General features: G+C 43.4%; 1 protein-coding gene across 3 annotated transcripts; it reads right to left on the bottom strand.

Annotated features, from left to right (window-relative positions):
* Positions 1-16,231: 16,231 nt before the first annotated feature.
* ddr2l (discoidin domain receptor family, member 2, like) lies at positions 16,232-66,996 on the bottom strand. Of its 3 annotated transcripts, none has more exons than XM_029718020.1 (17): positions 66,832-66,996; positions 40,776-40,880; positions 39,876-39,999; positions 39,272-39,500; positions 38,607-38,754; positions 37,768-37,873; positions 37,331-37,517; positions 36,085-36,331; positions 34,060-34,149; positions 33,256-33,398; positions 32,039-32,246; positions 29,990-30,234; positions 28,020-28,147; positions 27,655-27,852; positions 25,643-25,877; positions 20,422-20,571; positions 16,232-19,514 (listed from the first exon to the last, which is right to left on the bottom strand). In XM_029718020.1, the coding sequence occupies exons 2-17, from the start codon at positions 40,831-40,833 to the stop codon at positions 19,380-19,382; spliced, it is 2,631 nt and encodes an 876-aa protein (XP_029573880.1). In that variant the 5' UTR covers positions 40,834-40,880; positions 66,832-66,996; the 3' UTR covers positions 16,232-19,379. The 3 variants fall into 3 exon arrangements, with proteins under 3 accessions (XP_029573880.1, XP_029573881.1, XP_029573882.1); XM_029718021.1 differs by having other exon boundaries at positions 34,060-34,146; XM_029718022.1 differs by having other exon boundaries at positions 39,876-39,978.
* Positions 66,997-72,089: the final 5,093 nt, after the last annotated feature.

The raw sequence follows: 72,089 nt of genomic DNA, 5'->3' as shown, positions 1-72,089 counted from the left end.
CTGAAAGACCACTACATGGAATAAATCTTCCCCAAATCAGAACCTGCAACAGCTCGTTGTAAGAGTTTTACCATGCCTCTGCACTTAACAAAAAAAAGGTGAGACGACTGAACCAGACTCGTTTTATAGCATCTGTGTAAAGATCAAAGTGAACCCACTTCATCGTATGTTAGGCATTTCCTTCTAAATATACAAGGTAGCCAGGTCTCATTTCAATGAGTTGCAGGTGTCCCACATTCAGCGCCCCACTTTAATCACCTTCTATAATGAGGCAGCTCTCCCTGGGCCCACAGGCGGCCTGTATCTTACAGGACACATAAACTAAATGGAAAACTGACACAATGGGAATGCTCTTACCATTATCAGTGCCTGTAAAACAAAATGTGTGAGGACTTGGTACAGTAAAGAATCGGCATATACTTCCCTCGTCCACTTATGAAACTGAAAACCTTTCAAAAGAAAAGGTAAAAGCTGGACATAATGATGATAGTTATGATGTGTCAGTGGTGCTTTAAGGAAACGGCTAAATCATGTGTATGATGATCAGCAACACCTCTGGCTGGTAGTGCTGAGCGATTAAACAATTATGTTTCTATTTTAAAACTACTAAATTGATCCAATGTAGGTTAAATTATTTGAATTCCATTTCATTCAGTTTTTTTTCTTTCTGTGAGCTCAATGTACAGTTTCTGTAAGCCTGAACTGTGCGATGTAGTAGGGAGTTGTAGTTTCAAACAGGCCGATATTCTACATAGTTCAGAAAATGTGGTAATTAACTACAATGGCCATAATCCATTGCGCGTATACTTGTCAGTCTGTGTTTTTTTTACGCCTGCTACATAAAAGAGACAGAAGAATGCCGGTAGAGAAGGGATACAGTAAGAGACAGAAGGATGCCGGTAGAGAAGGGATACAGTAAGAGACAGAAGGATGACGGTAGAGAAGGGATACAGTAAGAGACAGAAGGATGCCGGTAGAGAAGGGATACAGTAAGAGACAGAAGGATGACGGTAGAGAAGGGATACAGTAAGAGACAGAAGGATGACGGTAGAGAAGGGATACAGTAAGAGACAGAAGGATGACGGTAGAGAAGGGATACAGTAAGAGACAGAAGGATGCCGGTAGAGAAGGGATACAGTAAGAGACAGAAGGATGACGGTAGAGAAGGGATACAGTAAGAGACAGAAGGATGCCGGTAGAGAAGGGATACAGTAAGAGACAGAAGGATGACGGTAGAGAAGGGATACAGTAAGAGACAGAAGGATGCCGGTAGAGAAGGGATACAGTTAGAGACAGAAGGATGCCGGTAGAGAAGGGATACAGTAAGAGACAGAAGGATGCCGGTAGAGAAGGGATACAGTAAGAGACAGAAGGATGCCGGTAGAGAAGGGATACAGTAAGAGACAGAAGGATGACGGTAGAGAAGGGATACAGTAAGAGACAGAAGGATGACGGTAGTGGGAGAGAGAGCAGTTGCTTCTCAGCGTATCTCTACCTGAAAATACCTGATCTAAGTGATTGATAGTTGGTATTCAGCAGCCATAAAAGTATAACTTATTTACTTTGAAGAACTACTAAAATAGTGATTTTTGTCAGACAGCAGCTCTAGAGATGAGATGATGACTTGGAATTAAATAATGTCCTCAAATGAAATGAATGTAATAATAACAAATATTTTATTAAAGTAATGTGAATTAGTGATGGTTAATAAGTGATCAGCAGTAATAGGCAGTCACTACCATATTGGGACTTTAATTAATTGTTTCATTCTCTGTTGTTACAGCATTCAACCCACATAATGCATTTAATACTGTAATACTATACTACTATAATACTATAATACTATAATACCGTCTGGAGAAGTATTGATGTTTATTATGATCAGCATCTCTGTCTGGAGGAGTGTTGATAGTACCTGTCTTCCCTGTCCTGTCTCAAGGCTACTGCCAAAGTCATAACTGTAAAAACAAAGGGCTATTTTTCTGACATTAATGTAGTTTTTATATTTTTATACTGGCTGATGTGACTACATCAGCCAGGGGCAGATTTGCCAAAATGCCAGATGGGTTGGTCCATTTTTAGGCTAGTGGGTGTGTCTAACTACTTTTTTGTATCACATTCTAATGATAAAACTGGGGGGGACAAAAATGCAATTTCAGAATGTGGAGGGGGAACATGTCCCCCCCTGTACCCAGTGAAAGATGCGCCCCTGGTGGAAACAACAATGATTCAACCAGTGTGTGCCCAGTGGGAGGTATTTCCAGGCTAACCCAGTGAAACCCCATCCACTTCGGTGCCTTATGATTATAGACGTTGAGAAACAGAACCCACCAGCATCCACAATGTAGATCAAACACGCGTTTTAAGGTAAGAGGTGTACTGTGGACACACTGCGGTATCAGAATATACTGTAGTTCACTATTCCCTGGTCATGGACTCCCTTGGCTTTCTTGCCCTAAGTCTTTTTGTAAAAAATAAAAAAAAATAGAGAACGGGGGAACTAAGGACAAGGAAAATATCCAAGATGGGAGAACACACACCAGAGCACAAACACAACAGAACACACACCATACAACGACAACCAAGAGAACATTCTGGTCTTTCATTGCGCTGTGCTGGTTCAGAGTCAGACCAATCCTCATTAACATGGGGAGCCATACAGTTTAGATGAATGTATCAGATTGGGATATAGGTATTGAGGTGAAACCCGGATACAATAAGTGTGTATTTCAAAATGGCTACCATATTCATTACCTCTTGCTCCAGAGGTACACATGGCTACCCTATTCATTACCTCTTGCTCCAGAGGAACACATGGCTACCCTAGTCATTACCTCTTGCTCCAGAGGAACACATGGCTACCCTAGTCATTACCTCTTGCTCCAGAGGAACACATGACTACCCTATTCATTACCTCTTGCTCCAGAGGAACACATGGCTACCCTAGTCATTACCTCTTGCTCCAGAGGAACACATGGCTACCATATTCATTACCTCTAGCTCCAGAGGAACACATGGCTACCCTCTTCATTGAGTCATTACCTCTAGCTCCAGAGGAACACATGGCTACCCTATTCATTGAGTCATTACCTCTAGCTCCAGAGGAACACATGGCTACCCTATTCATTGAGTCATTACCTCTAGCTCCAGAGGAACACATGGCTACCCTATTCATTGAGTCATTACCTCTTGCTCCAGAGGAACACATGGCTACCCTCTTCATTGAGTCATTACCTCTAGCTCCAGAGGAACACATGGCTACCCTATTCATTGAGTCATTACCTCTTGCTCCAGAGGAACACATGGCTACCCTCTTCATTGAGTCATTACCTCTAGCTCCAGAGGAACACATGGCTACCGTATTCATTGAGTCATTACCTCTAGCTCCAGAGGAACACATGGCTACCCTCTTCATTAAGTCATTACCTCTAGCTCCAGAGGAACACATGGCTACCCTATTCATTGAGTCATTACCTCTAGCTCCAGAGGAACACATGGCTACCCTATTCATTGAGTCATTACCTCTAGCTCCAGAGGAACACATGGCTACCATATTCATTACCTCTTGCTCCAGAGGAACACATGGCTACCCTCTTCATTGAGTCATTACCTCTAGCTCCAGAGGAACACATGGCTACCCTCTTCATTGAGTCATTACCTCTAGCTCCAGAGGAACACATGGCTACCCTATTCATTGAGTCATTACCTCTAGCTCCAGAGGAACACATGGCTACCTTATTCATTGAGTCATTACCTCTAGCTCCAGAGGAACACATGGCTACCCTCTTCATTGATTCATTACCTCTAGCTCCAGAGGAACACATGGCTACCCTATTCATTGAGTCATTACCTCTAGCTCCAGAGGAACACATGGCTACCCTATTCATTGAGTCATTACCTCTAGCTCCAGAGGAACACATGGCTACCCTATTCATTGAGTCATTACCTCTAGCTCCAGAGGAACACATGGCTACCCTATTCACTGAGTCATTACCTCTAGCTCCAGAGGAACACATGGCTACCCTATTCACTGAGTCATTACCTCTAGCTCCAGAGGAACACATGGCTACCCTATTCATTGAGTCATTACCTCTAGCTCCAGAGGAACACATGGCTACCCTATTCACTGAGTCATTACCTCTAGCTCCAGAGGAACACATGGCTACCCTATTCATTGAGTCATTACCTCTAGCTCCAGAGGAACACATGGCTACCCTATTCATTGAGTCATTACCTCTAGATCCAGAAGCACACAGCTGCTTGTTTGTAGCTTACGTGGCTCCCACCACGTGCAGGCTTCTGGCCATCAAAAGGGCATTATTGTCCGATAAAAGAGCAGGAGAAGTTTCCTAGTCCTGTGGAGCAAAACAAATAGCCCCCTGATGTTTTGTAGGCTACTGTATATAATGCCAATGATGCATTTGGTACAGTGGCCTACATAACATCATTTAACTCTATACTATTACTAAATGGGAGAAGAAGAAAAAAAAATAACTCAAAAAGGGTTGTTTCATTGGGATTTTGCCGATGTATGAATGCATTTATATTTAATGAGTTGCTTTGAAATGCACTTTCTGAAAAAAAAAAAAAAAAAAAAGGTTGTGAAATGGTAAAGTTGCTGGTAGTTACTATATGAGATACCATTCAAAGTAACATAAGTAGAGCTAGTCAGATCACATAAGGAGGTGGACTGTCTTATATAAGGCTGTTGTCTACTCTTGAATGTGGACGTGCAGCAGCTGCAGAGAGGATCCACGTTGAGAAAACAACATGTTTTAATGCCAGGCGTTGAGAAGAGAAAAATGACCATGAGAAATAAGAGTAGTGGTTTCAACAGCAATTACAGGTTTGGAAGAGTTAAGAAGAGTGAAGACCAAATTGTTCTGAAACCTATTGGTGTCAGAGAGACACTCTTATGGAAGCATCTGTTACGTAAACACATTTTTGTACTGTCGTGGAGAGAGAATTATACAGGCCGTTGTTTTCTGGCTACATGAAACAAACAGTGTACAAAACATTAAGAACACCTTCCTAATATTGAGTTGCACCCCTTTTCCCCTCCAGAACAGGCTCATTTCATCGGGGCATGGCCTCTACAAGGTGTCGAAAGCGTTCCACAGGGATGCTGGCCCATGTTGACTCAAATGTTTCCTACAGTGTCAAGTTGGCTGGATGTCCTTTGGGTGGTGGACGATTCTTGATGCACACAGGAAACTGTTGAGCGTGAAAAACCCAGCAGCGTTGCAGTTCTTGACACACTCAAACCAGTGCACCTGGCACCTACTACCATACCCCGTTAAAAGGCACTGAAATATTTTGTCTTGCCCATTCACCCTCTGAACGGTACACATACACAATCCATGTCTCAGTTGTCTCAAGACTTAAAAATCCTTCTTTAACCCGTCTCCTCCCCTTCATCTATACTGATTGAAGTGGATTTAACAAGTGACAAGAATCAATCATAGCTTCACCTGGATTCACCTGGTCAGTCTGTGTCTTGGAAAGAGCAGGTGTTCATAATGTTTTGTACACTCAGTGTATTTCCACAACAGTTGCCACATCAGATGGACAAACAGTTAGGCACTCAGGTAGTCCATTTGACACATTGGTTGTGATATCGTTGATACGTATGTGATGTCTGCACAATTGTTTTTACACAACATTGTGTGGTGTCTCCACAACAGTTTTTGTGCAGAAAAACAACAGTTTTGTTAAATGTGTTGTACGCAGTGGTGGTTCTAGACCATTTCAACTGGGGGGGGGGGGGGGGGGCAAGCTGGGGCCAGTTGTACTGTTAGAGGGGCCAGTTACATTAGACGTTATTGTTGTCATATGGTTTTCTTCACTGCATTGCAGGCATTAGCAGACAAAAGACCATGTTCATAATCATTAGTGTTCCGCGTTGCCACTGTCTAATAACGGATGTAAAAAAAGAACGATAGCAAAAATTAGTTATGTAAAAATTATTTCATACTCCACATTTAGGGGGGCCACAAGTGGGTCCAAAATTGTTGTCACAGAGGCACTGCCCCCCCCCCCCCCCAGAACTGCTAGTGGATGTACGGTGCCTGTTTGCGTACATGTGACCACCAACACTTCTTATATCTGACAAGGCCCATCAGATGTGTAACAATCTGGCATAAATAATATATCATAAATATCAATACATTTTCACTGTATTGGATAACAATAACGACTTACAGTGCCTACAGAAAGTATTCACACCCCTTCACTTATTCCACATTTTTGTTGTGTTACAGCCTGAATTTAAAATGGATACAATGGAGATTTTGTGTCACTGGCCTACCCACAACACCCCATAATGTCAAAGTGCAATTATGTTTTTTGACATTTTTACAAATTAATTAAAAATGAAAAGCTGAAATGTCTTGGTTCAATAATTATTCAACCCCTTTGTTATGGCAAGCCTAAATAAGTTCAGGAGTAAAAATAAGCTTCTACTAGTCACATAGTAACATGCAATAATAGTATTTTAACATGAATGACTACTCTGTTCTCTGTACCCCACACATACAATTATCTGTAAGGTCCCTCAGTCGAGCAGAGAATTTCAAACACCGATTCAACCACAAAGAACAGGGAGGTTTACCAATGAGCATAATGAATTTATTAATTACACTTTAGATGGTGTATCAATATACCCAGTCACTACAAAGATACAGGCATCCTTCCTAACTCAGTTGCCAGAGAGGAAAGAAACCGCTCAGGGATTTCACCATGAGGCCAATGGTGACTAAAACAGTTACAGCGTTTAATGGCTGTATTGGGGAAAACTGAAGATTGATCAACATTATAGTTACTCCACAATGCTAAATGACAGAGTGAAAAGAAGGGTACCTGTACAGAATAAACTTATTACAAAACATACATCCTGTTTGCAATAAGGCACTAAAGTAAACTGCAGAAAATGTGGCAAAGAAATAAACTTCATGTCCTGAATACAAAGCGTTATGTTTGGGGCAAATCCAACGCAACACATCACTGAGTACCACACTTCATATTTTCAAGTATGGTGGTGGCTGCATTAAGTTATGGATATGCTTGTCACTAGCAAGGAAATGGAATAGCGCTAAGCACAAGCAAAATCCTAGAGGAAAACCTGGTTCAGTCTGCTTTCCACCAGTCACTGGGGGATAAATTGACCTTTCAGCAGGACAATAACCTAAAACACAAGGGCAAATATGCACTGGATTTGCTTAACAAGACAACACTGAATGTTCCAGAGTGGCCTAGTTACAGTTTTGACTTAAATCGGCTTAAAAATCTATGTCATGCCGTAGTGTAGTGCTGTTTTTTTAGGTGAGGGAGCGCAAAAAAAATAAAAATGATGTCATCAATTCCTCCACCTATCATTAAAGGGCTCTCCAACCCTGTTCCTGGAGAGCTACCCCTTGTAAGGTTTCACTTCAACCCTAGTTGTAACTAACCTGATTTATCTTATAAATCAGCAAATTTTTGTAGTCAGGTGAGCTAGATTAGGGTTGGAATGAAAACCTACAGGATGGTAACTCTCCAGGAACAGGGTTGGAGAGTCCTCTTATAGAATATGCATAAAATGCATCCTCCAATTGCAACATCTGCCTATGCCCACACCTATTTTCTATTTTGAATACCCTCAAACACCCAGTTAGGCATACCTAACTTCAAAATAGGCCATCATCACTGTCAATCATGGATGATAATTCTTCACGATTACCGGTGAAACTGCATCTTCATGCCAATCATATGATTGATTTCAATCAGTTTAATATAAATAGCCTATGCATTTCGCAACTTGGTCTCATAGACTAGACGTAACATAGTAAACGTAAATCCGGGACAATCGAATTAGTATGATATGTTACGTTTGGTGTGGTTACAAAAGATGGTTAATTAAAGCAAAAATAAAAGGTTGCGAGTTTGAAGCTGATAAACGGACAACTTTAGCATTTTAGCAACTTTTCAAGTACTTACTACTTTTAGCTACTTTGATACTACTTAGCATGTTAGCTAACCCTTCCCATAACCTTTACCCTTTTAGCTAACCCTGCCCCTAACCTTAACCCTTTAACTTAACACCTAAACGTAACCATAACCCCAACAACACGTATCCTAGCTAATATTAGCCAGCTAGCTAATGTTAACCACCTAGCTAGAATTCCTAACATATTACACATTTCGCAAATGTGCAACATATTAGACGTTTTGCGAATTTGTGACATATAATACTAATAGTAATTCTTAACATATCATACGAAATGGGTGATGGACAACCACAAATTAATACATACAATAGGAAATGCTGTATCATAAATTAACTTTGATTTGGTTTGATTAGCTTTCACACATGGTTGCAATATACCCTATTACAGAATACAAGAATAAAAGCAGGTGAACTATCGATTCAGAAAATGTATTTGCAAAGATTATACCATCAAATCAATTGACCAAGTTTTGAACAAAAATGGTGCGGCTGTGTAGCCTAGTTGTTAGAGCGTTGGACTAGTAACCGAAAGGTTGCAAGATCAAATCCCCAAGCTGACAAGGTAAAAATCTGTTGTTCTGCCCCTGAACAAGGCAGTTAACCCATAGGCCATCATTGAAAATAAGAATTTGTTCTTAACTGACTTGCCTTGTTAAATAAAGGTAAAAGAAATCATTACTATGTATGAATTGCAGGAATTTTGTTTTAAAACAGCCATGAAAATACATATTTTGTTGTACATCTCAATAAACTATCAACTAAATGCATTGCTACCTCCAACTTGGCCCGATTAATATTTCCAATTTCCAAACTCGGTCTTTGGGACCCCAAAGGGGTGCACGTTTTGGTTTTTGGCCCTAACACTAGACAGCTGATTCAAATGATGAAAGGTCGATGAGTAGTTGATTATTTGAATCAGCTGTGTAGTACTAGGGCCAAAAAGCGAACTGCTCTAGGCTGCTACATATTTATTTGTTTTGTCATTCTATAATTTTTTTCATGGTAATTCAATATCATTTATTTACAATTGATCAGAATACATTTTCCAGAAATAGTTTTACAGTGTATTCTCAAATTGAAAAAGGTGAAGGAGTGCTCCTCCATGGTCCTGCAGCACTACACCCTTGATGGCAACACTTGAAAATGGCTGTCTAGCAATGATCAACAACCAACTTGACGGAGCTTGAAGAATTGTGTGCAAATATTGTACAATCCAGGTGTGCAAAGCTCTTAAAAGATTTACCCAGAATGACTCACAGCTGTAATCACTGCCAAAGGTACTTATGTAAATGAGCTATTTCTATATTTCCATTTCAATAAATGTGCAAAAAAAAAATCTAAAAACATGTTTTCACTTTGTCGTTATGGGGTATTGTGATGTCGTTATGGGGTATTGTGATGTCGTTATGGGGTATTGTGATGTCGTTATGGGGTATTGTGATGGCATTATGGGGTATTGTGATGGCATTATGGGGTATTGTGTAGATGGATGACAAAAACAATTAATCAATTTTGAATTCAGGCTGTAACACAACAAAATGTGGAATAAGCAAAGGGGTATGAATACTTTCTGAAGGCGCTGTATACCTTTATTAGGTGAAGCCACTTTGGTTGTAACTTTTAGGGTCCCATGTTTTGCACAATCATATGACATGCCTGGATTTGAACCTTTATTTAAAGTATTTTCACCAAACTGTCCCCTCTTTCTTTTATGTCAGATGGTCAGGCACCATCCTCAGACAACTGCGCAAAACACAGAGTCTTACTTGACTGTATGTTTGGTTTTATTCTCTGAAAAAAAATATGACAATATATTGTGCTGTTGTGTCATCCCTCCATCAGTAGGCTACTCTCCATAGTTAAGATAATGCTGCCCCTGTTGTTAGTCCTCTCGTTAACATCAACGTTTACTAATGGGTGGATAATGATGTCTATATGAAAGGAATACAACAAGAAATACAAGTTCAACATTATATATACCTTCTGAATTATAGTTGTGCTGTATAGTAGTCTCAGGTTGAAGCTCAATGTTAACTTTAAATCTTCCTACCGTCACATCTAAGCCAATTCGTAATGTAGAACGCCGTTTGGGTCTTTAAAAGATACACATCAAATAACACTGTTTGACGTGTCAAATAAGCTTGTTGACCAATCAGGACCTGAATAGGTCACATAATAATTTTACGAGTTCATACATTTTTTTTTTACGAAGTTATAACATATTGATTATACTATCACTCCTATTTCATGTCACAGCGCTTCACCGATACATATACTATGATGCTGGTAAAAGTGACTGTGTTGTCATGTGTTGCTGCCTTGCTATGTTGTTGTCTTAGGTCTCTCTTTATGTAGTGTTGTGTTGTCTCTCTTCTCTTGATGTGTGTTCTGTCCTACATTTATATTTAATTACTTTATTTATTTTTAATCCCACCCCGCCATCCCCGCAGGATGCCTTTCGCCTTTTGGTAGGCCATCCTTGAAAATAAGAGTTTGTTCACCCTCTGAACGGTACACATAAAGGTTCAATAAAAATCTATAAATAAACACACTTCCCCAACCTCTGGGACAGTGCTGGTCATAAAAAAACAGCTAGCTAGCTGATGGACACAAACAATGTTTTTTCCAAAAAACATAACAAAACGAAACAATCTGTTTGGTGTTCACCTTCAAAAGTGCTAAATATTCATACAAATAGTGGAATCATACCATAATAATCAAGCATTTTGTTGGGTGGCGTCAATTCGAATCTGGTATTAGGATATAAACAAACCATGCAACTTAGTTTTGCAATGATTATTTAATTCATATTTAAGTAAATAGAATGATAGTACAAATGGAAAATATGATGTTCGTATATACGGTCTCACTGTAACACCACGCAGGGCAGACAGAGAGCTGAAATGTCATCACAAGTTCTTCTTTAAATACTTCTTGACAGACGTAGTTCCCACTCCTTGCTGGGCCTGTCAGAGTAGAGACTGGGTGTGGTTTAGACTTACTCCAGCCTATCGTTGGCGTGCAGGTTGGTCCCAACCTCGTGACGCATCACATGTTGCCTGGCGTTGGATCTTATCTTCTTAGTGTATACTCAAAAGAGTCAGCAACCACTCAATTTCCAGTGATTTACTTATACAGTTGTTTCTCCACTCTACCTGTTCCTCACATGCTCCCCTTGTGATGGGTTTCACAACCTCCTATCACTAAGTCAGCTGCCTACACCTTGTTACACAATGCACAGTTCTCTAAAACCCCTACATTGCACCCATTATCGTGTTATTGCTGTTGTTCAGCAAAAAGCTCTTGCAAAACCCTGTTTTAAAGCATCATCATTCTGTCCACATGACCCACCATCACATGAGCCACTTTCTCTAACATATAGCAGTATTCAATTATCTATAGTTTATATACTTAATATTGTGGCATAGCTTCTCTGTTATTTTATATAGGTTATGGCAACAAATAGTTGGTTAAACGCTAACAATTTCGTCAACATTGATGACAGTTTGGAAACTGGGGGTAAACTGTCTCCCTACTACGTTGACTTTGGTTTACAGTAAGACAAAAGTCACTTACAAATATCTTTGATACAGATGTTATTAGAAACTTCTGGGGTAGCTAGCTAGCTTTATCTTGGTACCTAGCACTAATGCAACCATCCTGAAAACAATAACCAGCAGAAATTGCAATCAATCATTTAGGAATCTGTGACTAAGTATTAGCTAGGCAGTCACTTGTTGTTCTCTTATTGAAATCTAATTTCAGTTCATGAAAATAACTAGCTAGATAACAAACTAAACAAACTAGCCAGCCAAGTTAGCCCTGTTGTGCCAAACTAACGTTTTAACAAAGTTATACGGCTATACTGACAAGATACATGTCTCTCCGCAATAACAATGGGAGTCGTTGTTCACAAAGCGGTCCTGCGGGCTGTCTAGCACCCGTCTATCCTTTCTTTGGACTGGTGGATACATCTCATTATTGTAATCTTTTTATATATATATATATATTCAATGAGGGTTGTTGACGTCAACCGCCATAGCAGACAACTCTGATATGTTTTTTTTCTTCTCCAAGTTGCCAGGCTGTCACGTGTTCTAGTTATATCAGTGCACTCGTAACAACTTAAGCATTTGTGAAAATTATATTCGATCAAATAAACCTCAAGTAGCAAATAAGCAATGATTCTTTGTTGACCAAATTCAACACTCTCTCATTGACCTCCATGGAAAAACTTCTCGCTTGGTGCGTGAAACAACAACAACAAAAAACGCCACCTGCTGAAGGGAGACAGATTTTCTGCCAAGTTGAGCCTCTCTCTCGTTCTTCCTCTCTGATTATAAACTGCTAGCTAGTTTAATCTTCATCTGGCTAGTGTGGCTTGACTAGACCGGGTCCGCCTTTATGAAAAAATATTGTAGTCAGATTGCATTATAACTGCAGTATGCACAAATTTTCAAAACTGCAAACTTTTTTTTGTAACGGCGACATCTAATTGAAGCTAGCCACAATAAGGTTTGGAATTTGCGGTTTACCATCAAAATAAAAGTCTCTAATTGAAAGTGATGCTAATGGATACAAAATAGTGGAATCATGCCATATAAACAGACATGGAATGTTGTTATATAAATTCAACCAAATACAATAAATCCTTATTGAGGCTAGCTTCACATAGGTGGGTCCGACAGTCATTATCCAAATATGAAAACGGTCAAAATAAAATCACATTTTATTGGTCACATACACATACTGTATTAGGCAGAAGTTATTGCGGTTGTATCGAAATGCTTGTGTTCCTAGCTCCAACAGTGCAGTAGTATCTAACAATTCACAACAATACTCAAATCTAAAAGTAAAAGAATGGAATAAAGAAATATATAAATATTCAGTCGAGCAATGTCAGAGTGGCATTGACTAAAATACAGTAGAATAGAAGACAGTATATACATATGAGATGAGTAAAGCAGTTTGTAAACATTATTAAAGCCAGTAATGTTCCATTATTAAAGTGGCCAGTGATTCCATGTCTATGTATATAGTCTTATAAATTAGAGATATTTTATACTGAACAAAAATATGAACACAACATGCAACAATTTCAAAGATTTTACTGAGTTACAGTTCATATAAGGAAATTAGTCAATTTAAATAAATTCATTACGCCCTAATCTATGGATTTCACATGACTGGACAAGGGCGCAGCACTTGGGAGCCAGGCCCACCCACTGGGGAGCCAGGTTTGCCGATCCCGCAGGTGAAGAAGTCGGATGTGGAGGTCCTGGGCTGGCATGGTTACACATGGTCTGCGGTTGGACGTAATGTCAAATTCTCTAAAATTACGTTGGAGGCGGCTTATGGTAGAGAAATACACATTAAATTATCTGGCAACAGCTCTGGTGGGCATTCCTGCAGTCAGCATGCCAATGGCACGCTCCCTCAAAACTTAAGACATCTGTGGTACTGTCCACATTTTAGAGTGGCCTTTTATTGTCCCCAGCACAAGGTGCACCTGTGTAATGATCATGCTGTTTAATCAGCTCCTTGATATGCCACCTGTCAGGTAGATGGATTATCTTGGCAAAGGAGAAATGCTTACTAACAGGGATGTAAACATATTTTTGCACAACATTTGAGAAAAATAAGCTTTTTGTGCGTATGGACAATTTCAGGGATGTTTTATTTCAGCTCATGAAATATGGTACCAACACTTTACATGTTGCGTTTATATTTTTGTTCAGTACAGATGATGCCTAGCTAAATCGTTGGCTAGCTAACTATAACTACTGAAACAGATGTCGTTTTGCTATGTTTTTGGGGGAGGACATTGTTTGCGTCCATCAGCTAGCTAGCATTGTTTCTGACCACCATTGTCCCAGAGCTTGGGGAAGTGTGTGCCTGCCTTGTGCAGCAACGGGAGGTGCGCGAGACAAAACTTGACCAGCATCATAGCATACATATCAGTTAATCGATGTGACATATGAAATACGAGTGATAATGTAGTCAATGTGTAATAACTACGTAAAAATGTTTGAAACTGTTTTATGTGATATGCAGTCATGTTCAGGTACTGATTGGTCAACAAGCATATTTTGATCCAAACGGCGTTCCATAAATATGACACCAGTGTCGATGATACTTCTAAAATCAACTTAATTGGAGGTACACAACACATTCCCCACCTCTCGTCGTGATCCGTTCAGCCTTTACCGAGAACCACATACCAGACGTCGGATAATAACAAGACTACAGCATTCATAAAGTGAATAAGTTTGTAGGTGCAACAGTTTTGATTAAATATATCATTTATTGCTTTCAGGTGCCAATAGAGAACCAACGATGTGCTACCTTTTTGTAGCATTTCTGAAAATGCTAAGATATTTTCAGCCGAATTTTAGAGCTCTATCTCAAACCAGGCCCAGCAACTCGGTTGCTCAGCAACTCATTAACACAGCTGTTCGTCTGCACTAAGCATAAGAAGTGGTTGAGAACAAACCTAGGCTAACGTAAATACAAACTTAGTCCACAGGAGGCTGCTGAGGGGAGGACAGCTCATAATAATGGCTGAAACAGAGCGAATGGAATGGCATCAAACACATGGAAGCCATGTGTTGAATGTATTTGATACCGTTCCACTTATTCCACTCCAGCCACTACCACAAGCCCGTCCTCCCCAGTTAAGGTGCCACCAACCTCCTGTGACTTGAGTCAGAGAGGAAGAAGAAGAAAGGCCCGACTCAGCGGAGAACCTGTCTCCATCCAGTGGATGGCGTTGTTTCGACCCACCAAGCAAGCTGTCCTATAGAGGTCAATGAGAGTGTCGACTTTGGTCAACAACAAAACAATGATGGTTTATTTGCTACGTGAGGTTAATTTGATCGAAAATAAGTTTCATAATGCTTAAGATGTTACCAGTGTACTGATATAAGTAGGACACGTGACAACTGAGAAAAAACAGTATATTGGAGTTGTCTCAAGATGGCTATGCATATTCATGGCATGAGGCGAGTAGCATAGCATCTCTCTGTAGATGAATGGGAGGAGACAGGTTAAAGAAGGATTTTTAAGCCTTGAGACAATTGAGACATGGATTGTGTATGTGTGCCATTCAAAGATTTATGTGGCTTTGAATGGGGTAGTAGGTGCCAGGCGCACCGGTTTGTGTGTCAAGAACTGTAACGCTGCTGGGTTTTTTCATGCTCAACAGTTTCCCATGTGTATCAAGAATGGTTCACCCCCCAAAGGACATCAAGCCAACTTGACACAACTGTGGGAATCATTGGAGTCAACATGGGCCAGCATGCCAAACACGGATTATATAAAGGTATAGGATGCATAACTCTGCAATGTTTAAGGCTAGAAACAATCTGTAAAAGACACAAGAAAGCCACGGTTCTAGTTTACATGGGGATCAGAGTATGTGAGCGAGGTGAGCGGTTGGAAATCCAACTCATCATCGGCAGGTAAAAATCGCACAGCTATCACCGCCGGAAAAAAGAAAAACACTGCAGGTCCAAATTTGCTCCATACATTTGTTTTTGGTTTAAAATGGATCATTTAACAAACACCCCATCTAATCTTGTGACGATGTACCATTTGGTTTTGAAGTAGGCTATCGTAAGAAGCATCAACATTTCAACAACATGTCGTAGGCTATTTAACAAGGATGTGGCCACTGCGTTAAAACAAACAGCCTTTTCTCTAATCCATAGATGACCAGATGCTTTAATTATAACTGTGGCTCTGTTGTGTTAACATCTTAACAGTTCATTTTTAAACAGCCTATATAGAAACCAGAACGTCTCTGATGATGCTGCATGGGCTCTTTGGTTGTCTTGTCATCAATTACGCAGGCAGTGACCTATTTCTTGTTTGACTCATATCAACATCTCTGCGCATTAGTGGTGGGGTAGGCTAAATAAATAGGTCTAATTAAATAGGTCTAATTAAAAGAACAGTGATGAAGGAAATGAAAAATACTGGGCAGAGCTCGTGGTTGAGTTGGTATTGGAGCGAAATTTGAGCGGGAGAGAAAGACACTCACAAATAAGTTCAATCCGCTCGCATTTACGCATGCTGCGCTCCTCGCTCCAGCCCAGCTCCGCTTGCATCCTCTGGTCAAAGCTGTGTGCTGGAAAACCTTGGTAGAGCATGGGTGGAGAAGGCGTTGCAGTGCTCATATGAATGTATTTCCTTTTTTCTCACTTAAAACATATTTTGTTTTTTAATGATAAAAAAAAAGACACGATACCGTTTGTCAAGTTCGATTTTAATATGAGAAACAAAGAGAAAGAAAAGATCAGAGGAAAACTGTCATGGGGCTGGAATCTTCTCCTCAGCACCCAATATATTACTATACAAATCTACTCTGACTACACTATGTACAAGTCAGCCACATATGTATGAGAAGAGTTTCTAAACTGAAGCAATGAATAGAAAAGAGAAAAATCAGAGAGTGTCCTCTATCACCTGGCACCAAACCAACCAGTCATTACCACCCGTTATGCATTCAAGCACTAACCCCTTTGGGTTTTCACACTCGTACGAACACGTTGTACAGAGACACTAAGTGTAGCAGACTGCCACATGCACACGCTCAAACCAACCTTTACCACAGTTGTGCTTCCATGGCATCCAAAAAGTAGAGAAAGCCAGTCCAGAGAGGAACTGTCACAGAGCTCGGGTCAATAATCCGCTTTCTTCTATCCAATCCTAACCAATGGAAAACAAAAAACATGATTTACTCTGTCTGGACCAGCATTAAGGGATTCATCTTTACCAACGAACATTAGCTAACACAGGCTTACTTCAGCAAAGACCTCTGGGATATTGAGTTTAGTGGTTTCCTTACACCCCCCCCCCTCTCCATGCGTTGCAGATTGTATTGCACAACAACGGGGCATCTAAACACACTTCAAGTTGAACCACTTCCCCCAGTGCTCCGTGGAATGTCAAACATACACATAACACATCCAGCAGAGCCCCTCCTCTCAGCAGAGCCCCTCCTCTCAGCAGAGCCCCTCCTCTCAGCAGAGCCCCTCCTCCCAGCAGAGCTCCTCCTCTCAGCAGAGCCCCTCCTCTCAGCAGAGCCCCTCCTCTCAGCAGACACAGACACACCATGAAGTATCAGATACAGTACAGGTGAACAACACAACACATGAATATTAATGTTAATAACCTTAACAATGACAACACAAGAAATGTCGGAAGCTGATTTCAATGTTGAGATCTTTGGTGTCAGCCACTTTTAAACACTTGATGCCTGTTCATTCACTCAGATATTGTGGCAACAGAGGATGCAGCAATACAAAAAAATGTACTTAAAATAGGGGGGGGGGGCATAACGTTTTGAAATAACAAAAAAAGTCAAACTTGGCTTTTTAAAACTTTTACACTAACATGATAACATCGATTGATCTCCCTATGGACATGTGACATCTACACAGAGATCGCTTTTCAATTGTATTTACAACCACAATTAAGGTTAACCTTCATTTCAATCCCCTGCAACTCAGAATGAATTCTATGCAAGCCAGCTACAATCATAGAAATATGTGTACTAGAACAGGCGAACGGAAGTACAGCAGTAACTTCCCTGTTCCCTAGAACAGGGATGTACAGCAGTAATTCTATTGCTATGGCTCAATTCATCTGAAGGCGGAGCTGTGAACACAACAGCTGTTTGGTCAGAGGCTTGGTCACAGCAACATGCTAGCTGCTGTGTGGTCAGAGGCTTGGTCACAGCAACATGCTAGCTGCTGTATGGTCAGAGGCTTGGTCACAGCAACATGCTAGCTACTGTGTGGTCAGAGGCTTGGTCACAGCAACATGCTAGCTGCTGTATGGTCAGAGGCTTGGTCACAGCAACATGCTAGCTGCTGTATGGTCAGAGGCTTGGTCACAGCAACATGCTAGCTGCTGTATGGTCAGAGGCTTGGTCACAGCAACATGCTAGCTGCTGTATGGTCAGAGGCTTGGCCACAGCAACATGCTAGCTACTGTATACTCGTAAAGAGTGTTGTCCAGCTTCTAGCTCTGGTCCACGTCACCGTTGTCCAGCTTCTAGCTTTGGTCCACGTCACCATTGTCCAGCTTCTAGCTCTGGTCCACGTCACCGTCAGCGCGTGTTCCTCCACTGGAATGCACACAAACACCCCTGGACCAAAGCTAACCAGCCTCCAGCTACTCAATCCAGATGACTGAATCTCTGTAGGGGATAGCTAATAATATCTAATAATGCTAACTAGCTTTAATGCTATCTGATAAGGCTGCACAGTTTGCGGTGGGTATCTCCAGCGGGACAGTGCCTTGCGGTGGGTATCTCCAGCGGGACAGTGCCTTGCGGTGGGTATCTCCAGCGGGACAGTGCCTTGCGGTGGGTATCTCCAGCGGGACAGTGCCTTGCGGTGGGTATCTCCAGCGGGACAGTGCCTTGCGGTAGACATCTCCAAGGGGACAGTGCTTTCTATTCCTCATCATCAGTCCATTGTGGCTCCCCAACCCTCTCTAAAGCAGGGTTAGGGTCAGAGGGTAAGGGTCAGAGGGTTAGGGTCAGAGGGTAAGGGTCAGAGGGTTAGGGTCAGAGGGTTAGGGTCAGAGGGTTAGGGTCAGAGGGTTAGGGTCAGAGGGTAAGGGTCAGAGGGTAAGGGTCAGAGGGTTAGGGTCAGAGGGTTAGGGTCAGAGGGTTAGGGTCAGAGGGTTAGGGTCCTATTCTAGCTATGACAGTAGTTCTGCTTTAGCCAAAGGCCTTATCCAAACTGACCTATATAACATTCATATTCAAAAAGGACAATAAAATCTGAGTCAAACAAATCAAAATTATCATAGTCCAGTGTGGGGTTAATAAAAGGAACATATCATGGATTCATGGAAGACAACCAGGCAGCAGTGCTTTACACAAAAAAAACCACAGGACCTCAAGACAAAAGCATTTGTCCAGTTGTTGATTTCTTACTAGACCAGGTATTTAGGGATATTATGTTTTCTTTGGTAGGCCTACCATACAAAAACAACATGAAAACACAACATACTGTATAAAGATGGATGAACAGAATTCAATTTACACAAACCATCAACAGACAAAAGGGTGAGAGCTTTTTTTCATGGATTTGAAATGATTATCACTGAAGAATGTGAAAGATGAAAGAAGTGGTCCACATTCTGGAAGTGATAACCTCAACCCACTTCCTGCTCTCTCAAAATGACAACATCGCTGCATCCTCTTCCAGTCCTCCTCGCTGTCTGTATGTCTGTCTGTCTGTATGCCTGTCTGTCACTCTGTCCGTATGTTTGTCCGTCTGTCCTTCTTTCTGTCAGTCAGAGGGGTTAAGAGAAGAGAATTCAGGCTAAATGGACCTCTCACTCAGGACCGCCCGTTGGTTGTGCCAGGGTTCAAAGTTCACTGGACCACGTGTGGTCGTAAGGCCTGGTACAACCCCTCGAAGGTGGGTCGATCGGCGATGTCGCGGTCCCAACAACGCATCATCAGCTCAAATAGCGAGGGAGGACAGAGCAGTGGGGCGAATAGAAAGATCTAGAAGAAAAATGGAGTGGACGGGGGATGGGGTGCCAAAACATTACTGTTATGCCCAGATATATAATAGGCCCATATATATAATAGTACCAGATATATAATAGTCACAAATATATAAAGCCCCAGATATATAAAAGCCCCAGATATATAAAAGCCACCAATAAATAATAGTCACAGATATATAATGGACTTTACCTTGCATGCAGGATGAGTTTACATTGCATGCAGGATGACACAATTTGAGCACAAAACTAAGTCATATTTTACCCATATGGAAAAGAATGATATGTTTAATGTGAGACAAAGCTACGCTACTCTACCTAATGACATGTTTAATGTGAGACAAAGCTACGCTACTCTACCTAATGACATGTTGAATGTGAGACAAAGCTACGCTACTCTACCTAATGACATGTTTAATGTGAGACAAAGCTACGCTACTCTACCTAATGACATGTTGAATGTGAGACAAAGCTACGCTACTCTACCTAATGACATGTTGAATGTGAGACAAAGCTACGCTACTCTACCTAATGACATGTTGAATGTGAGACAAAGCTACGCTACTCTACCTAATGACATGTTGAATGTGAGACAAAGCTACGCTACTCTACCTAATGACATGTTGAATGTGAGACAAAGCTACGCTACTCTACCTAATGACATGTTGAATGTGAGACAAAGCTACGCTACTCTACCTAATGACATGTTGAATGTGAGACAAAGCTACGCTACTCTACCTAATGACATGTTGAATGTGAGACAAAGCTACGCTACTCTACCTAATGACATGTTTAATCCTATGCACTGATGAATCCAGTACCCAGATACCCCTCTTCTCTCTTTTAAATGTTTTTGTCACACATGTATAAACGAATGAATGAATAAATTAAATAAAATCACTTACCTGTCTGCCCTGGTTTCGGAAGAACTCGCCAGTGTTTTCGATGACCTGTTCGTCTGACAGTAGGCTGTAGGGCTGCTCTTTACACAGAGTGAAGATCTCCCACAGGGTGACGCCAAAGGCCCACACGTCGCTGGCCGTGGTGAACTTACCCTGGAGAGGAACCACACAGACAGTGAAGTTTCCCCTAGGTACAGATCTAGAATCAGATTCCCCTCCCCCAATCCTAACCTTAGCCTATTAGTGCTGAAAATGCAGAACATGCAAAACTGACCCAAGATCAGCATCAAGGGCCAACTTCACCCTAAACCTCACACCAACAACTGCGGGATCTATCTGGGTCATATTGATTTGGCACCAAACGGAAGAAAATAGACAAGCAGGTAGGGGTTTCATAAGTGTTTTGCTATGGTGTGCACTAATGCATAGGACCCAGATGGAGCCAAATAAAGGTTGACTTATCTGGTCAAAATGGTTGCCTATAGCTCCCATCAGAGTTCTGAATGAGCTCTGATGGGTACATGATAACATTTAAGGAAACACATTTACATAATCTCTATCTCTCGTCCACTCAACACCACTGTTTCAATGTGAAATGAAGCCATATATGCTACTACACATTTTTCAAGCAAAGGCTTTGTTTCTCGTCAAACAAATGGAAAGGGGGTCTTAGAAAACATCTATAAGAAAAATACATTTTCTAATTTGTCCTCGTTTTTCGACTTGGTCATTAAGAAATGCAGCAGCCATGACTGAAGCCCAACAAGAGTTGTGTTGTGGGTGTCTCTTGTGTGTGTGTGTGTGTGTGTGTGTGTGTGTGTGTGTGTGTGTGTGTGTGTGTGTGTGTGTGTGTGTGTGTGTGTGTGTGTGTGTGTGTGTGTGTGTGTGTGTGTGTGTGTGTGTGTGTGTGTGTGTGTGTGTGTGTTCACAAATCGCATGTGTTTGTTTCTACATTCAAAAACCAGTTCACAGTTAGTCACTCACCCTTCTAGATAACTTGAAACAGTCTAACCAGGTCTTGCGTCTTGGAATCGCCTATGCTACCTAGTGCTAGCCAACTCCTTTCACCAATGAGCTTCAGCCTGGTTGTGGTGAAGTTGGTTTGACATTGGACAGTCTGTCTCTGGGGCTAGTTAGGGACTATCAATAAATTAACTTATGTAAATGGTACCACATTTTCATGTTGCACATCTTTTCAAATCAAATAAAATGTTATTGGTCACACATTTTTAGCAGATGTTATTGTGGATGTAGTGAAAAGCTTGTGTTCCTAGCTCCAACAGTGCAGCAGTATCTAACAATTCACAACAATACACACAAATCTAAAAGTAAAAGAATGGAATTAAGAAATATATAAATATTAGGATGAACAATGTGGCATTGACTAAAATACAGTAGAATAGAAGACAGTATATACACTGGAAATCAGAAGTTTACATACACTTAGGTTGGAATAATTAAAACTCGTTTTTCAACCACTCCACAAATTTCTTGCTACCAAACTAGTTTTGGCAAGTCGGTTAGGACATCTGCTTTGTGCATGACACAAGTAATTTTTCCAACAATTGTTTACAGACAGATTATTTCACTTATAATTCACTGTATCACAATTCCAGTGGGTCAGAAGTTTACATCACTACGTTGAATGTACCTTTAAACAGCGTGGAATTGAATTGTGACTCCACTTTGTCTCTGTACTGACGTTTTGCCTGTTTGATTGCCTTACAGAGGGAATAACTACACTGGTTGTATACAACCATATTCCCAGTCACCCTGCCATGGTTAAATGTGGTGGTTCGCGCTTTCAGTTTTGAGCGAATGCTGCCATCTATCCATGGTTTCTGGTTTGGGTAGGTTTTAATAGTCACCGTGGGAACAACTTCCCCTATACACTTCCTGATGAACTCAGTCACCGTGTCAGTGTAAGCATCAATGTTGTTCTCAGACCCGGAACATATCCCAGTCCACGTGATCAAAGCATGGATTCCAATTGGTCAGACCAGCGTTTAATAGACCTTAGCACGGGTACTTCCTGTTTGAGTTTCTGCCTATAGGAAGGGAGGAGAAACATTTTTCCAAAGGGAGGGTTGGGGAGGGCCTTCTAGGCATCTCAAAGGGGCGAGTAGCAGTGATCTATTTTTTTTCCTAAGAGAGTACTACAGTCAATGTGTTACCAGAGAGCACTACAGTCAATGTGTTACCAGAGAGAGTGTTACAGTCAATGTGTTACCAGAGAGAGTGTTACAGTCAATGTGTTACCAGAGAGAGTGTTACAGTCAATGTGTTACCAGAGAGAGTGTTACAGTCAATGTGTTACCAGAGAGAGTGTTACAGTCAATGTGTTACCAGAGAGTACTACAGTCAATGTGTTACCAGAGAGTACTACAGTCAATGTGTTGACAGAACTTCGGTAGCTTTTTCCAAAAATTAGCTTTGTTAAAATCCCCAGCTACAATAAATGTGGCCTCAAGATATGTGGTTTCCAGTTTGCATAAAGTCCAGTGTTTTCCTTGACGGCCGTCGTGGTATCGGCTTGAGGGGGAATATACTGCGACAATAACTGAAGAGAATTCTCTTGGGAGGTAATACGGTCGGCATGCGGAGCGAGTAGTGGAGTTGGAGCGGAGCAACAAGCGGAGTGAGTAGTGGAGCTGGAGCGGAGCAACAAGCGGAGCGAGTAGTGGAGCTGGAGCGGAGCGAGTAGTGGAGCTGGAGCAGAGCGGCAAGCGGAGCGAGTAGTGGAGCTGGAGCAGAGTGAGTAGTGGAGCTGGAGCGGAGTGAGTAGTGGAGCTGGAGCAGAGCGAGTAGTGGAGCTGGAGCGGAGCGACAAGCGGAGCGAGTAGTGGAGCTGGAGCGGAGCAACAAGCGGAGCGAGTAGTGGAGCTGGAGCGGAGCAACAAGCGGAGTGAGTAGTGGAGCTGGAGCGGAGTGAGTAGTGGAGCTGGAGCAGAGCGACAAGCGGAGTGAGTAGTGGAGCTGGAGCGGAGCAACAAGCGGAGCGAGTAGTGGAGCTGGAGCGGAGCGAGTAGTGGAGCTGGAGCGGAGCGAGTAGTGGAGCTGGAGCAGAGCGAGTAGTGGAGCTGGAGCGGAGCGACAAGCGGAGCGAGTAGTGGAGCTGGAGCGGAGCAACAAGCGGAGCGAGTAGTGGAGCTGGAGCGGAGCAACAAGCGGAGTGAGTAGTGGAGCTGGAGCGGAGCGAGTAGTGGAGCTGGAGCAGAGCGACAAGCGGAGCGAGTAGTGGAGCTGGAGCGGAGCGACAAGCGGAGCGAGTAGTGGAGTTGGAGCAGAGCGACAAGCGGAGTGAGTAGTGGAGCTGGAGCGGAGCGACAAGCGGAGTGAGTAGTGGAGCTGGAGCAGAGCGAGTAGTGGAGCTGGAGCGGAGCGTCAAGCGGAGCGAGTAGTGGAGCGGAGCAACAAGCAGATCGTGCCCAATTTTACTGGAGCGCGTAGCGAGAAGATTCCCAAAAGCTGGAGCGTCGGCCTTCTCACCCACTCCAATTTCATTCCAATAGCGCTCACTTCACGAGCTCAAGGCATTCCCGGCCCAGCATGCATCTGTAGTCTACTTGTGCGCTGCTAATAGACCCTTGCTTTAGCTACTATCATGGAGTTCACTAAATATTTTCATAAAGAAACTGATAGAACACACAGGAGCTAAATCAAAGTGACTTACAAAGATGAGGACCAAGAGCAAGAGAGTGAGTATGGTGATGTAGGGTCCACCAAAAAGAAAAGACAAAAGAATACCTTGTTAAATAAAGGTGAAATAAAACAAATAAAAAAAGAATGTGGCCTATTTGAAATGATGTGCTTCTTCCATTCATCTTTTCATGTTGTTTATTCAAATACTTTTCATTCAAATCATTATGGTTTGGATTCAAAACCAAAATGGTCGGTCCAGGTAGTCACAACAATAGATGGTGTTGGTTAAATTGGGATTTTAATGAATGGAGTGAATTTGGAGCTGCAGTTGTTTTACTTGTGAGCGTTAAACGGTTTTTAGCGGAGCGGTTGGAAAGGATGTGGTGCGCCAGAGCAATGAGCTGGATTTCCAACTGCTCAACTCAGCTCACATGCTCTGGTTCAGAGCAACACCATCATAGTAAAGCTGTCACGTCCTGACCAGAAAAGAGGTTATTTGTTATTGTAGTTTGGTCAGGACGTGGCAGGGGGTGTTTGTTTTATGTGGTTCGGAGTTTGTTGGGATATGTGTTATGTAGAGGGGTGTTTGTTTAGAGTGTTCCGGGGTTTATGGGTTATGTTATAGGTTAGTGTATTTCTATGTTAGATCTAGGGTGTTTAGTTCTATGTTAAGTTAATTGGGATTGGCCTTCAATTGGAGGCAGCTGTTCCTCGTTGCCTCTGATTGAAGGTCCTATGTATACGGGTGTGTTTGTAATGGGAAGTGTGGGAAGTTGTTTTTGCATTGCTGTGTGTAGCCTGCAAGACTGTTTGGCGTTCATCCGTTTTCTTGTTTTGTTTTATAAGTGTTGAATAAAAGTAAATATGAGCAATCAACCCACTCCATACGACGACCGTTACAAAAGCTGCTATTTTGTTACAATGAATCCTTTCTAAAGATGATTATTTATTTAATGTGATTAGTGATTCATTTTAATGTAAAAAAACAACATGCCCCTCATTTTAAAGTAAACCCTGTAACGTGAACTGAACTATGTTTTTAATATGGTGAAACTATTCCTAAATAAATATATATATATATATATATATGTATATATAAAAAATATTATAGTCAAATCCACAAATGCAGGTGAGCTGATTCTACTCTTATTGCCCCATTTCAGTGTTTTTGTGGTGGAAAACTGAGAGGGTTGAGCATAATAGGTCAAGACTGTTACCCATAGATAGACAGGCTGGAAATGGTTTTTACTGGCAGCCTGCCAAGGTCTTACCTTTTTTTGTGAAGCTTGCATTCAATTGCCCCTTCCTGTTGCACACAACACACTTCCATTCTCACTGTCACAAGGGGATTTATGGCCCTGTTACGGTCAACTCTGTGACAATCAACCATGTTACTTTATTTGGCACTTAATAAGCACTTACTATAGTCCGTTTTTAAATTTAACTTCTTGAGAGGTTGAACGGGCTCGTCATGACAAAATTGTAACATTTTGTGAAATAAAATGTACATTTTTTTCACCAAGTTAACTACCCAAAAGGGACTAATTTTGTGGAATGACCCTGAAGTATTATCCCTTCTCACCAGTAGAATGCTCTCCCAGGCCATCCAGCGGATGGGCAGCACAGCTCGCCCCTGGATGCGGTAGTAGTCACTGCTGTACAGGTTTCTGCTCATGCCGAAGTCTGCTATCTTGATGGTGAGTCTGCGGTCCAGCAGGCAGTTGCGTGTGGCCAAGTCTCGGTGCACAAAGTTCAGAGAGGCCAGGTAGCGCATGCCCGACGAGATCTGCACTGACATGTGCAGGAGGTCTGACAAACTACAAAGAGAGAGAGAGAGAGATAGCAAAAAGTGAGAGAGGAGAGATAGCGAAGAGAGAGAAAAGATAGATAGCAAAGAGAGAGAGGAGAGATAGCAAAGAGAGAGAGAGGAGACATAGCGAAGATAGAGAGAGGAGAGATAGCGAAGCATGAGGAAATATAGCGAAGAGAAAGAGGAGAGATAGTGAAGAGTGAGAAGATAGATAGCGAAGAGAGAGAGAGGAGAGAGCGAAATGAGAGAGAGGAGTGATAGCGAAGATAGAGGAGAGAGCGAAGATAGAGAAGATAGATAGCAAAGAGAGAGGAGAGATAGCGAAGAGTGAGGAAATATAGCGAAGAGAAAGAGGAAAGATAGCGAAGATAGAGAGAGAACCAATGTGTTAGCTTAAGAAGAAAACAATGTAGAACAATGTTGTTGGAGGAAGTGAGGGTGTAGTAATAGAATATTGAGTCTTTGACCTTTATTTCTATGGGTGAAAGAATTGGTTTAGTTCAGGTCAATTCAAATCTGGACCTCCAAGCCAGTTCCACTGCTGTGCAGATTTGCATTGTTCCCCTCTAATCAGGGACTGATTTAGACCTGGGACACCAGGTGGGTAAAATGAATTATCAGGTAGAACATTACCAGCAGTAGTACTCTGGACCTCTAGGCTTGGATTTGAATACCCCTGGTATAGTTGGAATGACTGAGAGTGGTGGAGTATGGTGAGAGGGGAGGAGAGAGGAGGAGCGTGATGAGAGGAGAGAGGAGCGTGGTGAGAGGAGAGGAGAGAGGAGGAGCATGGTGAGAGGAGAGGAGAGAGGAGGAGCATGGTGAGAGGAGAGGAGAGAGGAGGAGCATGGTGAGAGGAGAGGAGTGGAGGAGGAGCATGGTGAGAGGAGAGAGGAGCGTGGTGAGAGGAGAGGAGAGAGGAGGAGCATGGTGAGAGGAGAGAGGAGCGTGGTGAGAGGAGAGGAGAGAGGAGGAGCATGGTGAGAGGGGAGGAGAGAGGAGGAGCGTGATGAGAGGAGAGATGAGTGGAGGAGCATGGTGAGAGGAGAGGAGAGAGGAGGAGCATGGTGAGAGGAGAGGAGAGAGGAGGAGCATGGTGAGAGGGGAGGAGTGGAGGAGGAGCATGGTGAGAGGAGAGGAGAGAGGAGGAGCATGGTGAGAGGAGAGAGGAGTTGAGGAGCGTGGTGAGAGGAGAGAGGAGTTGAGGAGCGTGGTGAGAGAGGAGGAGACCAAGGAGGAGGATGGTGAGAGGGGAGGAGTGGAGGAGGAGCATGGTAAGAGAGGAGGAGACCGAGGAGGAGCATGGTGAGAGGAGAGGAGAGAGGAGGAGCATGGTGAGAGGAGAGGAGAGAGGAGGAGCATGGTGAGAGGAGAGAGGAGTTGAGGAGCGTGGTGAGAGGAGAGAGGAGTTGAGGAGCGTGGTGAGAGAGGAGGAGACCAAGGAGGAGGATGGTGAGAGAGGAGGAGACCAAGGAGGAGCATGGTGAGAGGAGGAGACTGAGGAGGAGCGTGGTGAGAGAGGAGGAGACCGAAGAGGAGCGTGGTGATAGAGGAGGAGAGAGGAGGAGCATGGTGAAAGGAGGAGGAGACAGAGGAGGAGCGTGGTGAGAGGAGGAGACAGAGGAGGAGCGTGGTGAGAGGAGAGGAGACAGAGGAGGAGCGTGGTGAGAGGAGGAGACAGAGGAGACAGAGGAGGAGCGTGGTGAGAGGAGGAGGAGACAGAGGAGGAGCATGGTGAGAGGAGGAGACAGAGGAGGAGCATGGTGAGAGGAGGAGGGTCTCACCTGACTGCGGGGATGTTGTTGGCGTGGGTCAGGGTGCTCTCCATCTCTCTCTGTGACAGAAACATGTTGAGGTCTCCGTTGTCCATGTACTCAGTCACCATGCACAGTGGGTCTGAGCTCACACACACACACAGCAACTGGATGATGTTGGGGTCGTTGAGCCTCGACATGATCTTGATCTCCTTCAGGAAGTCGTTCCTGTGTGCGTGTGTGTGTTTGTGTGGTGGGGGGTTAGAATACCACAGGTCAGAACATAGCTATTCATACACACAGAGCACTGTAGGAATATTCATACACACACACACCTGGTGAACACAAATAAACAAACACACACACCTGGTGAACACAAATAAACAAACACACACCTGGCATTGTTGGTGGCGTCCGCCCTCAGTTGCTTCACCGCCACCAGTACAGGCCGTCCGTCCCGGTCGGGAAGGGGGGCGCCCTCCCCCAGAAACTCAGGCAGACCCTCAGCCTCACACAGGTGGACCTGCACAGAGAACAGGGTCATGTTCATTAGGCCCCAAACAGACTGAAACAGGGAGGGACTACCTGGAATTGTCCAATAAGAAACAGTCATTTTCATTTTTCGTTGCATAATGTTTTGAAGCGTTTTTCATCGTGTGCCCAGTAACACATTATTTTAAGGGTCCATAATAAGCCATTTATAATCATTTGCAAACAGTTTGCTTATCATTTATTAACCATGACTCCCACATTTGTAAATGTTAGTAAGCTAATCATTCACACATGCATATATGTAACAGGTGTGAAATGGCTAGCTAGTTAGCGGGGTCCGCGTTAATAGCGTTTCAATCGGTGACGTCACTCGCTCTGAGGCTTTTGTGGAGCGATAGGTAACGATGCTTCGTGGGAGGCAGTTGTTGATGTGTTCAGAGAGTCCCTGGTTGGAGCCCAGGTTGGGGCGAGGAGAGGGACGATGTGTTCAGAGAGTCCCGAGTTGGAGCCCAGGTTGGGGCGAGGAGAGGGACGATGTGTTCAGAGAGTCCCTGGTTGGAGCCCAGGTTGGGGCGAGGAGAGGGACGATGTGTTCAGAGAGTCCCTGGTTGGAGCCCAGGTTGGGGCGAGGAGAGGGACGATGTGTTCAGAGAGTCCCTGGTTGGAGCCCAGGTTGGGGCGAGGAGAGGGACGATGTGTTCAGAGAGTCCCTGGTTGGAGCCCAGGTTGGGGCGAGGAGAGGGACGATGTGTTCAGAGAGTCCCTGGTTGGAGCCCAGGTTGGGGCGAGGAGAGGGACGATGTGTTCAGAGAGTCCCGGGTTGGAGCCCAGGTTGGGGCGAGGAGAGGGACGATGTGTTCAGAGAGTCCCTGGTTGGAGCCCAGGTTGGGGCGAGGAGAGGGACGATGTGTTCAGAGAGTCCCTGGTTGGAGCCCAGGTTGGGGCGAGGAGAGGGACGATGTGTTCAGAGAGTCCCTGGTTGGAGCCCAGGTTGGGGCGAGGAGAGGGACGATGTGTTCAGAGAGTCCCTGGTTCGAGCCCAGGTTGGGGCGAGGAGAGGGACGATGTGTTCAGAGAGTCCCTGGTTGGAGCCCAGGTTGGGGCGAGGAGAGGGACGATGTGTTCAGAGAGTCCCTGGTTGGAGCCCAGGTTGGGGCGAGGAGAGGGACGATGTGTTCAGAGAGTCCCTGGTTGGAGCCCAGGTTGGGGCGAGGAGAGGGACGATGTGTTCAGAGAGTCCCTGGTTGGAGCCCAGGTTGGGGCGAGGAGAGGGACGATGTGTTCAGAGAGTCCCTGGTTGGAGCCCAGGTTGGGGCGAGGAGAGGGACGATGTGTTCAGAGAGTCCCTGGTTGGAGCCCAGGTTGGGGCGAGGAGAGGGACGATGTGTTCAGAGAGTCCCTGGTTGGAGCCCAGGTTGGGGCGAGGAGAGGGACGGAAGCAACACTTTACATATATATAGTTCATTAAACATCCTGTGTCGTGTGCTTGTTCTTTCACCAGGTACAGCAGGAATGTCTACCAACGTCTGGTCACTCAAAACATTTCTAAACTATTGAAATAGTATAGACAGCGCTCACTTTAGATTAGGGACTGAAAAAAGACTTTACTAATGATTAGTAAGTTGTTTATAAATGTGGGAGTAATGATAAATACATGGTGAACAACACAGTCACTTCTGTACAATGATGAATAACAGTTTGGTAAAATAACACACAGTAAACCTTTTTCTGTTGTTTCCTCCAGTGGATAACTGTTGAAGGGGCAATCTGGGATTTATACATCCTTCATTGACGCTCATGAAGAACGAATGAGGTCATCTGCAGTTGTCTGTGTGTATGTCAACAAGAAGTTAAACACTAGGAAGGTCCTCACCTCCCCAAACTGCCCCTCCCCCAGCTTCTCCCTGAAGAGCAGCCGGTGGCGGGGGAACTCTGCCACGGAGATGTCCTTGCGGGTGAGCGAGTCGACGGTGAGTGCGGGCACGGCATACATGTTACTGCCGGTCACACCCTGCAGGCTCACGATGTCTGTCTCGGCGTAGTGCGGCACGCTGCTCTGGAAGCACTGATGAGGCGTGCACTGGGTGACATCGGGCTCCGCATAGCCCCCACCACACGCTGAGGAGGAGCAGGGATATTAGGGAGGAGGAGGAGGAAGAGCATGATGAGGAGGAGGAAGAGCATGATGAGGAGGAGGAAGAGGAGGAAGAGGAGGAAGAGGAGGAAGAGGAGGAAGAGGAGGAAGATGAGGAAGAGGAGGAAGAGGAGGAAGAGGAGGAAGAGGAGGAAGAGCAGGATGAGGAGGGAGGAGAACGTTAAGGAGGAAGAGCAGGAGGGGGAAGAGGAAGAGGAGGAAGAGCAGGATGAGGGAAGAGAATGTTAGGAAGGAGGAGGAAGAGCAGGAGGAGGAAGAGCAAGATGAGGAAAAACAGGATGGGGAGGAGGAAGAGCAGGAGGAGGAAGAGCAGGAGGAAGAGGGAGGAGAATGTTAAGAAGGAGGTGGAAGAGCAGGAGGAGGAAAAGGAAGAGAAAGAGGGGAGAGGGGGAGGCAGAGAGAGAAAGAGAGAGTGATAGTTTGTGCTAAGCTCCTGACTGTTATGATAACCAGGGCCCGAGAGTAGGAGTTCTGATCTAGGATCAGATCCCCTTTGTTCAAGTAATCTTGTTCATTATGATCTAAAAGGCTAAACTGATCCTAGAGCAGCAGTCCTACTCTACGTTTTGAACACAGTGCCAGACTCATAAAGCTAAGGATGAAATGAAAACAGTTCCAGACAGTAACAAACCCTGGCAGTCCCAGACAGTAACAGACCCTGGCAGTCCCAGACAGTAACAGACCCTGGCAGTCCCAGACAGGAAGAGACCCTGGCAGTCCCAGACAGTAACAGACCCTGGCAGTCCCAGACAGGAACAGACCCTGGCAGTCACAGACAGTAACAGACCCTGGCAGTCCCAGACAGGAACAGACCCTGGCAGTCCCAGACAGGAACAGACCCTGGCAGTCCCAGACAGTAACAGACCCTGGCAGTCCCAGACAGGAACAGACCCTGGCAGTCCCAGACAGTAACAGACCCTGGCAGTCCCAGACAGGAACAGACCCTGGCAGTCCCAGACAGGAACAGACCCTGGCAGTCCCAGACAGGAACAGACCCTGGCAGTCCCAGACAGGAACAGACCCTGGCAGTCCCAGACAGTAAAAGACCCTGGCAGTCCCAGACAGGAACAGACCCTGGCAGTCCCAGACAGTAACAGACCCTGGCAGTCACAGACAGTAACAGACCCTGGCAGTCCCAGACAGGAACAGACCCTGGCAGTCCCAGACAGGAACAGACCCTGGCAGTCCCAGACAGTAACAGACCCTGGCAGTCCCAGACAGGAACACAGAAGGGGAAGGAACTATAGCCTCAAAACAGACATGGAGGACATTCCCCATCTCCACCACTATAGTCTTCTATATCATTCTGATATTATAGTCTGATAGTAAAACGGAAATACAAACTATTCAAAGAGACACTGGCATTTCAACATTTCCAATCATCATTGGGTGGCCATTCCGGGTCTTCATATTGGCACACCTTTCATCTCTTACCACGAGAGGGGCCTTCGGTTGTGACGAGAGGTCAGGAAGAGGTCATAAAGGCATAGGGCTAGAGGCTAGAGGGATATGGAGGAGGACTGGAAGGTAAAGAAGAGAGAGAGTCTGAACAACAGATCAGCATGCATAACATACAACATTCCAGAGAATATTGAGAGTCAGAGAAGCAGCCGGCATGATCAACAAGTTGATTTGTAAGAGGCGGAGTAACAGTCACAGCAACATGTAAAACTATAAGGACTAAGAAGTAACATGATGCCTTTGATTGAAAGAAAGATGAAGGTGGGATGAGAAAGGAGAGGAAGAGAGAAAACGAGAGGTGTTCACCTGAGGTCTCTGCACTCCGAGACAGCTCAGGCAGCTTGTTCCTGAGGCCGGCTGGGTCTTGGTACTGAGGGTCCAGGAGGAAGACGCGCTCATACGGGTGGTCCATCTGAGAGACCCGGGGGGGCACGGGAGGGGTCTGCAGAATGATAGTGTCACTACTGGAGGACAGGCGCACGGTGACCTCCTCCTCGAGGATACGGCGTGGAGCCTGGGGCAGGAAGCAGGCAGGGATCACAGTCTTTAGCGAATGGAACGTTACCACTACCTCCCTCTCCAAGGCACATAAATTGAGGAGCGAATTGAAGTGAAGAGGAAACTCAGCATCTCTTGGAGGGCAGTGGAAGTTGTTTTATAAAAACACTTAAACACACCTAAGGTGTAACGGCCCGGGCTGGGGTTCTACTAAGATAACATATGGAATTGTTTTAAGATGGTCATACCATGGATCATTTAGCTATTTGATTTTGAATTTAATAAAACATTGAATTCGGCCTTAGATACGCATAGATACGCATTGAACTATCTACCTGGAAAAACAGATAGTCCAAAAATGTATCAAAAGGAAGTTTGTTTTAAAGTGTCTGACCTATATCTGAGAGATATAAGAAAGATCAGGAAATGATAGACTTTTTTTTACCCATATTTAACCAATTTTTTAAACACTAAACTACTTCCATGGTTGTTTAAAACTGGTCCCGGGGACCTTCGGTCGAGTCTTGTGAGGCTTGTGGGCGTCCTAGAGCAAAACAACTGACATGTACGTGACAGTCTCACCTTTCGATGGTGGTAACCCAAACTGTTGGGACGCTACAGACAGAAGTTGGTACCGACTTCAGACGAGTCCCAAGGTCATATTAGTTTGTAAGCCAAACCGTTCGGACTCTACAGACGTTTTCATGAGAAGACTGATTTTCGGGGTTTCTCCTGGTCTGACAAACACCGCTGTAGCTCTTCCACCTTCCACCGCAGATGTGGAAGGTGAATATTGAAGGATGAGGTGGATTAAGACACAGCCCGTGCAAAAAACAGACAGCTTCATTATGCTATTTAGATTTCCGAAGAGATAATTTACACTTTCCAGGCCCCTAGAGTTGCTGAATTTTCCTCTTCACTTCAGAGAACACAATCTTTCACGTCCCCTTCTGCCTTCTCAGTTCAACCTGCTAGTCAAAAAGGGTTATGACAGATGTGGGTATCCAGAATATAGTCTGTTCTACCTTCTCCAGCACCTTGCACACGTACTGGCACCACAAGATCAGGAAGATGATCACTACGAGCAACAGGATGATCGTCACCAGACAGCCAATCAGAATAGGGGTGTTCCCATCATCCGGTTGGTCCTTGGCTGATGGGTTTGTCACTGAGGGGGAGGAGTTAAGGAGTTGACTAACTTCATTTGTTTGGCAAAAAAAAAATACATATAGTTCTATAGCCAGTAGTACATATATTTAATAAACGATCAAGGATATAACATAAGTTATTTCCATAGTGAAAACTATAGTGTATACAGTAGAAGCAGGTTAGATGGGTCCATTCCCTTTCCTTCAGCTTATTTGACACTTTTGCAGTCAGACTTTTTCAGCTACAACTAAACAACTGAAATGAAACAAAGTGTTGAAATATTCAGAGGTGCTGCATATGAAAAGGGAGGTGTAGGGTTATACTTTTAGAAAACGCCCAAACTACCTAGTACCTGAAAGGGTTCTTCGGCTATCCCCATAGTAGAACCCTTTGAAGAACCTTTTTTGGTTTCTGGTAGAACCCTATTGGGTTCTATGTATAAACCCTTTCCCCAGAGGGTTCTACATGAAACCCAAAAGAGTTATACCTGGAACCAAAAATGGTTCTACCTGGAACCAAAAAGTGTTCTACCTGGAACTAAAAAGTTTTCTCCAATGGAGAAAAACCCTTTTGGAACCATTTTTTCGAAGTGACTACCCCGAAACGCTCAGTTTTGCATTTTCTCCATTAATGGTTATGGTAAGGATTGTGAGAGTTGAAGCAGAGAGTTGAAAGGTTACCAGTCTTGTGGGTGGTGGGCATGGAGCTCTCCTCCATGGGCCAGGGGGATGTCACCACCGGGGTTATCTGAGTAGGAATCACGGTGTCTGCTGTGGGACAAAAGGAACTAATTAAGAGTTTATTTCCAAAAACGCTATTTCCACAAATGTTTCAAATTTGTGTTTTTTTATCAGAAATGATTGCTTATGGGTACCTTCATGTGTGTGTGTAAAATATTACGGTTCTCAGATTTTTTATTCCTAGTATGTGTATGAACAAAAACAATTTTTTTGCAAAACACTAAATATCATTTTTTTTGCTAGAATGTTCGTATCCTGTATTTTTAACTGTGATATGTGGTGGACCCACCTAGCTATCTTAAAACGCACTAACTGTAAGTCGCTCTGGATTAGAGCATCTACGAAATGCCAAACAATTCAAATGTAAATGTTTTACATACAGATCTCATATTACTGTATTGAATTATTTATTTAAAACATTTAAATATTGATGTCACAAATGTATCATTTGTACATTTCTTTATAAAAATATAGTTATTAGTTACATTTGACTGTGATAAACCTAGCAGTTTTACTCATTTCTCTGAGAGTGAGGCAGATATATTGCATTTGCAAAAAAAAATTTTTTATTTGTCTCTCTGAAATGAATCCATCAAGTGATAGATTTTAATCAAATACTGTCACGTGTGCTCCCTCTCCGGCCTCTAGGTCACCAGGCTGCTCGTTTTGGCGCACACCTGTCACCATCGTTACGCGCCCCTGTGCGTCATCAGACTCACCTGAGCTCCATCACCTCCCTGATTACCTGCCCTATATATGTCACTCCCTTTGGTTCCTTCCCCAGGCGTTATTGTTTCTGTGTCATGTCTGTGCGTTGCTCGTGGTTTCTTGTTTTGTATTATGTTACGTTTACTTATTAAAACACTCACTCCCTGAACTTGCTTCCCGACTCTCAGCGCACTCCTTACAAGTACAGTACATGTCTGTCATTGAACAACCTCATGATGACTGGAACGAACTGCAAAAATCTCTGAAGCTGGAGACTAATATCTCCCTCACTAACTTTAAGCACAAGCTGTCAGAGCAGCTCACAGATCACCGCACCTGTACATAGCTCATCTGTAAATAGCCCATCCAACTACCTCATCCCCATACTGTATTTATTTATTTATCTTGCTCCTTTGCACCCCAGTATCTCTACTTGCATATTCATCTTCTGCACATCTACCATTCCAGTATTTAATTGCTACATTGTAATTACTTCACCACCATGGCCTATTTATTGCCTTAACTCCCTTATCTTACCTCATTTGCACTCACTGTATATAGACTTTTTGTTTTCTTTTGTTCTACTGTATTATTGACTGTATGTTTTGTTTATTCCATGTGTAACTCTGTGTTGTTGTATGTGTCGAATTGCTATGCTTTATCTTGGCCAGGTCGCAGTTGTAAATGAGAACTTGTTCTCAACTAGCCTACCTGGTTAAATAAAGGTGAAATAAAAAAATAAAAAATAAAAATGTCATGATTAGATAGTGAAAAAATACACCAATCTCTTTTAAGTTCTTTAAACAATAAACGCTAATTTACCAACATTTCAGAAAATAGATATATAGCGTTTTGGAACCAATCTCTTCAAATGATCACCTGTGTTCACATACGACACTGAACATTAGAGTATATATTTTCACAGGGGTTTAGATGGTTCAATGATTCTCTGCACATTGCTTGTGCTTGTCATGTCACAACCTAAAACCAAGCAAACATTACAGAGTTTCTGAAACCCAGGAAATGGCGTGGTTATTTCTATATATTGCACAGGTCTTTAACTGTTTTCCAGTGGACCGTGCCTGGTGGGGCTCAACAGGTGTCAAAGGACAGAGAGCACTGGAAGTATATCATTGTAGCCTTACGTCCCACAGGGGATGAAGAGGAGTAAGTCAGGAAGGAAGGAAGGAAGGAAGGAAGGAAGGAAGGAAGTGTACCATGCCTTAGCGGTAGATATTTCTCTGCTTCCCCTCCTACCTGACTGGAAGGAGATTTCGCTGAACATCATCCACACATCGGCGAAGTGGAAGCGGCAGCGCAGGGCCTTGGCATTACGGCGTCCCAGAGGCACGGTCACATAGCGGGCGCTGGGGTTACGGTCATCTAGCACCGTTCGGAACTCCACCGGCTCCGCCTCCCAGGTAGCGATGAGACGGGGCTTGAACGAGCAGGACACGGAGGAGAAGATCTTCACCCCGCGGTAGAACATATTGTTACTGTGCACCTGTTCAGGGAAGACCACTGTTACATACGAACTACACTGGGAAGTCAGTAGGTTTTATTTTTAAAATATTTTTTATATATTTCTACACAGAGTAACTTTTGACCAACATGAGAAGAACGTGAGCCTCTTCATCCTATTGTTGTAGGGTGTGAGCTGCTCGTCAAAATGTTGAAAATGAAACCAGAATATAATTTACACTGAGCAGCTCAAACCTCAAGCTTTCATTGAAATAAATGCAATCGTCACACTTGGCAAAAGTTCTGCATCTAATGTAACAGGCCAGTATGTTACACAGACAGAAACACCACCTCATATGAACAGGCCAGTAGGTTACACAGACAGAAACACCACCTCATATGAACAGGCCAGTAGGTTACACAGACAGAAACACCACCTCATATGAACAGGCCAGTAGGTTACACAGACAGAAACACCACTTCATATGAACAGGCCAGTAGGTTACACAGACAGAAACACCACCTCATATGAACAGGCCAGTAGGTTACACAGACAGAAACACCACCTCATATGAACAGGCCAGTAGATTACACAGACAGAAACACCACCTCATATGAACAGGCCAGTAGGTTACACAGACAGAAACACCACCTCATATGAACAGGCCAGTAGGTTACACAGACAGAAACACCACCTCATATGAACAGGCCAGTAGGTTACACAGACAGAAACACCACCTCATATGAACAGGCCAATAGGTTACACAGACAGGAACACTACCTGTCCCATTGCTTCTCTGTCCTTAACCTCGTCTGTCCCAATCCTTCTCTTTTCTTAACCTCGTCTGTCCCATCCCATCTCTGTGCTTTACCTCGTCTGTCCCATCCCATCTCTGTCCTTAACCTCGTCTGTCTCATCCCATCTCTGTCCTTAACCTCGTCTGTCCCATCCCATCTCTGTCCTTAACCTCGTCTGTCCCATCCCATCTCTGTCCTTAACCTCGTCTGTCCCATTTCTTCTCTTTAGGATGCACTTTGGTACCTTCATGGAGGTGAAGTTCCTTTGCTTGTCAAAGACAAACTCCATCTCCACATAGCCAGAGCCCAGACTCCCGTTCCTCCAGCCCACATAGTCGTATCCAGGCCATACATGGTACTGCCGCGTCACCAGGAAGTCATCCTGACCAATCACACCATCCGTCAGCTGACCCAACCCCCCAGACAGTTTCCTTGGGAGAAGGAAGGCACAATAATTGATTGGATTTATAGTGTTTTTCCAGTGCTCAAAGCGCTTTATATATTAAGGAGGGGAAACTAAATCAAAACAGGGTAAAGGATAGAGTTGCAGTGCATTTCAGGTCAAATTCTATTGGTATTTGTCGGCTTGTTGTTTCATCTGGAGATGCAAGTCTCTGAATCTGACAGTGCCTGGTTCATTATGTGTGTGTGTGATGGTGCGTATGCAGGCACCAGGCCGACCTTCGTTCGTGGGCGCCGTCGTATGTGGAGTCGTTGAGGCTGGCAATGGGATACCCAGGAGGCATCATCAGCTGACCTTCAGGAGAGCTGTATGACGTCAGGCCGTCTACAGTACAGAGAAGAGGGGGATAGTGGTAGAGAGGAGAAGGAGGAGTGGAGACAGAGACTCCGTTCTGAGTCATCATTTTCACTGATCGGACAGTCTCACACGCACACGCACGCACACACACCCACACACAGCGATCCCTAATCCCCCTGTGGTGTGTTCACAGACCCAATACCACCTAAATTTATCGTGTCCCAACAAAAACAAGCATTTCGTGTGTGTGTGTGTGTGTGTGTGTGTGTCTGTGTGTGTGTGTGTCAGAGGAGGCTGGTGGGAGGAGCTATAGGATGACAGTCTCAATCTAATGGCCGGAATGGAATCAATGGAACGTTATCAAACGCATCAAACATATGGAAACCACATGTTGGACTCAGTTCCATTGATTCCATTCCAGCCAATACAATGAGCCCGTCCTCCTATAGCTCCTCCCACCAGCCTCCTCTGACACACACACACACACACACACACACACACACACACACACACACACACACACACACACACACACACACACACACACACAGACACACACACACACACACACATACACACACATACACACACACACACACACACATACACACACACACACACACACATACACACACACACACACACACACACACACACACACACAAAATGTTGTGAAATGCTGTGGGAAATAGTGAGAAATGTTGTATAGCATAATGCATTCTGTGGTTGTGTGTACGTGTGTGTGTATGCCTGCTCTCACCGTGCCAGGGGCAGCCGTACAGCTCCAGTCTCATACACACAGTGGTGGGCATCTTGGTGACGGGGATGAGACGGACGTAGCGGCTGATGATGGGCGGGTGAAGGTCTTTGATCACAGAGACATAGGCGTTGTCGTTCGCCTCCATCGTCTGACGAGAGATTAGAACCAGTTCAATCCCAGAACGATCCTATGTGACTCCGTTGGTAAAGCTTGGTGCTGTCAAGGTTATGGGTTTGAAAATATACGCATGTACTGCTGGATGGAAACCGTCTGCTAAATAGCATACATTATATAACAAACGACACCCTAGATAATCCCTTCTTACACTTTGTCTCGTGGTTCAACACAACAATGTAAAACATCCTGGTTTTACAATCCTTCCAAAACCTTCAGGACATTTCTTTGGCCTAGACTGGACAAAATACTTTTCTCTGCTGTTTCTCCACCTCTACAACTATATTTGACCACTAAACTAAACATACTCTATATATTTGTCAGCCAAATTCATAATGTTTGTGCTCTAATCATTTCAGCATAAAAAGATTTCCTTTAGAATGACTCATAATAGTTGGAAACAACATAACACTACATTTTTCTGCTCCCTTCCCCCCCATTCTTCACACCACTTCCCTTTCCTGTACTCCTCACTTCCCTCACTCCCTCACCTTATTGCCAAGGCGATTCTTCCAGGACCTCCAGAGCTGGCCGTCGTGGCTGTAGTTCAGGCGGTACATGCGGGCAAACTCTTTACCCGAGTTCCGGGCATAGCGACCCTGGGTTCCCACCACTGTCAGGAAGGTGAGCTGGCCCAGGTCGACCTGCAGGTACTGGGTGTCAGAGGGCTGTAGGAGCCCCGCTGGGCACCACGCCCCGTCACCCTCCTCCCGGTTCAACCTGCACCCAGATAGGTTTAGGTTTATTTGAACATCTTGGTACATATGCATAAACATACATAAAATATGATGTCATACAATTTTGGATGTTTTTACACACTATATAGATGACTCAAAGATGACTAAATGATGACTAAATGATGACTAAATGATGACTAAATGTATGGAATGATGACTAAATGATGACTAAATGTATGGAAAGTTCATCAGCAATAAGTTACAACAGATTGGCATACCACTAAACCGATAAATAGCAGAGAGTGGCGAACGGAGACGAAGATAAAGATAATTCATGGAATGAAGAGAGAACGTTTTTACCATATATCAAGAATACACTTCATACACTGGCACTGTGCTGTAATCAATGAACACTTACCTGGCATATTGTGGCCCGGTGGTCTCGTACCATTGGCTGGAGGCGGTGATGGCATGGTCTTGGATTCTGCCATCCTCCATGCCAAGAGGGTAGCGGCAGTGTGCTGCCGTAGAGGAGTCAGAGCCAGCAGAAAGTGAATCGGAGGTCATTACTAGTCATACCGTCTCCGGCATTGAGGACAAAATGGACTTTACTATGGCTTATATGTGGTGGTCTCACCTAGCTATCTTAAGATGAATGCACTAACTACAAGTTGCTCTGGAGAAGAGTGTCTGCTAAATGATAAAAATGTACATCTGGGATCAGCTTCTCCTCCCCCAATCATAACGTCAACCATTAGTGAGGAGAACGCTACTGACCAAAGATCAACGTCAAGAGGCGATTTCAGCCTACACTGCCTTACTTAGTTAGTACTTTTTAAAATGGACCTGTGAAATGTAGCATCTATATGCAGTCTGCAGGGACTGAATGGTCAGTGTGTGTATACTTGTGTGTACGTGGACGGATAAGTGCCAGACAGTTTGTAGGGTTAGTTAGGTTAACAAAAATAAGCACTCTGAAATCCCATGGAAGGAAATTACAGTTGGGTTTTAAAGAGGGGAGACTTAAATATGGGGTGTGTCCCAATTAATATCTCCTTTTCCTGTAGTGTCCACTTGTTCAATACTGCCCACAAACTTAAAAGCATTTGATAATTGGTGGCATGTGCTAGTGGGAAATTTTCATCATATTTTTTTTTTACACCAGTCACTTCCTTTCAAATCAGTGAAGGGAAGTGAACAAGTGCACATTTCAGGAAGAAGGAGAGAGAATTGGGACCAGTCCAGGGTCTAATAGGTGTGTGGTATGACTGGAAACAATGGGATGGGGGAGCGTGTGGAGTAACAGCAGCTGACTCACCTGGGTCGATCTGGGCATTGGCATTGGCTTGAAAGACCAGCAGCAGATAGAACAGCATGGTGGGCCTTAAATGTCTGAGGACAGATGTAGACAGAGGCTACATCTCTGAGAGAGGGAGAGGGAGAGAGGGAGAAAGAGAGAGAGAGAGAGAGAGAGAGAGAGAGAGAGAGAGAGTTTTAGTCAAATGACCCATCACAATTTCTGGAAGGTTGTTGGTTCATAGCTACCATATTATTACATATTACCACTGTGCCCTTAACCCCTACATGACCCTGGGCTCCTCTTTGCATGTGTTTGCAGAGCAAAATATGAATTTCCGTCACAAGACAAATAAAGTCTGATTCTATTGTACTCAATTCTATTTTATATACCGTACCAGAAATACAGGTAAATATTATGCACTGATGATTGTAGTAAACACAGACCTGGTTATAACAGTTACACGGCTATAAATGCCACCGTTTCATTCTGTGGTAGGCCGTGATTAATATTTTGTATCATCTAACAGCCTAGTCACTGTACTGTATCCACCTCCTCTACTGAGCCTAGTCACTGTACTGTATCCATCTCCTCTACTGAGCCTAGTCACTGTACTGTATCCATCTCCTCTACTGAGCCTAGTCACTGCACTGTATCCATCTCCTCTACTGAGCCTAGTCACTGTACTGTATCCACCTCCTCTACTGAGCCTAGTCACTGTACTGTATCCATCTCCTCTACTGAGCCTAGTCACTGTACTGTATCCATCTCCTCTACTGAGCCTAGTCACTGTACTGTATCCATCTCCTCTACTGAGCCTAGTCACTGTACTGTATCCATCTCCTCTACTGAGCGTAGTCACTGTACTGTATCCATCTCCTCTACTGAGCCTAGTCACTGTACTGTATCCATCTCCTCTACTGAGCCTAGTCACTGTACTGTATCCATCTCCTCTACTGAGCCTAGTCACTGTACTGTATCCATCTCCTCTACTGAGCCTAGTCACTGTACTGTATCCATCTCCTCTACTGAGCGTAGTCACTGTACTGTATCCACCTCCTCTACTGAGCCTAGTCACTGTACTGTATCCACCTCCTCTACTGAGCCTAGTCACTGTACTGTATCCACCTCCTCTACTGAGCGTAGTCACTGTACTGTATCCACCTCCTCCACTGAGCGTAGTCACTGTACTGTATCCATCTCCTCTACTGAGCCTAGTCACTGTACTGTATCCACCTCCTCCACTGAGCGTAGTCACTGTACTGTATCCATCTCCTCTACTGAGCCTAGTCACTGTACTGTATCCATCTCCTCTACTGAGCCTAGTCACTGTACTGTATCCATCTCCTCTACTGAGCCTAGTCACTGTACTGTATCCATCTCCTCTACTGAGCGTAGTCACTGTACTGTATCCACCTCCTCTACTGAGCCTAGTCACTGTACTGTATCCATCTCCTCTACTGAGCCTAGTCACTGTACTGTATCCACCTCCTCTACTGAGCCTAGTCACTGTACTGTATCCATCTCCTCTACTGAGCGTAGTCACTGTACTGTATCCATCTCCTCTACTGAGCCTAGTCACTGTACTGTATCCATCTCCTCTACTGAGCCTAGTCACTGTACTGTATCCATCTCCTCTACTGAGCCTAGTCACTGTACTGTATCCACCTCCTCTACTGAGCCTAGTCACTGTACTGTATCCATCTCCTCTACTGAGCCTAGTCACTGTACTGTATCCACCTCCTCTACTGAGCCTAGTCACTGTACTGTATCCACCTCCTCTACTGAGCCTAGTCACTGTACTGTATCCATCTCCTCTACTGAGCCTAGTCACTGTACTGTATCCATCTCCTCTACTGAGCGTAGTCACTGTACTGTATCCATCTCCTCTACTGAGCCTAGTCACTGTACTGTATCCATCTCCTCTACTGAGCCTAGTCACTGTACTGTATCCACCTCCTCTATTGAGCCTAGTCACTGTACTGTATCCACCTCCTCTACTGAGCCTAGTCACTGTACTGTATCCATCTCCTCTACTGAGCGTAGTCACTGTACTGTATCCATCTCCTCCACTGAGCCTAGTCACTGTACTGTATCCACCTCCTCTACTGAGCCTAGTCACTGTACTGTATCCATCTCCTCTACTGAGCCTAGTCACTGTACTGTATCCACCTCCTCTACTGAGCCTAGTCACTGTACTGTATCCATCTCCTCTACTGAGCCTAGTCACTGTACTGTATCCACCTCCTCTACTGAGCCTAGTCACTGTACTGTATCCACCTCCTCTACTGAGCCTAGTCACTGTACTGTATCCATCTCCTCTACTGAGCCTAGTCACTGTACTGTATCCATCTCCTCTACTGAGCGTAGTCACTGTACTGTATCCATCTCCTCTACTGAGCCTAGTCACTGTACTGTATCCATCTCCTCTACTGAGCCTAGTCACTGTACTGTATCCACCTCCTCTACTGAGCCTAGTCACTGTACTGTATCCACCTCCTCTACTGAGCCTAGTCACTGTACTGTATCCATCTCCTCTACTGAGCGTAGTCACTGTACTGTATCCATCTCCTCCACTGAGCCTAGTCACTGTACTGTATCCACCTCCTCTACTGAGCCTAGTCACTGTACTGTATCCATCTCCTCTACTGAGCCTAGTCACTGTACTGTATCCATCTCCTCCACTGAGCCTAGTCACTTCGCATTGACAAAGACAACGTACATCGTCAAGTTCTGAGAAGGTTTTGATGTGTCGCTCAAACCCTACTGCACATCCTCATGTTTCTTCAGAAATGCCACATTGAAACTTTCTCTCCCTCATATTCACCATCTCAGCACCATACCAGTGTCTCTGTACTGTATGTGAAAACAGCGCATTTCTGTGCTCTGCATTTCTATGATCTGCAGATAAAAAGATACACACAAAAAAAGGTGCAATTTAATGGTGTCATTGAAAGTAAAAACATGAAGAAAATAAAACAGTGGGGAGGACCATGAGATCTGCAGTCACACAGGAAGCAGGAAAATGCCATCCCCCTGGCTGATGTAATCAGATTGCACTTTTTATAGGACCTTTCTTCTTCTTATCTTTTTAACTTCAGAAAATAGAAACATAGACATTGGTGTGGTGCTGAAGATTATGAATATGAGGTTGAAAAGTGGTATGAACTCCCCCGTTAAGTTTCTCTGCCCTGGCTCCTATCTATCGTCTACTAACCCTGTCGTCTCTAAATCTTTCCCAATGTGTTGACCCCTTCCCCCACACGTTTCTCTCTCTCTCTTTCTCTCTCTCTCTCTCTCTCTCTCTCTCTCTCTCTCTCTCTCTCTCTCTCTCTCTCTCTCTCTCTCTCTCTCTGGTTGTTTTCAAAGCTCTTGTTGCTTGCTGTTCCCAGGAGTCTGGCCCTCTGGATATAGGCCCAAGCAGAGCCTGGAGCCTTGCCAGAGTACTGTGCCTGGGAAACACCACAGTTTGCTGGGCTGAGCCACTGGCACAGGCCTTCTTTTATTGCCCACTTAGATTGAAAGAAAAAGATGGTTTTAGGGTAAAATCCCTCATGGAGTGAATAGTGTGATACATGCTCACAGTCAACAATAATCAAAAACTTGCAAAACGCTCAGCAATGGCAATCCCACATGTTGACTTGTTGACTAGATGCGTGTATTACTATCCCAGTGGGAACTGGAAATCCTCAGAAGTCCCCACAATGATAGTAAAACAAGGAAAATTCTCTAGAACGGGGAAATGTCCCACATCCCCACGAGGACAAAGGCTATTCTAAACTTAGGGTTAGGGTTACAATTAGGGTTACAATTTGGGTTAGGGGTTAAGGTTAGGGTTTGGGTTAGGTTTAGGATTAGGGTTTAGGGAAAATAGGATTTGAAATGGAAATCAATTTTAGGTCCCCACAAGGATAGTAAAACGTACGGTGTGTGTGTGTGTGTGTGTGTGATCCATCCATGTTGTTACTTGGGGTTGACAAGTTTACAAACCCTGGACATAAACCCCAGGCCCACGCAGAGTTCTTACGCAATCCTCCAAAATGAATTCAGACCCTTCCCACCCCCTTCATGTCTTTGCAGCACATAGCAACTTCTGCTTTTTTCAATTTGTTCAGGATCCTTGCATCCTGCCATGTCACCATGCTTTGAAAGTGTAAAGATGGTCTCTCTCTCTCTCTCTCTGGGAACATTACTCTGGGAAAACCTCAGCTGCACTGAGGGCAGTCTAACTCATATTGTTGAGAAAGACTAGCAGAGAGAGAGAAAGAGAGAGAGAGAGAAAGAGAGAAAAAGAGAGAGAGAAAGAGAGAGAGAGAAAGCGAGAGAGGGGGTAGAACAGATGAACAGATGAACGGTGAGGGATGGAAAGTCAAGAAATGTATGGAAAGAGAGAGATAGAGAGAAAAGGAGGAGGGGGATTGGGTGAGGCAGATAGTCACAGCTGGTTTATCTAATCCTTGAATCAAGCCGAGGCCTGTTCAACAAAGAGATTCCTCTGTCCTTGCTCATCTTTCTAAGGGTCTCACGTGGCCAGGCCCGGAGCCGAGCTGAGCAGCAGGGTTACAGACCGTGGACCTTGCTGCTGAGCACCAGGGTTACAGACCCTGGACCTTGTGAGAGAGAGAGAGTGAGAGAGAGTGAGAGTGTGAGCGGGTTTCACAGGCAGACAGCAACCCCTCCCTTTCCAAGCCTCCCATCTCATCTTCCCTAACCCTACATCAGCACAGCAAACAGTCATAAACCCCCTAAATTCCAAACATACGACGCAATCCAGAGATCACATTCTCCCATACAGGACCGAGCATGTCCTCTTTTTTTCAGAGGTGAATGAAACTGGAGTTGACTGAGAATAAAGCACAGAGAACAGAACAGGGTCTAGTCCAGAGTCACGTGTCTAAAGAGTTGTCTCAGTGAGGCTTCTGCATTATGATGCATTTACATGACACGTCAACATTCTACGGCAGCCATGTTAGAAACCCATTGACATTACATGGGAAATATTTAAGCAATGCTATGTTACACCGCCTGTCTAATATTATTACACTATTCCAAACGTTGGCCCAACATTAATTAGTGCTTATATTTGTTCTGATACACACTTGTAGATGTTTCTTGTACGAGTGTGTAATGGGAATGTGTTTCTTGCATATCCAAACTCCTCCTGAGATACCCGCAGGGACTGGGGTCACAGCCAGGGTCACCATATCCAAACTCCCCCTGAGATACCCGCAGGGACTGGGGTCACAGCCAGGGTCACCATATCCAAAATCCCCCTGAGATACCCGCAGGGACTGGGGTCACAGCCAGGGTCACCATTTCCAAACTCCCCCTAAGATACCCGCAGGGACTGGGGTCACGGCCCCTGGAGCAATTGGGGTTAAGTGCCTTGCTCAAGGGCACAGCAACAGATTTTTCACCTTGATGGCTCTGGGATTCAAATTATGCTACACCCCCATGATAAACAGTGAACAACGCTATGTGCTCTGTTGAGGGCAGGCTAGAAACCAACACCCCCATGATAAACAGTGAACAACGCTATGTGCTCTGTTGAGGGCAGGCTAGAAACCAACACCCCCATGATAAACAGTGAACAACGCTATGTGCTCTGTTGAGGGCAGGCTAGAAACCAACACCCCCATGATAAACAGTGAACAACGCTATGTGCTCTGTGGAGGGCAGGCTAGAAACCAACACCCCCATGATAAACAGTGAACAACGCTATGTGCTCTGTTGAGGGCAGGCTAGAAACCAACACCCCCATGATAAACAGTGAACAACGCTATGTGCTCTGTTGAGGGCAGGCTAGAAACCAACACCCCCATGATAAACAGTGAACAACGCTATGTGCTCTGTGGAGGGCAGGCTAGAAACCAACACCCCCATGATAAACAGTGAACAACGCTATGTGCTCTGTGGAGGGCAGGCTAGAAACCAAAACACAACCTGCACATGCATACACATGTTGACGCACACGCACATATAGACACGGACAAACTCCATGCGCGCGCACACACACACACACAAACAGCGCCATGTTTACATTAATGCTCAGGACTTTTTCAGGAGTGAAAATTGATTCCCATTCAAAATCGTATTTTCCTAACCCTTAAACTAACCCTTACCTTTACCCTTAACCATCAACCTTTACCCTAATCGTAACCCCTAACCCTTACCTTTACCCTAATCTTAACCCCTAACCCTTAACCTTTACCCTAATCTTAACCCCTAACCCTTACCTTTACCCTAATCTTAACCCCTAACCCTTAACCTTTACCCTAACCTTAACCCCTAACCCTTAACCTTTACCCTAATCGTAACCCCTAACCCTTACCTTTACCCTAATCTTAACCCCTAACCCTTAACCTTTACCCTAACCTTAACCCCTAACCCTTAACCTTTACCCTAACCTTAACCCTTAACCTTTACCCTAACCTTAACCCCTAACCCTTAACCTTTACCCTAACCTTAACCCCTAACCCTTAACCTTTACCCTAACCTTAACCCCAAACCCTTAACCTTTACCCTAACCTTAACCCCTAACCCTTAACCTTTACCCTAACCTTAACCCCTAACCCTTAACCTTTACCCTAACCTTAACCCCAAACCCTTAACCTTTACCCTAACCTTAACCCCTAACCCTTAACCTTTACCCTAACCTTAACCCCTAACCCTTAACCTTTACCCTAACCTTAACCCCTAACCCTTAACCTTTACCCTCACCTTAACCCCTAACCCTTAACCTTTACCCTAACCTTAACCCCTAACCCTTAACCTTTACCCTAACCTTAACCCCTAACCCTTAACCTTTACCCTAACCTTAACCCCTAACCCTTAACCTTTACCCTAACCTTAACCCCTAACCCTTACCTTTACCCTAATCTTAACCCCTAACCCTTAACCTTTACCCTAACCTTAACCCCAAACCCTTAACCTTTACCCTAACCTTAACCCCTAACCCTTAACCTTTACCCTAACCTTAACCCCAAACCCTTAACCTTTACCCTAACCTTAACCCCTAACCCTTAACCTTTACCCTAACCCCTAACCCTTAACCTTTACACTAACCTTAACCCCTAACCCTTAACCTTTACCCTAACCTTAACCCCTAACCCTTAACCTTTACCCTAACCTTAACCCCTAACCCTTAACCTTTACCCTAACCTTAACCCCTAACCCTTAACCTTTACCCTAACCTTAACCCCTAACCCTTAACCTTTACCCTAACCTTAACCCCTAACCCTTAACCTTTACCCTAACCTTAACCCCTAACCCTTAACCTTAACCCTAACCTTAACCCCTAACCCTTAACCTTTACCCTAACCTTAACCCCTAACCCTTAACCTTTACCCTAACCTTAACCCCTAACCCTTAACCCTTAACCTTTACCCTAACCTTAACCCCTAACCCTTAACCTTTACCCTAACCTTAACCCCTAACCCTTAACTTTACCCTAATCTTAACCCCTAACCCTTAACCTTTACCCTAACCCCTAACCCTTAACCTTTACCCTAACCTTAACCCCTAACCCTTAACCTTTACCCTAACCTTAACCCCTAACCCTAACTTCTAATCATACCCCAAAGCCTAAACCTTAATTTGTATTTTTACTTTTTATCTTTTCAGATTTTGTTTTATTTTCCTATCTTGTCAGGACATTCTGGTCACTTGTTAGGACATTCTGATCCTGACAATAGGAAAACAAACACACACACACACGCACACACACACACACACACACACACACACAGACACACACACACACACACGCACAGAGACACCCACTAGGTCTAAACAAAATGCATGATGTGACTTTACTTTGCTTTTATGTATTTAGTAGATAATAAACTGAAATGAAACACCATCACATTGAAACAGACTTACAATGAAACACCATCACATTGAAACAGTTACAATGAAACACCATCACATTGAAACAGTTACAATGAAACACCATCACATTGAAACATTTACAATGAAACACCATCAGGTGCTTCTACACCTGCATTGCTTGCTGTTTGGGGTTTTAGGCTGGGTTTCTGTACAGCACTTTGAGATATCAGCTGATGTAAGAAGGGCTATATAAATACATTTCATTTGATTTGATCACATTGAAACAGATTTACAATGAAACACCATCACATTGAAACAGATTTACCATGAAACACCATCACATTGAAACAGTTACAATGAAACACCATCACATTGAAACAGTTACAATGAAACACCATCACACTGAAACAGTTACAATGAAACACCATCACATTGAAACAGTTACCATGAAATACCATCACATTGAAACAGATTTACAATGAAACACCATCACACTGAAACAGTTACAATGAAACACCATCACATTGAAACAGTTACAATGAAACACCATCACATTGAAACAGTTACCATGACATACCATCACATTGAAACAGATATACAATGAAACACCATCACATTGAAACAGTTACAATGAAACACCATCACATTGAAACAGTTACAATGAAACACCATCACATTGAAACAGTTACCATGAAATACCATCACATTGAAACAGATTTACAATGAAACACCATCACACTGAAACAGTTACAATGAAACACCATCACATTGAAACAGATTTACCATGAAATACCATCACATTGAAACAGTTACAATGAAACACCATCACATTGAAACAGTTGCAATGAAACACCATCACATTGAAACAGATTTACAATGAAACACTATCACATTGAAACAGTTACAATGAAATACCATCACATTGAAACAGTTACCATGAAATACCATCACATTGAAACAGATTTACAATGAAACACCATCACATTGAAACAGATCTACAATGAAACACCATCACATTGAAACTGTGCGGTACATCTGGTGTGGAATGCAGTGCTGCAGGTTAAATAAAGGATGTCGCAACACCAATCAAGTCAAATTGTGTTTGTCAAATGCGTCCTGTTGGTTCCTTTTCCCACAATGCAGAGTTAAGATAAATATAAATAGTAAAATAAAAATATAAATAGTGACACAAGGAATAAATACACAGCAAATAATGAATAACAATAACAATAACAAGGCTATATACAGTACCAGTACTGAGTCGATGTGCAGGGGTACGAGGTAATAACAAGGCTATATACAGAACCAGTACTGAGTCGATGTGCAGGGGTACGAGGTAATAACAAGGCTATAAGTCCCAGTACTGAGTCGATGTACAGGGGTACGAGGTAATAACAAGTCTAAATACAGTCCCAGTACTGAGTCGATGTACAGGGGTATGAGGTAATAACAAGGGTAAATACAGTACCTATACTGAGTCGATGTGCAGGGGTACGAATTAATAACAAGGCTATATACAGTCCCAGTACTGAGTCGATGTACAGGGGTACGAGGTAATAGCAAGGCTATATACAGTACCAGTACTGAGTCGATGTACAGGGTTACGAGGTAATAACAAGGCTATATACAGTACCAGTACTGAGTCGATGTGCAGGGTTACGAGGTAATAACAAGGCTATATACAGTACCAGTACTAAGTCGATGTGCAGGGTTACGAGGTAATAACAAGGCTATATACAGTACCAGTACTGAGTCGATGTGCAGGGGTATGAGGTAATAACAAGGCTATATACAGTACCAGTACTGAGTCGATGTACAGGGGTACGAGGTAATAACAAGGCTATATACAGTACCAGTACTGAGTCGATGTGCAGGGGTATGAGGTAATAACAAGGCTATATACAGTACCAGTACTGAGTCGATGTACAGGGTTACGAGGTAATAACAAGGCTATATACAGTACCAGTACTGAGTCGATGTGCAGGGGTATGAGGTAATAACAAGGCTATATACAGTACCAGTACTGAGTCGATGTGCAGGGGTATGAGGTAATAACGAGGCTATATACAGTACCAGTACTGAGTCGATGTACAGGGTTACGAGGTAATAACAAGGCTATATACAGTACCAGTACTGAGTTGATGTGCAGGGTTATGAGGTAATTGAGATAGATATGTACATATACTGTAAGTAGGGATAAAGTGACTAGGCAACAGAATAGGGGAATACCTAGTCAGTTGTACAACTGAATGCCTTCAAATGAAATGTGTGTTCCACATTTAATCCAACCCCTCTGAATAAGAGAAGTTCGGGGGGCTGCCTTAATCGACATCCATGTCTTCGGCGCCCGGGGAACAGTGGGTTAACTGCCTTGCTCAGGGGGCAGAATGACGCATTTTTACCTTGTCAGCTCGGGGATTCAAGCCAGCAACCTTTTGGTTACTGGCCCAATGCTCTAACCACTAGGCTACCTGCCACCCCTGCCACCCCTGAGTCCAATGTGTGTGCAGAACAGTTTATGGCTTGGGTTGCAGGTGTCTTTGATAATTTTGTAGGTCTGGTATAGAGGTCCTGGATGGCAGGGTGCTCGGCCCCAATGATGTACTGGACCGTACTCACAATCCTCTGTAGTTGCCTTGTGGTCGGTGTATTGCAGTTGCCATACCAACCTGTGATGCAGCCAGTCAAAATGCTCTCAATGGTGCAGCTGTAGAACTGAGGGCCCATGACAAATCTTTTCAGCCTGCTGAGGGGGAAGAGGCGCTGTCATTCCCTCTTCACAATTGTGAGGGTGTGTGTGGACCATGTTAATTCCTTAGTGATGTGGACGCCAAGGAACTTGAAGCTCTCGACCCGCTCCACTACAGCCCCATCGATGTGGATGGGGGAGTGTTTGCCCCTCCGTTTCCTGTAGTCCACGATCAGCTCCATTGTCTTGCTGACGTTGAGGGAGAGGTTGCTGTCCGTCTCTGACCTCCACCCTATAGGCTGTCTCATCGTCGCCGGTCATCAGTCCTACCACAGTCGTGTCGTCAGCAAACTTGATGATGGTGTTGGAGTCGTGCTTGGCCAAGCAGTCGTAGGTGAACAGGGAGCACAGGAGGAGATTAAGCTGTTGATGGTCAGCATGGCAGATGTGTTGTTGCCTACCCTCACCACTTAGGGGCGGCCCGTCAGGAAGTCCAGGATCCAGTTGCAGAGGGAAATGTTCAGTCTGAGCTTAGTGATGATCTTGGAGGGGACTATGGTGTTGAATGCTGAGCTGCAGTCAATGAACAGCATTATTACATAGGTATTCCTCTTGTCCAGGTGGGTGAGGGCAGTGTGGAGTGCAATAGAGATTGCATCATTTGTGGATCTTTTGTGGCAGTATGCGAAATGGATTGGGTCCAGGGTGACTGGATGATGGTGTTGATGTGAGCCATGAGCAGCCTTTCCAAGCATTTCATGGCTATAGATGTGAGTGCTACAGGGCGATAGTCATTTAGGCAGGTTACCTTGGGGTTTTTTGGGCACAGGGACTATGGTGGTCTGCTTGAAACAAATTGGTATTAAAGATCGGGTCAGGGATAGGTTGAAAATGTCAGTGAAGAGACTTGCCAGCTGGTCAGTGCATGCTCTGAGTACATGTCCTGGTATTCCATTTGGCCCTGCGGCCTTGCGAATGCTAACCTGTTTAATGGTCTTACTCACATAGAGAGCGAGATCACTCAGCCGCCTGGAACAGCTTGTGCTCTCATGCATGGTTCGGTGTTACTTGCCTCGAAACGAGCATAGAAGACATTTAGTTAGTCTAGTAGGCTAGTGTAGCAGGGCAGCTCGCGGCTGGGTTTACCTTTGTAATCAGTGATAGTTTGCAAGCCCAGCCACGTCTGTCGAGCGGCAGAGCCGGTGGAGTAGGATTCGATTTTAGCCCTGTGCTTCTACACCTGCATTGCTTGCTGTTTGGGGGTTTTAGGCTGGGTTTCTGTACAGCACTTTGTGACATCAGCTGATGTAAGAATGGCTTTATAAATACATTTGATTGATTGATTGTCTGGGTAGAAACATCTAGCCAGCTCAAGCCAGCCATTGGCTAGGCCTTCAGAAGCTTGACAGAAGGCCTCTGACATTCAACTACATTAGAGCAGAATTTTGAAGTGACAGTGGAAAGAACCAATCACATTTTGACTTGCAGAAGTGAGGGGTCTAGCAGAGCGCAAGAGCAAATAATCAGTGGCGCAGGCAGTAGTTTTCCCACGATAGTGCTAATAATATTAGCTAACTTGTGTTGTAGTAGTATGACAATGGTGACAGCGGCTGCAGCAGCTGTTATCAACTTCAAGGTGGTTGTTGTTGCTAATTTGTTAGCGTCACCCTTTTCAAGATGAACCTTTCAAACTTCTTTCAAACTGTTTACAAATGATCATCATCTAGTGAATGGCACTGTTTTTTGTTGCAGCTCGCTTGCTGTCAGTGTTGGGGAGTAACGGATTACAAAAAAACGCTAACTGTAATCCGTTACGTTACCAGCAAAAATATTGTAATCAGATTACAGATACTTTTGAAAAACTAGATGATTACTTTGAGGATTACTTTTAAATTAAGAAAGGATGGTTGCGGAAAGAAATCTTTGACACTTTTCTGTTTTCTCAAAGACAATCAAATCAGATCACTATGATGACACCCCAATTGGGTTTGATGGATCACGGGAAAAGAGCAGGAATAGGATTTTGTAGGCTACAGTCCAAACTATGTCTTCTAACGGTGCGACTGCTGTCGGCATCCAAAGATTATCCAACTTGAATAAACGCTTGGAGGTAAGGATGACAGCAGCAGTGTAGTCTACGGCGATACGGATATCACTTATTATTGCGTATTGATGTGAATCACACTGATGCTCTATCATTTAGCTATTTGCGCTTTACGGATTGTGGTTGTTGTGGATGGCTGTTCACAAATCTAAATGTGTATTTGAACCTAATAATGGTTGAATTCAAGAAGTTTAAGCTGCCTATCAGTCACTGTATTTAAAACCAGTGGACAGCCAGTGAAAAATGCGCTCTTGCAACAGCTGCACAGTGCGGATCCCAGCCTATGGAATAAAAGTGGGGCTTTTATTGCTCAATCTAATTCATCCTGATAAAAATAAAAATCCATAGGCCTAATAGACACATGCTCAAACACACACACTTCCGATAGACTTCATGGGACAATTTGTAGTTGCTACATCCATTTTTAGACTTATACATGATAAAAACATATATATAAATATATATATATATATATATATACAGCTGAAGTCGGAAGTTTACATACACTTAGGTTGGAGTCATTAAAACTCGTTTTTCAACCACTCCACAAATTTCTTGTTAACAAACTATAGTTTTGGCAAGTCGGTTAGGACATCTACTTTGTGCATGACACAAGTCATTTTTCCAACAATTGTTTACAGACAGATTATTTCACTTATAATTCACTGTATCACAATTCCAGTGGGTCAGAAGTTAACATACACTAAGTTCACTGTGCCTTTAAACAGCTTGGAAAATTCCAGAAAATGATGTCATGGCATTAGAAGCTGCTGATAGGCTAATTGACATCATTTGAGTCAATTGGAGGTGTACCTGTGGATGTATTGCAAGGCCTACCTTCAAACTCAGTGCCTCTTTGCTTGACATCACAGGAAAGTCAAAAGAAATCCGCCAAGACCTTTGAAAAAAATGGTGGACCTCCACAAGTCTGGTTCATCCTTGGGAGCAATTTCCAAAGGCCTGAAGGTACCACGTTCATCTGTACAAACAATAGTACGCAAGTATAAACACCATGGGACCACGCAGCCGTCATACCGCTCAGGAAGGAGACGCATTCTGTCTCCTAGAGATTAACGTACTTTGGTGCGAAAAGTGCAAATCAATCCCAAAACAACAGCAAAGGACCTTTTGAAGATACAGGAGGAAACAGGTACAAAAGTATCTATATCCACAGTAAAATGAGTCCTAAATCGACATAACCCGAAAGCCGCTCAGCAAGGAAGAAGCCACTGCTCCAAAACCGCCATAAAAAAGCCAGACTACGGTTGGCAACTGCACATGGGGACAAAGATCGTACTTTTTGGAGAAATGTCCTCTCATCTGATGAAACAAAAATAGAACTGTTTGGCCATAATGACCATCGTTATGTTTGGAGGAAAAAGGGGGAGGCTTGCAATCCGAAGAACACCATCCCAACTGTGAAGCACGGGGGTGGCAGCATCATGTTGTGGGGGTGCTTTGTTGCAGGAGGGACTGGTGCACTTCACAAAATAGATTTAGGAAAATTATGGAAAATAGGAAAATTATGTGGATATATTGAAGGAACATCTCAAGACATCAGTCAGGAATTTAAAGCTTGGTCGCAAATGGGTCTTCCAAATGGACAATGACCCCAAGCATACTTCCAAAGTTGTGGCAAAATGGCTTAAAGGACAACAAGGTCAAGGTCTTGGAGTGGCCATCACAAAGCGCTGACCTCAATCCTATAGAAAATGTGTGGGCAGAACTGAAAAAGCGTGTGCGAGCAAGAAGGCCTACAAACCTGACTCAGTTACACCAGCTCTGTCAGGAGGAATGGGCCTACATTCACCCAACTTATTGTGGGAAGCTTGTGGAAGGCTACCCGAAATGTTTGACCTAAGTTAAACAATTTAAAGGCAATGCTACCAAATACTAATTGAGTGTATGTAAACTTCTGACCCACTGGGAATGTGATGAAAGAAATAAAAGCTGAAATAAATCATTCTCTCTACTATTATTCTGACATTTCACATTCTTAAAATTTAGTGGTGATCCTAACTGACCTAAAACAGGGAATTTTTACTAGGATTAAATGTCAGGAATTGTGAAAAACTGAGTTTTAATATATTTGGCTAAGGTGTATATAAACTTCCGACTTCAACTGTATATACAGTACCAGTTAAAAGTTTGGACACACCTACTCTTTCCAGGCTTCAATTTTTACTATTTTCAACATTGTAGAATAATAGTGACGACATCAAAACTATGAAATAACACATATGGAATCATGTTGTAACCAAAAAAGTTAACCGAGATTCTTCAAATTAGCCACCTTTTGCCTTGATGACAGCTTTGCACACTCTTGGCAATCTCTCAACCAACTTGATGAGTTGGTCACCTGGAATACATTTCAATTAACAGGTGTGCGTTGTTAAAAGTTAATTTGTGGAATTTCTTTCCTTCTTAATGTGCTTGAGCCAATCAGTTGTGTTGTCACAAGGTAGGGGTGGTATACAGAAGATAGCCCTACACTAGTCTATCTCCTGTTTCTGTAGCATGAGGCAGCTTGATGTACAAGTACAAGATGCTAGACACAATCTCTGTCCTTAATTCTGAGTGCCAAGCAGAGAGGCATAGGGTCCCATGTCTAGTCTTTGATATGACTTGACCGGGAATCGAACCTCCAACCTTCCAATCTCAGGGCAGACACTAACCATATTCTGCATGGTCTTTTCTAGTTGCATGCTCCAGGAGAGTGATCTAATGAGTTCCCCTTGGATTCATACTGTCAGAGATGATTAATGGCAGCAAAATACACAACGGTGTATTTTTTGCTTATAACGCCAAGTGCAGAAACAGCTTGCGCTGGTAACATGTTGAAATGTCAATAATGATTACATTTTGCAGCTTGCGCTGGTAACATGTTGAAATGTGTTTTCATCAAAGTATCTGCTCTTTCCAGCCATGCTCCTATAGCGCAGTGGTCTGATATTGGCACGCAGCGGTCTGATATTGGCACACAGCGGTCTGATATTGGCACACAGCGGTCTGATATTGGCGCCCAGCGGTCTGATATTGGCACACAGCGGTCTGATATTGGCACACAGCGGTCTGATATTGGCACACAGTGGTCTGATATTGGCACGCAGTGGTCTGATATTGGCACAGTGGTCTGATATTGGCACGGAGAGGGCTGATATTGGCACAGTGGTCTGATATTGGCACACAGCGGTCTGATATTGGCACAGTGGTCTGATATTGGCACACAGCGGTCTGATATTGGCACAGTGGTCTGATATTGGCACAGTGGTCTGATATTGGCACACAGCGGTCTGATATTGGCGCACTGCGGTCTGATATTGGCGCACAGCGGTCTGATATTGGCACACAGCGGTCTGATATTGGCACACAGCGGTCTGATATTGGCACACAGCGGTCTGATATTGGCACACAGCGGTCTGATATTGGCACACAGTGGTCTGATATTGGCACAGTGGTCTGATATGGCACACAGCGGTCTGATATTGGCACACAGCGGTCTGATATTGGCACACAGCGGTCTGATATTGGCACACTGCGGTCTGATATTGGCACACAGCGGTCTGATATTGGCACACAGCGGTCTGATATTGGCACACTGCGGTCTGATATTGGCACACAGCGGTCTGATATTGGCACACAGTGGTCTGATATTGGCACACAGCGGTCTGATATTGGCACACAGCGGTCTGATATTGGCACACAGTGGTCTGATATTGGCACAGTGGTCTGATATTGGCACACAGTGGTCTGATATTGGCACACAGTGGTCTGATATTGGCACTCAGTGGTCTGATATTGGCACACAGCGGTCTGATATTGGCACACAGCGGTCTGATATTGGCACACTGCGGTCTGATATTGGCACACAGCGGTCTGATATTGGCACACAGTGGTCTGATATTGGCACACAGCGGTCTGATATTGGCACACAGCGGTCTGATATTGGCACGCAGCGGTCTGATATTGGCACAGTGGTCTGATATTGGCACACAGCGGTCTGATATTGGCACACAGCGGTCTGATATTGGCACACATCGGTCTGATATTGGCACACAGCGGTCTGATATTGGCACACAGTGGTCTGATATTGGCACACAGCTGTCTGATATTGGCACACAGCGGTCTGATATTGGCACAGTGGTCTGATATTGGCACACAGCGGTCTGATATTGGCACACAGCGGTCTGATATTGGCACACAGCGGTCTGATATTGGCACGCAGTGGTCTGATATTAGCACACAGCGGTCTGATATTGGAACACAGAGGTCTGATATTGGCACACAGCAGTCTGATATTGGCACACAGTGGTCTGATATTGGCACACAGCGGTCTCATATTAGAACGCAGTGGTCTGATATTGGCACACAGTGGTCTGATATTGGCACACAGCAGTCTGATATTGGCACACAGCGGTCTGATATTAGCACACAGTGGTCTGATATTGGCACACAGTGGTCTGATATTGGCACAGTGGTCTGACATTGGCACGCAGCGGTCTGATATTGGCACAGTGGTCTGATGTTGGCACGCAGTGGTCTGATATTGGCGCGCAGTGGTCTGATATTGGCACACAGTGGTCTGATATTGGCGGCAGTGGTCTGATATTGGCACACAGTGGTCTGATATTGGCACACAGTGTTGGCAATGAGAGTCTAATGAAATTAAATTAAATCAAGTTTATTTGTCACGGAACACAACAGGTGTAGACCTTACAGTGAAATGCTTACTTACAGGCTCTAACCAATAGTACAAAAAAGGTGTTAGGTGAACAATAGGTAAGTAAAGAAATAAAACAACAGTAAAAAGACAGGCTATATACAGTAGTGAGGCTACATACAGTAGCGAGGCTATATACAGTAGCGAGGCTATATACAGTAGCGAGGCTATATACAGTAGCGAGTCTACAAAAGTAGCGAGGCTACATACAGACACCGGTTAGTCAGGCTGATTGAGGTAGTATGTACATGTAGATATGGTTAAAGTGACTATGCATATATGATGAACAGAGAGTAGCAGTAGCATAAAAGAGGGGTTGGCGGGTGGTGGGTGGGACACAATGCAGATAGCCCGGTTAGCCAATGTGTGGGAGCACTGGTTGGTCGGGCCAATTGAGGTAGTATGTACATGAATGTATAGTTAAAGTGACTATGCATATATGATAAACAGAGAGTAGCAGCAGTGTAAAAAGAGGGGTTGGGGGGAGGGGCACACAATGCAAATAGTCCGGGTAGCCATTTGATTACCTGTTCAGGAGTCTTATGGCTTGGGGGTAAAAACTGTTGAGAAGCCTTTTTGTCCTAGACTTGGCACTCTGGTACCGCTTGCCATGCGGCAGTAGAGAGAACAGTCTATGACTGGGGTGGCTGGGGTCTTTGACAATTTTTAGGGCCTTCCTATGACACCGCCTGGTGTAGAGGTCCTGGATGGCAGGCAGCTTAGCCCCAGTGATGTACTGGGCCGTACACACTACCCTCTGTAGTGCCTTGTGCTAATCTATTATATGTTACTATATTCTATGTTATTCATTTCTATGTTATTCTGTTCTATGTTATTCTATGTTACTCCATTCTATGTTATTCTATTCTATACTATTCTATGTTATTCTATTCTATGTTATGCTATTATATGTTATTCAATTCTATGCTATTCTATGTTATTCTATTCTATGCTATTCTATGTTATTCTATTCTATGCTAATCTATTATATGTTACTCCATTCAATGTTATTCTATTTTATGTTATTCTATTCTATACTATTCTATGTTATTCTATTCTATGTTATGCTATTCTATGCTATTCTATTCTATGCTATTCTATTCTATGTTATTCTATTCTATGCTATTCTATTCTATGCTAATCTATTATATGTTACTCCATTCAATGTTATTCTATTTTATGTTATTCTATTTTATGTTATTCTATGCTATTCTATGTTATTCTATTCTATGCTAATCTATTATATGTTACTCCATTCAATGTTATTCTATTTTATGTTATTCTATTTTATGTTATTCTATTTTATGTTATTCTATGTTATGTTATTCTATTTTATGTTATTCTATGTTATTCTGTTATTCTATGCTATTCTATTTTATTTTTATTCTATGTTATTCTAATCTATAACATTTTGACAAACTCAAGAAACAGACATGAAAAGATAATTAGCAAAACATCTCTGAAGGCCCTAGTGGTATATTGTAGGGCATGTGTAACTACAGTGAATTTGCATAAAGGAAATGCATTATGTCCAAACATCAGGTCTCGAACAGTGAAAATCATGTTTTTCATTCAATTGGATGATATTTGGATGAAACCAGTTCAAAGTAGGGTGACCCAAGTATGAAAAATAACTGTAGCTGGAACATTGATCAAGTTTGATAATAAAGTTACTGGTCCCCAGTATCAGAGTTTGATGAGTCTGACACGGTAGCCAACATTTTGGGGGGTTCAGGGGGCTAACGTTAAATAATGCAACTGTGGCTGTGGCTGCTTTGACTTTCAAAAGATATATTGTAACATATACTGTTTAAAACCACACCTGAGAGTCTATATGGTTTTAGTTCGTCCATCCCGACAGGCACAGCGGTCTAAAGCACTGCATCTCAGTGCTAGAGGCGACACTACAGACCCTGGTGTGATCCCGGTCTGTATCACAACCAGCCGTGATCGGGAGTACCATAGGGCGGCGCACAATTGGCCCAGCATCGACCGGGTTAGGGGAGGGTTTGGCTGGGCTAGGCCGTCATTGTAAAATAAGAATTTGTTCTTAACTGACTTGCCTAGTTAAATAAAGGTTAAACAATTATAAATAAATAAAATCTCTAAGACCCTGACATTGAGTCTGAGATGCTGCATCTACTTCCAGGCAACCGCTACAGCAGGAATGCTGTGATACAAAATAAGCTTTCCCAACGCAATGCAGACAGGCTCCTGGATCTCCTCTTTAATGAGTTCACCAGCGCCGTGATCCAGCACTGTATGTGGGGAAGCTGTGCGAGCTGTCCATCCCAGGACCCCTGTCTACCCTGTCTGAGAGGCCTGAGCTGTCCATCCCAGGACCCCTGTCTACCCTGTCTGAGAGGCCTGAGCTGTCCATCCCAGGACCCCTGTCTGCCCAGTGAGAGAGGCCTGAGCTGTCCATCCCAGGACCCCTGTCTGCCCAGTGAGAGAGGCCTGAGCTATCCATCCCAGGACCCCTGTCTGCCCAGTGTGAGAAGCCTGAGCTGTCCATCCCAGGACCCCTGTCTGCCCAGTGAGAGAGGCCTGAGCTGTCCATCCCAGGAACCCTGTCTGCCCAGTGTGAGAGGCCTGAGCTGTCCATCCCAGGACCCCTGTCTACCCAGTGAGAGAGGCCTGAGCTGTCCATCCCAGGACCCCTGTCTGCCCTGTGAGAGAGGCCTGAGCTGTCCATCTCAGGACCCCTGTCTGCCCAGTGTGAGAGGCCTGAGCTGTCCATCCCAGGACCCCTGTCTACCCAGTGAGAGAGGCCTGAGCTGTCCATCCCAGGACCCCTGTCTGCCCTGTGAGAGAGGCCTGAGCTGTCCATCCCAGGACCCCTGTCTGCCCAGTGAGAGAGGCCTGAGCTGTCCATCCCAGGACCCCTGTCTACTCTGTCTGAGAGGCCTGAGCTATTCATCCCAGGATCCCTGTCGGCCCAGTCTGAGAGGCCTAAGCTGTCCATCCCAGGATCCCTGTCTGCCCTGTCTGAGAGGCCTAAGCTGTCCATCCCAGGATCCATGTCTGCCCTGTCTGAGAGGCCTGACAAGGAGGAGGCCATAGCTGGATTTGTCTCCCGCTTCAATCTTGGGGGTGACTGACGCCAAGTGGGTGTCTGAAGACCCTGCTTGATTGAAGTGGGGTACATGGGTCCCTCTCCTCTCCCGCTCCCCTCTCCATAAACAGAACCTCTTCAACCTCAGGAGGCTAAAGACATTTGGCTTGTTACCTAAAACCCTTACAAACGTTTACAGATGCACAATAAAAAATAATCATGTTGGGCTGTATCACCACCTGGTACAGCAACAGCACCGCCCACAACAGCAAGGCTCTCCAGAGGGTGGTGCGGTCTGCCCAATGCATCACCGGGGGCAAACTACCTACCCTCCAGGACACCTACACCACCTGATGTCATAGGAAGGCCAAAAAGATCATCAAGGACATCAACCACCCGAGCCACTGCCTGTTCACCCCGCTATCATCCAGAAGGCGAGGTCAGTACAGGTGCATCAAAGCTGGGACCGAGAGACTGAAAAACAGCTTCTATCTCAAGGCCATCAGACTGTTAAACAGCCATCACTGGCACATCAGAGGCGGCTGCCTATATGCATAGACTAGGAATCACTGGCCACTTTAAGGAATGGAATACTAGTCACTTTAATAATGTTTACATATCTGGCATTACTCATCTCATATGTATATACTGCATTCTATACTATTCTACGACATCTCATTCACTTAACAATGTTTACTTATCTTACATTACTCATCTCATATGTATACACTGTATTCTATACTATTCTATGGCATCTCATTCACTTAACAATGTTTACATATCTTACATTACTCATCTCATATGTATACACTGTATTCTATACTATTCTACGACATCTCATTCACTTAACAATGTTTACATATCTTACATTACTCATCTCATATGTATACACTGTATTCTATACTATTCTACGACATCTCATTCACTTAACAATGTTTACATATCTTACATTGCTCATCTCATATGTATACACTGTATTCTATACTATTCTACTGTATCTTAGTCCGTTCCGCTCTGACATCGCTCGTCCATATGTATATAGTCTTAATTCATTCCAACTTAGATTTGTGTGTTGGGTATATGCTGTGTAAACTGTTAGATATTACTTGTTAGATATTACTGCACTGTCGGAGCTAGAAGCACAAGCATTTCCCTACACCCGCAATAACATCTGCTAATCACGTGTATGTGACCAATAAAAATATGATTTGATCTATCTCTGTAGTTGGAGTGCATTTCCTAAAGCATAAACTTTTACATGAAATCATATCATATTGTTACTTTTTTTCAAGCATTCAGACGGGAGAGAAGTGTTACAAATTGTACAAGTCAATGAGTCCTGCACACTGTAGGGTGGCCGGGTGACATTACGAGGCTAAATCAGTCTGATTCATTTCATGTCTAAGATTCTAATCCAGTATCCAATAGGATTCCTACAAAGTCTCCAGTAGATCAAAACAACCCTGAGTAAAGAGCCTGAAAAAACCTTGATTCAACACAGAATACATCCGAAGAACCAGACGGAGAGGGTGGTGCTAGTTGAACCCTATTACCCACAACACCAGGAGGAAACAAACTCGCTCACCAAAGTTGGACAGGAAATAAATGAATCATTCTCCTAGGGTCATAATGTGCAATGCACAGTCACTAGTCAGTCAATCCTGCTGTCCGATAGAGGTGAAATTGATGCTGTGTAAGAGACATGGTTTGACCCAGATGTACAAACTTGAACTCTGGGAAATGGATGGTTTCAACACCTAAACCAAGACAAGGTCAAAGGGGAGGGGGTGTGACACTTTATAAAAGAGAGGACATTTCTGCACACAACCTCCCATTCATAGAGGTACCACCTGAATTGGACACAACCTCCCATTCATAGAGGTATCCACCTGAATTGGACACAACCTCCCATTCATAGAGGTACCACCTGAATTGGACACAACCTCCCATTCATAGAGGTATCCACCTGAATTGGACACAACCTCCTTGCAGTGTTTGTGGCGATGGCTTACACCTAAACGATTACCAAGACAAGTTGGATCAATTATAGCAATTATTCCCCCCTCAATCCAATTCAGAATATCAACATATCCAACATTCAATGGACAGCCTTGATACTATCAGAGCAAAATAGGTTAATGCTGGGATTATTATCATGGGTGATTTGAACAATGTTAATGTGTCTGGATTGAATGGGAATGGATTACAACCACTTGTTAACATTCCAACGAGACAGAATGCCATCCTTGACATTTATAATACCCCTACAACAATAAGTATGTTTACATGCACACAAATAATTAGATATTAAACTGAATATGGCAGTAGGCAGATTATGTAATAGTCACATAAACACCTTAGTCTGCTTATATTAACCGGTGCACGGTCAAAATCAAAGTAAGCATATGCCGATTAAAATGCATGGTTTTCTGAGCAATCTTTCTAATTATTAGGACATGTAAACATCTTAATCGGCGCACCAGCGGTGTATTTCATCTGCGCTTGTGCCAGCACCTGTAGTGCAAGTCTCCCTCTTGGCATTGAGAGAAAGCCAAGAGCGTGCAAAGCTGTCATCAAGGCAAAGGGTGGCTACTTTGAAGAATCTAAAATCTAAAATATATTTAGATTTTTTGTAACACTTCTTTGGTTATTACATGATTCCATATGTGTTATTTCATCATTTTGATGTCTTCACTAATATTGTACAATATAGAAAATAGTCAAAATAAAGAAAAACCTTTGAATGAGTAGGTGTGTCCAAACTATTGACTAGTATTGCATACAGTTGAAGTCGGAAGTTGACATACACCTTAGCCAAATACATTTAAACTCAGTTTTTCACAATTCCTGACATTTATTCCCAGTAAAAATTCCTTGTCTTAGGTCAGTTAGGATCACCACTTTATTTTAAGAATGTGAAATGTCAGAATAATAGCTGAGAGAATTATTTATTTCAGCTTTTATTTCTTTCATCACATTCCCAGTGGGTCAGAAGTTTACATACACTCAATTAGTATTTGGTAGAATTGCCTTTAAATTGTTTAACTTGGGTCAAACGTTTTGGGAAGCCTTCCACAAGCTTCCCACAATAAGTTGGGTGAATTTTGGCCCATTCCTCCTGACAGAGCTGGTGTAACTGAGTCAGGTTTGTAGGCCTCCTTGCTCGCTCACATTTTTTCAGTTCTGCCCACAAATGTTCAAAAGAATTGAGGTCAGGGCTTTGTGATGACCACTCAAACACCTTGACTTTGTTGTCCTTTAAGCCATTTTGCCACAACTTTGGAAGTATGCTTGGGGTCATTGACCATTTGGAAGACCCATTTGCGACCAAGCTTTAACTTCTGACTGATGTCTTCAGATTTTGCTTCAATATATCCACATAATTTTCCATCCTCATGATGCCATCTATTTTGTGAAGCGCACCAGTCCATCCTGCAGAAAAACACCCCCACAAAATTATGCTGCCACCCCCGTGCTTCACGGTTGGGATGGTGTTCTTCAGCTTGCAAGCCTCCCCCTTTTTCCTCCAAACATAACGATGGTCATTTTGGCCAAACAGTTCTATTTTTGTTTCATCAGACGAGAGGACATTTCTCCAAAAAGTATGATCTTTGTCCCCATGTGCAGTTGCAAACTGTAGTCTGGCTTTCATATGGCGGTTTTGGAGCAGTGGCTTCTTCCTTGCTGAGCGGCCTTTCAGGTTATGTCGATATAGGACTCATTTCACTGTGGATATAGATATTTTTGTACCTGTTTCTTCTTCTTAAGGTCGTTTGATGTTGTTTTGGAATTGATTTGTACTTTTCGCACCAAAGTATGTTCATCTCCAGGAGACAGAACGCGTCTACTTCTTGAGCGGTATGACGGCTGCATGGTCCCATGGTGTTTATACTTGCGTACTATTGTTTGTACAGATGAACGTGGTACCTACAGGCGCTTGGAAATTGCTCCCAAGGATGAACCAGACTTGTGGAGGTCCACCATTTTTTTTCTGAGGTCTTGGCTGATTTCTTTGATTTTCCCATGATGTCAAGCAAAAAGGCACTGAGTTTGAAGGTAGGCCTTGAAATACATCCACAGGTACACCTCCAATTGACTCAAATGATGTAAATTAGCCTATCAGCAGCTTCTAAAGCCACGACATAATTTTCTGGTATTTTCCAAGCTGTTGAAAGGCACAGTCAACTTAGTGTATGTAAACTTCTGACCCACTGGAATTGTGATACTGTGAATTATAAGTGAAATAATCTGTCTGTAAACAATTGTTGGAAAGATTACTTGTGTAATACACAAAGTAGATGTCCTAACCGACTTGCCAAAACTATAGTTTATTAACAAGGCATTTGTGGAGTGGTTGAAAAACAAGTTTCAATGACTCCAACCTAAGTGTATGTAAACTTCCGACTTCAACTGTATATACATCATTTTTACTCATCTACCAATAGGTGCCCTTCTCCGCGGGCATTACAAAACCTCCCTGGTGTTTGTGGTTGAATCTGTGTTTGAAATTTAGATAATTGTACAGAGATACAGCGATGAGGTAGACATTCAAAAATCATGTTAAACACTATTACTGCACACAGAGTGAATCCATGCAACTTACTATGTGACTTGTTATGCAAACTCCTGAACTGATTTAGGCCATACTTATTGACTCAAGACATTTCAGCTTTTCATTTTTAATTAATTTGTACAAATTTCTAAAAACCTAACTCCACTTTGACATTATGGGTTGTTGTGTCTAGGCCAGTGACAAACAATCTCCATTTAAACCATTTTAAATTCAGGTTGTAACACAACTAAATGAGGAAAAACACATTGGCCCATTTTTTTCCTCAAGGCCCCCAATATTAGCCAGATCATTTTGCGCAACAACAAAAAAAGTTAGACAGTCCCACTAGGCAAAAAAAAAAAAAGATTTGTTTGGCAACCTCAAGGCCTTCAGTTTGGAGACATGTTGGCTATAACCAAGCATAATGCACGCGCCGCGGTTAGAAGAAAATGACTTGTATGATTTCAACTATTTTATTGTCAGTGGCCTTATCTCTGCAGTCCCGTAATTACATACCAGTCTGCTCTTCAGAAGCAGTCTGTGAAATGTTAAAATAACCAAAAGAAACAGCCTACTTAAACAAGTTAATTGCATTTGGATAAGCAAACGTTAGATAAAACTACAGCAGGGTACCCCAACTGGCCCACGGGTGATTTTGTTTGCCCCCCCCCAAGTTTTTTTGTTGTTGACGTAAAACACTGTAAAAACACCAGCAAATCAGCTCAAAGTGATTTTAATTTTGGAAATGTATTCCAAAGTATTCCCCGCATAATAGAGAGATAGATGTGATCGTATAGATATGTAAGCAAGGTTTGAAATGATTATGTTTGGGCGGTTAACCTCCCCCCAAAAGAAAAATAAAGACAAAAAGCATTATAGGCCTAAACGAATACAATATATGTTCGATATCCTTATAACTCTGTTATAATCAATAACTTAATCAACAGTTAGTCTACAACAGTGAGTTTTAACGTTTGAGAGGTCCTAGGACGAGCGTAAACATTTCTCACTCCGAGTTCGTTTGTTAATCGCAACAAAGACTCCAACATAAACAGCCATGGGATAACTTTTATCTGTTCCAGGCAAATTCAGCTTGTTTCTTTGTACCGACAACATTATCAATTTACCTGATTTGAGTTATTGACGGGATCCCGACAATATACTTTCTCAGCTCGACTAGCCTTCGGACACGCTTGTTGATTAAAATTTCCGGATCATTATCGCCAAAAAAGTGGATGATTTTCGGTGTATTACAATGGATCTGAGGATCAGCACACAAGGAAAAAAGTTTCAATGTAATTTTTACATCACATCCCGCTTCCGGCCCATAGAGGGAGAAGGAGGTGCGACCATGGGCGCAACATGGCCTCATGCGCACGGTCTCGATTTGGGACATTTGTTTAGGCTATATGACTCCTGTTCCGTTAGGCACTGAAGCACGCATTTTAAGGCAAACTCATGTGATAATTGTAGGCCAAACCTAAGCCTATACTAATCAAGGTTGAGGCCAGTTTCCCTAAATTCCCTGAAATCAGTGATGCCTCTGATGTCATCCCATATTATAGGATAGGGTTTAAAGCGTTTCTAACTAACCTTCTAATCTAGAATAGCCTCAATCATAATCCCTAATCCTCCATTAAAAACACAGAGAGCCTTTCAAAATGACTCTGTCAAGGCAACCAACCTACAGACGTAGGACCTTCATTTAATAATTTAATTTGATAAGCAAGAAATGCAAACGTGTGATGTATCTAAGTTTTAAAAAAGCTTCTGAAGTTTGCGATTTCCACTTTAAAATTTCAGATTTGTATGAACCCCATTCAAACATTTCCTTTCATTTTAATCTACATAAAATGTCCTGTGGCTGGAGGATTATTTTCCTGCTGTAGCAAACTGGCTCATATTAAGATCCTACACCTGTACTGTATAGGCCCACTCTGAGTGTCCAGAAACCCCACTTCCAGGCTAAGCCAGCTGTCCAATAAAATCCTATTTGTCATCATCAGTTCACCTTGTCAGTGTTTCATTGGAATTGCCCTCTAACATTGCATTTAATTTAAATTCAGAGTTTACCCCAAGATAGCAGTGCTGGAAATTCTTAATAGCTTTTCTCAATGAATAGCCCCAACCAACAATACACATTACATTGTGAGTGAAGGTTGTTGAACACAGTCTCAATAACTTTAGTGATGGAGCCTATAGGAGAGGGAGATTTTGTTGCAACCCCCCATTTCAAAAACTTCCTTCCTGCATTGGCACCCTACCAGAATGCAATCATACGACTAGAGTAGACAACATGAGTTATCCGGAACACAATACATTTTTTTTTAAATTGCTAAATGCACCTATTTTGATGTGAGGTTGTCCCCTAAATCTGCTTAGATTAGTGCTGATCTGTGATCAGGTCTCCCCTGTTCATGTAATCATATTCATTATGATCTAAAAGGTGAAAATGATCCTAGATCAGCACTAATACTCTGAGAAGCTTTATGTATATAGGTCCTGGTAAACAAACAACAACAACAACAAAAAAACGTTTTAGAAGTGTCGCGTCCACTTTGAACAGCAGAGGACAGCATAACCTAACACTAAGGAGATTCAAACTCTGTCACCCATGGAGTGTTTTTCCACTTCCACTCCCACGTCTCCACATGCGAGTCATGAGGTTTCCCCTCAGGGATGATGTAATAACCATCTCCACATGTTTTTTTTGTTGTTGATTGGTTCCCCTAAAAACGCATAGGGCCTAGAAGATGGAAACACCCAGCGCTGAGTGGAATAATACAGTACAAAACATCACTAGTAAACAGTGGTGTGCATTTCTATTCATTGAGGCCACAAGAGCAAAAGATAGACATTTCGGCCTTCGTCTTGGTGGGGGAACAACACTGAACCGTTCAGGGGAAGGAATATGCCTATTTCAGTTGTGTATTATGATCTGAATCCTACATTGAATAAATGTTGCCCCTAGGACTAATAAGGATTACAATATTGAAATAAATTATTGGCTTTATCTTTACAGGCCTGTACCAAACAGATTGGACTCCAAACCGGTAACAAGGTGGTAACAGGGTGGTAACAGGGTGGTAACAAGGTGGTAGCAAGGTGGTAACAGGGTGGTAACAAGGTGGTAACAAGGTGGTAACAAGGGTGGTAACAAGGTGGTAACAGGGTGGTAACAGGGTGGTAACAAGGTGGTAACAGGGTGGTAACAGGGTGGTAACAAGGTGGTAACAAGGTGGTAACAGGGTGGTAACAAGGTGGTAACAGGGTGGTAACAGGGTGGTAACAAGGTGGTAACAGGGTGGTAACAGGGTGGTAACAAGGTGGTAACAGGGTGGTAACAAGGTGGTAACAGGGTGGTAACAAGGGTGGTAACAGGGTGGTAACAAGGTGGTAACAGGGTGGTAACAAGGTGGTAACAGGGTGGTAACAGGGTGGTAACAAGGTGGTAACAGGGTGGTAACAAGGTGGTAACAGGGTGGTAACAAGGTGGTAACAGGGTGGTAACAAGGTGGTAACAGGGTGGTAACAAGGTGGTAACAAGGTGGTAACAAGGTGGTAACAGGGTGGTAACAAGGTGGTAACAGGGTGGTAACAAGGGTGGTAACAGGGTGGTAGCAGGGTGGTAACAAGGATATTAAAAGGGGTAGTTCACTCAAATGACAGAATGTTGGTTTCTCTACCCTTTAAACAGGCTAAGATAGACAGCAATCATTGCTTTGGTTTTGTTTACCTGGCCACTGTCTCCAAAATGTTAACTTTTTAGCATTTGTGTCCCCAAAAAAACAATGCAAGTCAATATCTCGATAAGAATTTTTCGTGTTTCATGTCCAAATCATCCAAAAGTGTCCTAAATTGATTGTAGTGTAGCTCAATATAGCTACTTAAAATTGATTTGGGCATGAAACGTGAAAACTGCTAATATATAAATAACAGATAAGAACAATCTTAAAACAGACTGTAAAATAAACAGTTTATAATTAATAATGTCAAATTCAAAACAGCGTTACTCATGATGCTTTCATCAGTTTAGTAGAAAATATGACATTTCCAGGATGACAAAATTGACGTTATGCGGATTGCGTGAGGTCAGAGGTTCAATGCCACTAGATTGTAGCAAGAAACCTAGTAATGTCAGATTTTGAGTCATTTACATGGAACTTCCTATGAGTTACATCACAGTATTACATCACTGACTGGCTTCTGTTGTCACAGTGTAAAATGTAGCTCAGATTAGGCCTACACAGCAGCAGTCAGCAGTCAGTCGGTGAACTAATATAATTGAGTCATATTTCATAGGGATTTTCAGGTCAGTTAATCGTGATTCAGTATTACTGTCCATTCTTAATTATTCAAAGGGCAATACCTGTCACGGGCATCGTAAGGAGTGGACCAAAATGCAACGGGTATATTGATCATCTTCTTTAATTTATTAAAGAAAAAACACTTAAACAAAAACAAACGACGAAAACAGTCCAGTAAGGTGCACAGACTATACTAGGAACAACCACCCACAAACACAAGTGAAAAACGAACACACTTAAATATGGCCTCCAATTAGAGACAACGACAACCAGCTGCCTCTAATTGGAGGTCATTGAAAAACACAACATAGAAATAGAAAACTAGAATAAGCATAGAAATAGAAAATATAGAACATAAATCAAAAACCCCCGAAACACACAAAACAAACACCTCCTGCCATGCCCTGACCAAACTACAATAACAAATAACCCCTTTTACTGGTAAGGAAGTGACAATATCTGAGGTATGCATCTGCATCATATCTTCTGACAAATCAGAACACAGTCCAGGAAGGAAAGACTTTCATCCTATCACGTTATGATCAAAACATTTGTGGTAGTAGATCATAGATCTAGAACTGAAATCTAGCATCATGGGATATCCTGCACTCTGATCACTTGCAGTTTTTGGGCGTCCCAGCTCTCTCAATGTGATTCCTTCAGCTGCCATATTTACTTTCTGGAGTAGATAATGGTGGATAATGATGGATAACGGTGGATAATTGTGGATAACGGTGGATAAAGGTGGTGTCTAATGCATTCTCAGCTGTATCCCTCCTAGTTGAACACAAGGCCTACTACAGGCCACTGTTGACCACATGGTCTTCAGCACAACCTCTCTTGATGTAAAGGTGTTATGTTATTTGTCACCTGGTATGACGACTCCTTGTTGTCCGCAGTCCACCTGGCCGTGCTGCTGCTCCAGTTTCAACTGTTCTGCCTTCAGCTATGGAACCTTAACCTGTTCACTGTGATTACTATTATTTGACCATGCTGGTCATTTATGAACATTTGAACATCTTGGCCATGTTCTGTTATAATCTCCACCCGGCACAGTCAGAAAAGGACTGGCCACCCCTCATAGCCTGGTTCCTCTGTAGGTTTCTTCCAAGGTTTTGGCCTTTCTAGGTTTTGTCCTTTTTCCTAGCCACCATGCTTCTACACCTGCATTGCTTGCTGTTTGGGGGTTTTAGGCTGGGTTTCTGTACAGCACTTTGATATACCAGCTGATGTTAGAAGGGCTATATAAATACATTTGATTTGATTTGATTTATTTGATAGATCCAGATGATTGAATTGTTGTGAGTTCACCATTTAGACAATTTAGTAGGTCTAGGTTAGAGTTAGGCTACTACCAGACACCGTACAGAATAAGTTAACATAACCTGTGCCATTCTAAGTTAACATAACCTGTGCCATTATAAGTTACTATAACCTGTGCCATCCTAAGTTCCCATAACCTGTGCCATTCTAAGTTAACATAACCTGTGCCATTCTAAGTTAACATAACCTGTGCCATCCTAAGTTCCCATAACCTGTGCCATTCTAAGTTAACATAACCTGTGCCATCCTAAGTTCCCATAACCTGTGCCATTCTAAGTTAACATAACCTGTGCCATTCTAAGTTAACATAACCTGTGCCATTATAAGTTAACATAACTTTTGGAGATCTTTTTACTGAGAAGACTTTGTGAGCATGACACACATGCCAATCATTGTTGACCACATCCTTTCGTAATGGAATGTGATGGAATGTAGAAAGAGGAAGTGCTCTGACTTCTAAAGTTGTTGTTGGTCACAGGCACACTAAAGTCCCCTGCACAGCTTTCCCATTAGGCTGGGCTGGGTGTGTTCATGAGGGAGTGTTTTTATAAAGAATGATACAATGACATGAGTGATAGGGAGCGATGAGAAAGTCTTGCATCGATACTGAACTTCTCACTGGAGGCCAAATTTCTTTGAGTGACTTACAAACTAAAAGGTTTAGTCACGTCTCAAACAATTTCAAAAATGAATATCAGAAATGTCAAGAAGCAAGTATTGACAATTTTTGTATTTAATTATCTGATTAAGTGACA

The sequence above is a fragment of the Salmo trutta genome, chromosome 27, assembly GCF_901001165.1.
Source record: "Salmo trutta chromosome 27, fSalTru1.1, whole genome shotgun sequence".
NCBI classification, from domain to species: Eukaryota; Metazoa; Chordata; class Actinopteri; order Salmoniformes; family Salmonidae; genus Salmo; species Salmo trutta.
Note: the sequence above shows the minus strand (reverse complement) of the source record. Positions and strands in the feature narration are given on the sequence as shown.

Coding starts and splice junctions, on each gene's coding strand:
- ddr2l (XM_029718020.1), bottom strand. CDS start 40,833: ATGCTGTTCTATCTGCTGCTGGTCTTTCAAGCCAATGCCAATGCCCAG. Junction 40,000..40,775: donor CAATGCCCAGATCGACCCAG/GTGAGTCAGCTG, acceptor CACTTTCTGCTG/GCTCTGACTCCTCTACGGCA. Junction 28,148..29,989: donor GGGAGGGGCAGTTTGGGGAG/GTGAGGACCTTC, acceptor TTCTCTGTGCAG/GTCCACCTGTGTGAGGCTGA.